Source organism: Strigops habroptila, chromosome 2, assembly GCF_004027225.2.
Source record: "Strigops habroptila isolate Jane chromosome 2, bStrHab1.2.pri, whole genome shotgun sequence".
Lineage (NCBI taxonomy): Eukaryota > Metazoa > Chordata > Aves > Psittaciformes > Psittacidae > Strigops > Strigops habroptila.
In genome coordinates, this window is record NC_044278.2 from 65256089 (window position 1) to 65328177 (window position 72089).

The window sequence follows — 72089 nt, forward strand, 5'->3', positions numbered from 1 at the left end:
CAATTCCTGCTCAGATTTTGGCTAACACACAGCTCATGCTAAGGTCTGATGTATGGTAAGATCAGCACCATTAAGTTAAAGCAAAGATAAGGCAGGCAGGACACGGTGCCCAGAAAGGGCTAAAGGTCATTATGTGGCCCTTATCACCTGCAGCTTGATGACTCGTGCAGCCATCATCCTTGTGCATTTCTTGTCTGGCTGTTTTTTCATAAATTCCTAACTCACAGAAATAGTGTAGACGAAACTTCCAAGCTTGAGGGTATAAATATGTCAGCTTACCCAAAAGGTTTTGAAGTAGGTCCAACAGCAGCTGAACTCCTGAAGCTTTCATGCTTCTCAGTGTGATGCAAGGGACACCTACACTGTGTGGAGAAAGGACGGAGGAGAAAGGTGGAGGAGAAGGATGAGCACTCTCAGTGGCAGCTAAGTAACTGTTTTGCTCATAGGTGCACAAGTTATGAGTTGTGAGTCATGAATTAGAGAGCTTGTGAGTTAGAAATCTCATGACTTAAGTGATTAATTAGTGAATTCACATGTTAGACTAGTCTTTACAAAAGGGATTGAACCCTTGTTTGTCATCTTTCCTTCCCAGTAAGCTCATAAAATTAAGTTTAATTTACAGAGTATGTTGACCTGTGAATCTAAGAGATCCAAATGGACCGTGACATCATGGTAAGTTTTTTCCTAATGTCAAGTTCAAACTTCCCAGTTTGATTTGTGCCCGTTGTCTCTTCTCATGCTACTGTGGACCTCTCAAAGGGTGTGATTCTCTTTGCTTAACAACCTCCTAACTGGTATTGGAAGGCTGCTTTTAGGACCCCTGAGCCTTTTCTCCTGATTATATAAACCTATTTCTCTCAGCCCCTCCCCGCAGGGCAGGCATGTGCTCCAACTGGACCACCCGTTGTGTTACAAATAGACTCCCTCAAGTTTCTCACTGTCTTTCCTGTATTTGGGGGCTGGTGCATCCAACCTGGATGTAGTATGCCTAATACACTCTGAAAGGTGCCAGGAAAAGGGGAATAACCCCTTACCTTAATCTGCTAGCGACACTCCTGTTAACACAGAGCAATATGCTCTTAACCTTCATCTCTGACAAGGCTTGCTGCAGACTTGTGTTTAGCTTGCTTTTCCCTAAGAACCCTTGGCCCTTTTCCACAAAGCTGCTATCTTTCCCTAACCTCAGTTCCAGGCTTTTCACAGCAAGTCCATTTCATGCCCTTGCTTTTCTCCCCCCCTCACAAGCAATCAAATCCCAGTTAGGGTGTCTCCCATTTCTGCAGTCCAGCTCCAAATCTATTTTGTTTCCTGCATCACCGGCAAGCTCTACGTAACCTGCAAACTCCATGAGACCCTTTCTACAGCAAATGTTTAGCTTCCCTCTTCTCTGTGTTTGCATCAACTAACTTCCCACTGCTGCTCGGACTGACCCTGAAAAACAACTTAGATCTTACTGGTGGTGGTAATCCATGGACTCAGCCTAGAGACAAAACTGCTGGGAACATTTTCCTCTCCCTTTTGAAAATTTCATAGAGATAGGATATGCTTATAACTAGAGAAAGCATAAAATATTCTTCAAAAGCATACACGTTGTCAAAGTATGAGTGCACAAGAAAGAGGAAAAAAGAACACCCCAATTAAAACAAAGCAAAACCCACATTACGCACATTTCTTCTTTCAAAGCACGGAGTCTCTAGACCTTTCCAAAGAAGAAGTAGCCAAATCATTAAAAAAAATCCAAACACTGCATTTTCCCAACCCTCATCTTTGGAAGAGTAGAACTTTTGGGGGCTGAAGTTATTCAAGACAATTTGACCTAAGAGGTAAACCAGAGATACAGAAAATCTCAATTCCAGCAGTGTAAGCTTGGCAAAACTTTAGGACAACCAAAATTAACGTCTTATAATGGCAAATGCTGAGCGATTTAAGAAACAGTCAGAGGTGGTAGGGCCATGTAAATCAATATGGTCTGTATGTTGGTAAGTGTCCTGGGTTCAGCTATAGCAGTCATTTTTCTCCTGCTTAGTAGCTGGTGCAGTGCTGTGTTTTTTAACTTTCAGCCTGGGAACAACGCTGATAACACCGATGTTTTTAGTTGTTGCTAAGTAATGTTTATTCCAACCAAGGACTTTCTCAGTCTCATGCTTTGCCAGGGAGGAGGGGAAGCCGGGAAGAAGCAGATACAGGACACCTGACCCAAACTAGCCAAAGGGGTATTCCATACCACAGCACGTCATGCCCAGTATATAAACCGGGGGGAGTTACCCGGAAGGCCCAGATCACTGCTCGGGTCGGGCTGGGTATCGGTCGGCGGGTGGTGAGCAATTGTATCCTCTCCCCTTGTTATTTCACTAATCGTTATTATCATTGGTGGTAGCAGTAGTGGTTTTGTGTTATACCTTAGTTGCGGGACTGCTCTTATCTCAACCCGTGGGAGTTACATTCTTCCCATTCTCCTCCCCATCCCTCCGGGAGCGGGGGGAGGAAGAAGGGGGGGGGAGTGAGCGAGCGGCTGTGTGGTTCTGAGTTACCGGCTGGGCTCAAACCACGACAGTTCTTTTTGGCGCCCAACGTGGGGCACGAAAGGTTGAGATAACGACAGATCTGACCAGAGTGTGTTTAATCATATTTGTGATAAGCATTCATTGTTACTACTCGTCACAATGGTGATTATTTGGCTCTCAGACGTGTTGCGCTTGATCTCAGAGTTTCAGCATGTTGTACCTTACTTACAGCCACTATTTGCTGTTTTAGCGTTTATCGGCTGGGGGGCCTGGGCTAAGGTTCTTGTTTCACTGTACTTCATGGTAATGACTTGTAATACAATAGACTCATTGATCATGAAACTGGTCTGGTTTGTGCTTCCAGCGTGGCCATCACCACTATACATTGGGAGGTATATAATGAAATATTTTAGCAATTGCATATCTTTTTTTTTCTCCTCGGGGGGTAAACTTACGAAGGAAGCATTCTCTTTCACCCCCCGTTCCCCCACCAGCCTATTTGCAACAGCAATTGAGAGTTCTGAAGGTTTTAGATGGCCTTTGAGTACCCTTGAAACCTGCCTGCTGATTGTGCTGGGGATCAGCATGTTGGCAAACATACGGAGTGTGTTTTACCCACGGCCATCCCGTCGTAGGAACATCCTATTTCGTTTAATGTCAAAAATTCAGCAGTATCAGGTTCGAATCTGGTCTAGGGTTAGACGACGATATAGGAGGACCACCAGGAGATTTTCCCTGAGGCTGGACAGTTATGAGTGGCAGGGTGTGTGGGATAGTATGGGCAAGTACCTAGGCCAGTGGGCCCCTCCAGTGCTTTGGAACTTCACCACTGAACAAGTGCAACATCCGGAAAAACTAGTAAAACACTTAAACGAGGTGTGCTGTCGTCCTGGTTATACCAGAGAGGGACAAATTTTGGCAACGTGCTGGGGCTTGGCCTATGCCTACAGAGCCCTGCTCAACACTATCCAGCACCTTCAAAGGGAAAAAAATGTCTCTGGATCTGATGGCAAAGCAACAGACAACGCAGCTATGCCAACTACAAGCACAGCAGCTACTCAGACCCTGACCACAACAGTCAACACAGCTACTCCAAGTACAGCAGCTACATCAACCCCAGTGACAAGCACAACAGCTACTCAAACCCTGACCACAACAGACAACGCAACTACTCCAACTTCAAATACAGCAGTTACACCAACCCCAGTGACAAGCACAACAGCTACTCAAACCCCGACAGCAACAGACAATGTGGCTACTCCAAGCACCGCAGCCACACCAACCCCAGTGACAAGCACAGTAGCTACTCAAACCCCGACAACAACAGACAATATAGCTACTCCAAGCACCACAGCTACACCAACCCCAGTGACATGCACAGTAGCTATTCAAACCCCGACAGCAACAGACAATATGGCTACTCCAAGCACTGCAGCTACACCAACCCCAGTGACAAGCACAGTAGCTACTCAAACCCCGACAGCAACAGATAATGCAGCTGTTGGTGTTACTCAACTCCCAAGCACAACAGCTGCACCAACCCCAGCAATAGACATTGCAACCACTCCAATCCTAGTGGCAGACACTGCAGCCACTCCAACCACAGTGACAAACACTGCAGCTAAACCAAATGTCCAGTTTGTGACAATGTCTGTTGCCCCTGTAAGCAAAAGCAAACGAAAGGCACAAAGAGCAACCCGTGAAGCGAAGAAAGATGAAGACCCAGTGCCATTACTATATGCAACAGCACCTGAACAAGAGTCACTACTACGTGGGTCAGAGGAAGAGGAAGAAGAAGAAGAGGTCACTTCTCGACCCCGGACCTCAACCGAACTACGGAATATGCGAAAAGATTTCACCCGTCTTCCAGGGGAGCACATTGTCACCTGGTTGCTCCGGTGCTGGGACAATGGGGCCGACGGTCATGAACTAGCAGGTAGGGAAGCCAAGCAGCTGGGATCACTTGCTAAGGAAGGAGGAATTGACAAAGCGATTGCAAGAGAGAAGCGAGCCCTCAGTCTTTGGAGGCGGCTCCTGGCAGCTGTGAAGGAAAGGTTTCCCTACAAAGACGATATTACGAATCGCTCAGCCAACTGGACCACGATAGAGAAAGGCATCCAGTCCCTGAGGGAATCAGCCATTATAGAGATGATCTATCGTAGGCCGGATTCCAGGAACACATCCGTAGACCCAGATGAAGTCGAATGTACACGACCCATGTGGCGGAAACTTACACGGAGTGTGCCATCATCGTATGCCCACACATTGGCATCAATGACCTGGAATGACGGAGTATCACCAACAGTGGATTGCCTGATTCGTCAACTCCGAGAGTTCGAAGACAATCTCACCCCTTCCATCATTTCAGCTGTGGAAAAACTGTCCCAGGAGTTCAAACAATTGAGAGACGATTTATCCGATCTATCCAGCTCTCCACGCGTACCAACCCATGTCTCAGCTATCAACAGAAGGCGCCCTACTGCTCGAGAAAGAAAATATACGAGGTACACGCCACGGGCCACCCTATGGTTTTACCTGCGGGATCATGGAGAAGACATGAGAAAGTGGGATGGAAAACCTACTTCAGCTCTGGAGCAACGGGTGCGTGAACTGAAGAGGAGAACAATGGTCAAGGATGATCCTCCCAGGAAAGCTGCTGCTCCAGTCTCTGGCGAGCAGTTTCCCAGATGGAGCGAAAGAGCTGATTTTACTCCAGCTCCTGTGATAAGGAATACTAATCCCTTTCTACAAGACAGAAGTGGAGAATTTTGTGATCACTATTAGAGGGGCCCTGCCTCCAGCCAGGTGGAGGAGAGGGATAATCGGGTTTACTGGACTGTGTGGATCAGATGGCCTGGCACATCAGTCCCACAGAAGTATAAGGCTCTAGTAGATACCGGTGCACAGTGTACTCTGATGCCATCAAGGTATCAAGGGGTGAAACCCATTTCTATTTCTGGAGTGACAGGAGGATCCCAAGCGTTAACTATGCTGGAAGCTGAAATCAGCCTGACTGGGAGGAAGTGGCAAAAGCACCCCATTGTAACTGGTCCAGGGGCTCCATGCATCCTTGGCATAGACTATCTCAGGAGAGGGTATTTCAAAGACCCAAAAGGGTATAGATGGGCTTTTGGTATCGCTGCCTTGGAGACAGAGGAAATTAAGCAGCTGTCCACCTTACCCGGTCTCTCAGAGGATCCTTCTGTTGTGGGGTTGCTGAAGGTCGAAGAACAACAAGTGCCAATTGCGACCACAACAGTGCACCGGCGGCAATATCGCACCAACCGAGACTCCTTGATTCCCATCCATAAGCTGATCCGCAGACTGGAAAGCCAAGGAGTGATCAGCAGGACCCGCTCACCCTTTAATAGCCCCATATGGCCAGTGCAAAAGTCTAATGGAGAGTGGAGATTAACAGTAGACTATCGTGGTCTGAACGAAGTCACACCACCATTGAGTGCTGCCGTACCGGACATGTTAGAACTTCAGTATGAACTGGAGTCAAAGGCAGCCAAGTGGTATGCCACAACTGACATTGCCAATGCATTTTTCTCAATCCCTTTGGCAGCAGAATGCAGGCCACAGTTTGCTTTCACTTGGAGGGGCGTCCAGTACACTTGGAACCGACTGCCCCAGGGGTGGAAACACAGCCCTACCATCTGCCATGGATTGATCCAGACTGCACTGGAACAGGGGCAAGCTCCAGAACACCTGCAATACATTGATGACATCATCGTGTGGGGTGATACAGCGGAAGAAGTTTTTGAGAAAGGGAGGAAAATAATCCAAATCCTGCTGAAGGCCGGTTTTGCCATAAAACGGAATAAGGTCAAGGGACCTGCACAGGAGATTCAATTTTTGGGAATAAAATGGCAAGATGGACGCCGCCAGATCCCCACAGACGTGATCAACAAGATAACAGCAATGTCTCCACCAACTAACAAGAAAGAAACACAAGCTTTCTTAGGTGTTGTGGGGTTCTGGAGAATGCACATCCCAAATTACAGTCTGATTGTAAGCCCTCTCTACCACGTGACCCGGAAGAAGAATGATTTCAAATGGGGCCCTGAGCAACAACAAGCCTTTGAACAAATTAAACGAGAAATAGTTCATGCAGTAGCCCTTGGACCAGTCCGGGCCGGGCCAGATGTGAAAAATGTGCTCTATACCGCAGCTGGGGAGAATGGTCCTACCTGGAGCCTCTGGCAGAAAGCTCCAGGGGAGACTCGAGGTCGACCCCTTGGCTTTTGGAGTCGGGGATATAAAGGATCCGAGGCCAGCTATACTCCCACTGAAAAAGAGATACTGGCAGCCTATGAAGGGGTTCGAGCTGCCTCAGAAGTGATTGGAACTGAAGCGCAGCTCCTCCTGGCACCCCGGTTGCCTGTGCTGGGCTGGATGTTCAAAGGCAGGGTCTCCTCTACACATCATGCAACTGATGCTACATGGAGTAAGTGGGCCGCACTAATTACACAACGAGCTCGAATAGGAAATCCCAGTCGTCCAGGAATTCTAGAAGTCATCATGGACTGGCCAGAGGGCAAAGATTTTGGGATGTCACCAGAAGAGGAGGTGACGCGTGCTGAAGAGGCCCCACCATATAATGAACTGTCAGAGAGTGAAAAGCAATATGCCTTGTTTACTGATGGGTCCTGCCGTATTGTGGGAAAGCATCGGAGATGGAAGGCAGCTGTGTGGAGTCCCCTGCGACAAGTTGCAGAAACTGCTGAGGGAGAGGGTGAATCGAGTCAATTTGCAGAGGTGAAAGCCATCCAGCTGGCCTTGGACATTGCTGAACGAGAAAAATGGCCAGTACTTTATCTCTATACTGACTCATGGATGGTGGCAAATGCCCTGTGGGGGTGGTTGCAGCAATGGAAGCAGAGCAACTGGCAACGCAGAAGTAAACCCATCTGGGCTGCTGCATTGTGGCAAGATATCGCTGCTCGGGTGCAGAACCTGGTGGTGAAGGTACGCCACGTAGATGCTCATGTACCCAAGAGTCGGGCCACTGAGGAACACCAGAATAACCAGCAAGTGGATAAAGCTGCTAAGATTAAAGTGGCTCAGATGGACTTGGATTGGCAACATAAGGGTGAATTATTTTTAGCCCGGTGGGCCCATGACACCTCAGGCCATCAAGGCAGAGATGCAACATATAGATGGGCTCGTGATCGAGGGGTGGACTTAACGATGGACACTATTGCCCAGGTTATTCACGAATGTGAAACATGTGCTGCAATTAAGCAAGCCAAGCGGTTAAAGCCTCTCTGGTATGGAGGACGATGGCTGAAGTACAAATATGGGGAGGCCTGGCAGATTGACTATATCACACTCCCACCAACCCGCCAGGGCAAGCGCTATGTGCTTACCATGGTGGAAGCAACCACCGGCTGGCTGGAAACATACGCTGTGTCCCATGCCACTGCCCGGAACACTATCCTGGGCCTTGAGAAACAAGTCTTGTGGCGACACGGCACCCCAGAGAGAATTGAGTCAGACAATGGGACTCATTTCCGGAACAACCTCATAGACACTTGGGCCAAAGAGCATGGCATTGAGTGGGTATACCACATCCCCTACCATGCACCAGCCTCTGGGAAAATCGAACGGTACAATGGGCTGTTAAAAACTACACTGAGAGCAATGGGTGGTGGGACTTTCAAACACTGGGATACACATTTACCAAAAGCCACCTGGTTGGTCAACAGTAGGGGATCTGCCAACAGGGCTGGCCCACCCCAATCAGAACTTTTACGTACTGTAGAGGGGGATAAAGTTCCTGTGGTGCACATAAAGAATTTGTTGGGGAAGACAGTCTGGGTTATTCCTGCTTCAGGTAAAGGCAAACCCACCCGTGGGGTTGCTTTTGCTCAGGGACCTGGATATACTTGGTGGGTAATGCGGGAAGATGGGGAAGTCCGATGTGTACCTCAAGGGGATTTGATTTTGGGGGAAAACAGCCAATGAACTCAATTGTACGCTGTTGCCTGCTCTATAACACTTTTATAGCCCACCAGCTAGATATCTTCAGGTCACCAGCCATTGACCCTGACTTCCCTCCGATCATCACCTCAACAAAGAATGAATTTTGAGGAAACCAGATGAGCTCAGCAGTGACCAGATGAGTTTGGCGGTATCATCAGCAGGCAACAACCCAACACCATGTACCGTCCCTCCTGCCCTGAAAGACTATTACAAGAGATGGAACCTGACATCATGGACTGGATGAGTTCAGCAATTTTACAGGGATTGGTCCATGGACTAGGGAACGATATCTTTCTCTGTGTGTGGGTGTGGGTGTATATATATGTGTATATATGGGACAGGGGTGATGGTGTGCTGAGAGATGTGGGATCTGAGCATGACGTGAATGGTATGGAATAAGGGGTGGATACTGTCCTGGGTTCAGCTATAGCAGTCATTTTTCTCCTGCTTAGTAGCTGGTGCAGTGCTGTGTTTTTTAACTTTCAGCCTGGGAACAACGCTGATAACACCGATGTTTTTAGTTGTTGCTAAGTAATGTTTATTCCAACCAAGGACTTTCTCAGTCTCATGCTTTGCCAGGGAGGAGGGGAAGCCGGGAAGAAGCAGAGACAGGACACCTGACCCAAACTAGCCAAAGGGGTATTCCATACCACAGCACGTCATGCCCAGTATATAAACCGGGGGGAGTTACCCGGAAGGCCCAGATCACTGCTCGGGTCGGGCTGGGTATCGGTCGGCGGGTGGTGAGCAATTGTATCCTCTCCCCTTGTTATTTCACTAATCGTTATTATCATTGGTGGTAGCAGTAGTGGTTTTGTGTTATACCTTAGTTGCGGGACTGCTCTTATCTCAACCCGTGGGAGTTACATTCTTCCCATTCTCCTCCCCATCCCTCCGGGAGCGGGGGGAGGAAGAAGGGGGGGGGGAGTGAGCGAGCGGCTGTGTGGTTCTGAGTTACCGGCTGGGCTCAAACCACGACAGTAAGGTATGCAACTGCACATTATATAACAAACATTTGCATTTTTAAGATACAAATTTCATGTTGCAAAGCAGCTATATACCTGCCAACTGCACATTATTAAAAAGGAAAGAACAATGGAAGCTCACGCTTTTTGTGAAAATGCACTGGAAAAAAAATGTTCAAGTCCTTTTTGTTTGCCATGATGCTGCTTAACACAATATGAAAAAGAATGAGAGTATTGGCACAGATCATTGTATTTGCAGAAACATATCTTAAATGCTTGATATCCTTGATAAGAATGTGAAATATGGTATGAATGAACTCAATAGTACTTTTTAGCTATTCACACTTATTTAAATAACATCTGTCAAATGCAGAAAGTTTTAGTAACTCCCACTAACTGAAGCATAAGCATCACTGTGGTCTGCATGCACTTTGCTATCATCTCATGCGTCACCAGTTTTTTAGCAGAATGATCAGGAATGAGGTATTTTCTTTTCTTCCTAGTTTGGTTAGAAATGCTGATCTGTTAAAACTCAACTTTGTGCAGAAGCAGATTAATTTTCAGAACACAAGTTTTCTCAAAAGCCACCAGAAAACGAATCCAGCAACAACAAAATTACCAGCTTTGTCAGTAGAAATATCTGAAGTCTGTTGGCTTGCACTCTTTGCACACATGTGAAGGTTCTCGCGGTTCCCATTTTTTGTGAAGAAACTTGAGGTTCAGTTTTTTCCTACTAAAGGAAAGGAACGCTTTTGAAATCTTCTGTGATCCAATGAGAAATGTTTCCTCCAAGCAATACCATAACCCCAAACACTTTCCAAACTTCTGCTCTGTCCACATTCACCAACAGTAGAAGGAAGAAACATGGCGAACAAAAGGGCGGTGATGACAATTGATTTAGCTTCACATCATTTTTGCTATGTGCTGTATGTTTATAATGTTGCACTGTGTCTGTTTATGTCAAAGGACACAAACATCTTCAGAATTGTCTTAAGCTGAGCACATGCAATTCCACCGAAACCACTGGGGAAAGTTATATACCAGAAGTTAAATTTGCAAGTTTAGCCATCAAGTCTCTGGGAAAGCAACAGTAACAATATTATTTTCTATTATCAGACAACACTAAAATCAACAGGCTTCTGGTTAGAGATTCTGGGCATCTCTTTAGTGTATGTCAGTAATAACAGACAACTTGCTAAATGCTAACGATTGTTTTATCTACATGTAGCATCACACAACCTTTGGCTAAACTGAGGGTTCCTGTAAAGGATTTAAAATGCTTTTTTGGCAAACTTAGCACATCAAAGTTAAATAATAATAATAATGATGATCATCATCATTGGCAGCAGCAGCAGCTTCAGCTCCAGGACGCATAAATAAATGAATTTGCATAAGGAAGACTTGCAGACATTTTGAAACTGTAGTTAAGCCTCATAAAAATCCCAGTGTGGTAATCAAAAGCACATATGCTCATTGCTGAAATGTTTTCTTGAAGCCCAGAGAAGTTGAATTAATTGTTTCCTTAGTTTACCATGGTCCATAATTCGTAGCTCCAAATCTCGTTTGTTGTCTATCACTGTGAGAACTGAATCAAATCTGTATGATTTATAAAAACAGGCAAGGAGACCGCAACATACAAAGCTTATTTCTTTACTAAATGAGCTTATATGACACAAGTCTCAGCCCCTAAAAATATTTTCAAATTCATTACAGTTCATTACCATGGGTTTTATTATTTTATCTATTCCAGTAGCACTTCAATACTTCTTTGAAGATCAGTGGAATAAGTATACTACGTTTGTATTACAATAGTTCCTAGAAGACCACACTATTACCATACTATTACCTTGACCAAGCAATACACATGGATTATTGGGATAAAAACAGACATAAATCTTACCTACTAAGCAGACAGAAAAAAGAAAAAACCCACATCTGTTTAGTCTTTCTACAGGTCTGATTTTTTTTATAAAACAGAGTTAATCAATCTATTCAAAACTGCAGAAAAAAGCCTATACTTAACCTAGGGATTAAGCCCAGACTTCTGCATACAAACGTATTTTCTTAGTTGTATGACTGGGTCCAGGTTTATTGGATTTTTCTTTTTACTATGTTGAATAGAATGGATCATATCGAAAAGCAAGTGAAATACAAAAATATATATGTAGTAATATTTCCATTGGATAAACTATTCAAAAGAAGATAAAATTCTATGACTAAATGGTAAAGTCTTGTATATGTGTGTGCACATACTTTCATATATATACATATATATACTGTATATATACACATCTGTGTATAGTCATATGGATGTGTATATATACACATCTATATATGATTAAAGAAATTGTGAAGCCAGAAATCAAGTTCCATCTACTCTATTGTGTCTAATCTCACTGTGTTTCTATCCCTGCCTTGTTTATGTATGTAAATTTACACATACACCTTGATGAGTAGCAATGCTTTGAAGATTGAGCTGTTGAACATCTTACATGTCCTTTTTCCAGTAAAATTAATTCTGATTAGTAAATACTAATAGATTTTAGTAATTTATACACCTTTTCTTCATAGGGAAGCAAGCTAGCCAGTGGCTACTATTCTGTATGTTTCCGAGGCATTTATTTCCATTATCCCACACATTAAGACTTACCTTCCCCAAAATCTTGGTGTCAAATAAAAACAAAGAACCCAGAACCCACCTGACACCTCCATTTTCTGATAAGGAATCTACTGTTTGATGTTTCTTCCCCATACTTCATCCTTCAAATATTTTATTAATGAAACAAAGCAAATCTACGATGGATTTGTTTTCCTTTTCAATTATGGATAATAATTTAATAGTCAGTGGTCCTGTTTATGGTCAACTTTATGGTCAACTCCTTCTTTGGTTGCCTTATTGACAAGATACTGTTTCACAGCCCAAAACCCATTGCTTTACAATTATTATTAAGAGTTTCTCATTGTCTAAAATAAATTTGCTTTTTGGTAATCACATGATAGTTATATCTCACAACTGTGTCTGGTGTGTTTCCTGTTTTGGGTTCGCTTATTAAACCGAAGAAAAGTTCTCAGAAGCTGGTGGTGGATGAGGAGAGTCTGAATTGGCAGCTTTATTACAATTCAATATTTCTCTGATAAAGGCATAGGAAAAGAAGAAAACTGCATTAAGCATAATAACAAAAATGAAGGACTTCAGAGGAGTCTAACTGCACCAAAAAAAGTACCATCTCCATCCAAGGATATTTTGGCCCTTCTCCGTGGTATTGTAAGTTGAAGTTCATCCCCTTCTTCTAATTTTGCAATGCCTGGCAAAGATTTGAAATATTTTTAAGTTAATATTTCAAATACATTATTTTCACAAACTGTATTCAAAAAGTCATTACACGTCATCTTACAAATATAAGCATAGCTTGTTACTTGTGCCAAGTGCTTTTTTATCTTTTAGGTACAATCTTAGAAATTGTGGCCTACCCAAAGCTGATACTTAACGTTCTCTGTGGAGCTAGACCTACTTTCCATTCTGCACTCAGCATACCACAGTTCACTTACGCAACCACTGCAAAACTTCGTAACAGTGGTATACCCAGATCCCTCACTTTCTGGTGATGTGACCGCCAAGGTCAGCATTGGATATTGCTGGTCCTAGACCACTCTGTTCCCACACTTCTGGAGGAGGTCTCATGAGCTTTACCCACCAAATGAAGTTACCAGACATCAGCTGATTCACTGCAACTGCAGAGCACAAAAGTCTGCTTCCTGCCAGCCACACATCAGCTGATGTGATAACTGAAAGCACCTCGCCTTCAAGTTGCAGTCACTGAGCTGAGAGCACATCTAACATCTGCTGTGACACATGCTCAGCAGCAAGAGATACTGCAGTGGGATCTGTTTTTGCAGCTGAAAGCAGAAGGGTGGGAATTTGGGAAGCAGGAACTGTGAAGTGGCAGGATGGAGTAGATATCCTGGTTAAGAAAGGTGGGGAGTAATACAAGGGTAAGATAAGAGGATAGATGAAATTGAAGGTGGTTATGGCTCCAGAATGTGTGGGTAGAGGGGCAGGAAATTAGATAAAATGTTTGGACAGCCGCAACTGCCAGGACGAAGTAGCTAATTTATGTTTATTTGTAAAAAAATTAGCTTCCTTCCCCATTACTTGCCATTACTTGCCAACAGTCAACTCCATCACTCATTGTCACCCACTTTTTAATAAAGCATTGAAAGAAAAGATTGTATTTATACAGATCTTGTTGGAAAATAACAAAAGAGAAAACCCTCAAATCCACCATTAAGGGAGAAAGACAGACAAATAGCAGCAACCAAACAAGGTTTAATAGGCTTTGACAATAATTCCTGAATGCTACTGCATTACTACAAAAATTGGTTAGCTAAAAAAAAAATATGATGTTTTAAACAGAACATAGCTCCTAAATATTTTATTAATATAGCTAAATGTGGAACTCAACACCTAAGTTAAACTGAGTTCTTCAGTAAGGACAGCATGTACTTCTTTTGTCTATTTCAGGCATCTAACTGAAAACACCGAAGTATCTAACTATGTTATATAGTCAATGGAGAAAGAGGAATTGTTCAGATCACCTAAGTTAGATGCATACCCTCCAACTGCCGATACTTTATATAAAATGTATTTTTGAAAGTATTCTGTAATTTTATATTTAACCAGATCCGTAAGTGCAGTCCATTTTCTTTACAACTGCCACAATACTTAATCACCCAACACTACAAATTCTATCTGACACAGTTTATTTGCAAACAAAGAAAAGGAAAACTTAGATGTTTACCAGCAGTATAGCAAGAATTATTCGGATAAGACTGTGGCATATTTTGGATGCAACGAAACAATGTCACCAAGCTGAGATCATCACCAAACACATGGGCCTTCTTCCTCTGTATTAGGTGTCCCATAGCAAATGTTGTATCCGTATATAAAACCTGCAGAATGAAAAGGTGCAGACTTCAAACGTATTGTATGGAGACATTAAAAATCCTTTTAAAAAGTCAGATTCTGAAGGGAATCAAGCTTTCTCACCTGGCCATAAATGAAGAAATATCCTGTTTCTTTGATCACAATTTTATTTCCTTGCTCTTCCAGAGCTGTTCCACGTTTAAAGCTCAAAAGCCAAGGGACAATGCTTGAATCATCTAAAAGAAACAGTAATTTTTGGGTAATCAGAAAGAAAAGTCACTTTTTCATCTGCCAAAAATTAACAAAGCTGACTTCTAGTCAAGACTTCTAGTCTCACTAGCTGGATTTCCCCACTGAAAAGAGGATATTTGCAAAAGCTGTCCAGATGCAGGGACTTTTTAATTATTTTTAATTGGGTGACATAACTCAGTTACTGCTTTGAAGTTAGACAAGATCAGATGGAAGAGTTAATACATGGAATAGTTAGCTATAAATCATGGAACATATTCTTACCTTTCTGTTGGATATCACTTTTGCTGTCAGCGATCAGTTGCAAGCAGGCCTGCAGCACTGTGAAGTGAAAGCATTTTGAAATCAAACAAATAGAAACCAGTCATAGAATAGAGCAAGCTTTTGAAACAAATTAAAAAAAAAAAAAAAAAAAAAGAAAGAAAAAAAGAAAAAAGAAAAAAGGGCATAAAAAAAAACTCTCTTGGTCTCACCACTGATTTGAAAACATAACCGTTTGATTTTAATGCAGATCTTACTCAAATGTACCAAAACAAAATTCACACAAACACCTATTAGATTACCTTCAGAAACCATGCAGCTAAGCAGGAAGCTTTAGGTAGTAGCACAAGTAATACTTGCTTGTTTTAATCTCTGGTCCTAATATAATTGGAATATGTAGCAGTAAGTCAAATGAGCTAGGAGTCATCAGATCAATTAGCCTTGTGCATTTTCTAAGCAACAATTAAAAAAAAACCCCAACCCTGACAACTATGACAGATATCAGATTTACTAATGACGTTTACTATATTCTTGAAAGAAATTAGTTTCCAGTCATAATTTCTGTAAAATATTAGTCATATATACTGGTTACATGGTACTTTCAAAATAAATTCTCATGTGTATGTACTTTCAATATGTTTTCAGATACCGACACTCAGTCGACCTATACTGAGGCTAAGAGGGAAGATACTGAGATGACTGTTAGCAAATTAATGCACACATAACAAATAGCTTAGTATCTGTCAAAACTAATGCATTGCTCAAAAGTGTAGAGACTGGTGACACTAATGAGAAACTAGGAGTTTTATCAAAGAAAAATATAGCAGTATGTTAAAACACGGGCTCCAAATGAAACAAAGATCTTGTAAAAAAAAAATCTGCTAAAAGGATAAAATAAAAAAAGCATAGTTGCATTTGCTTAGAGCAGATTTTAATGAAAACATCTGGTTCTAGTGCTACTTTGAAGGGTGGAAAACAGAGTAGTAACACTTATTGCACTTGATAGAGACCAAATGCATTTACTAAGAGTCAAGAGGCATGGATTGCTGAATCTCTGTTTTTGTTTACCTCTTTTTGGGTAAGAAGGCTGTGGGTTAGATTTGGCCACTCTTACTATAATGGGCAGAGCCCTACTCCATGGGATGTTGTTTCTGCATGTGCCAGTGGTACTCATGTGTGCAAGCAAATGCCCAGCAGCACAAACCTCTCACTACACAACAGGTAGTGAGAGGATCTGCGTAGAAAGCAGTCTCTCTCTAAGTCTCCCTTCCACAGGGGCCTGCCTGAAATTACCAGAAGGGGGCTAGATGCTCAGCAGCACTCAGTGGTGCCAGCTGGCATCTTGGAATGCTCCAATGTCACAATAATCACACAACCTGTGAGCCTGCTTACATTAACAGGAACACTACTCTGCAAGCTCCCATCTCCTACACGAGAATGTTTCCTTGAGTTCTAGCAATACTCATAAAAAATGTGCAAAAATCTAGAGCTTTTCAAACCAAGAATTTAGATGTATTTGAATTCCCTGCCTTTTGATAAGGAATAGAAAAAACAAGCTAACACAAAATCAAAAAAGGTATTACACTTCAGTCATTTTTCTATCACACTTGTGAGCAACAGAATTTTCTAAAAAAGAAGCTTCCAAATAAAATAAAAATGTAGATTTCTAGAGTTGCACAACAAAGCACATCAAGCGATTTATTTCACAAGGTACTAATTCACTCTTTTTTGGAGCAAAGTGTCTTCCTAGTGAATGGAATTTGCTGATTCCCTGGTATTTCAGTAAGCTAAATCAAAATTTTCATTCCTGCTTTTAAAAGAACTTACTAGTGTGGCCACTGGATTTTCCACTAACCCAACAAGAGAGGATTTGTTATGATTCACACTAACCAGCTGCTATCTAGCTGTGTACAAATGAGTAGTGTCTACAAACAGTGAAAGTTATGGCTACTTTAGCAACTCTTGTTAAACCTGCTCTGCAAACTTGATTGACATTTTTGAAACTATCCTGATTCACAGTCTGCAAGCCTGGATTCATGTTTTGGCTGTTTGCAGCATGAAAATACTAGTCATCATTACTGAGAACGGCTACACAGTACCCGCCAGGATATTTTCCATATTTTTAAAACACATATCAACTCTGCTTTATTCTATAGATAGCAAATCTACATATATCCTCTAAAAAAAAAAAAAAAAAAAAAAAAAAAAAATCTCACTGGCCTTTTTTTTTTTTTAGTGTATGCAAACAGAAATAAGGCTCCACAGAATACAGTAAGGTAGATTTTCATGGAAAAATATGGACATGACAGTGTCATTCATGACAATAAAGAGAACAGAAATTAGCACAGTGGCCCTTTTACCTAAAGCCACATGGGACAAATAATACCTAAAAAAGTGTTTGAGGTATTGAACAACAACATGCTTCAAAAATACGTTCAGAAGCCAAGACTGACACATAACTATTTCCAGTATATGCAAGTACTTCATTTTGACCTCAGTGGAACTACATACATGCTTAAAATTAAGTAATTCAATGAAACAAATTCAGAGCAAACAATACTACTATTAAGGAGAAAATATGCATATACAGAGTATATTTTCTGGGTACATTAACAGGGATTTTCAGTAAACAGTTAACATTGAAATGTTAGCAATTCTATTCCAAGAAGGACCCAAATCTTACCTGAAGTACAATATCGAGAATATATGCATTACAAAATATGGGTTGAATAGCTACTATCAGTACTGAGCAGAATAAATCAAAAGCTCTACCTGAATGCCCATCATCCCAGTGTAAATCAAACCTGAGCATCAGTTTTGTAGTCTAAAGAGTTTGTTTATAATTAATAATGCAAGCAGAAGACAAGATTCATAAAATATACTTTTTAAATGTGTAAAAATAGAGACCAACTGTCACCATAAGGTCCAGCTGAACAAAACAGTGTGTTGAGAACAATAAAGTGTGCCCCATCCTCTTTTGACTTTATAGCTTTGCTTTGATGAGCATTTTTTTTTTCCTGATTTTAACCGCTCTGCAGGGTGTGGGTGGGAAGAAGAACATTTCAGAATCTGTCTTCTTCCATGAACAGAACAGCCAATTCTGAAGAAGTCAGTGACTCCAGATGCCTTTATAAACCACAGCCAGCACATGAAGGGATGTGTTCTCTATGTGTTGAGCAATGAAACCACAGTTTAAAAAAAAAAAAAAAACCAACTTAGCTTTTGCAGCAGGATAAAAACGCAGCCTTCGGCATAGCTGCATGATATTGGTAAAATCATATTTGTCCTCCCATGCAAGTTTTTGTATTATTTAATTCACATAATCATTTTATTATGTTGCAATCTAACGTCATAATCCATCCAAACAAAATTTCAAGTTTATTACCTGTGAACTCATGCATAAATTTTAAAGTTTCATTACCTGAGGCCCAAGACACCCATCTCAATTTTTGCTGAATTTGTGCATGTTCTTGAACCATTTGCAGTTGTTCTTCCCTTAACTTCTTCATTTCTTACCACAAGAGACCTCTTACTTTTTGCTTGTGCATTTTTAGAAATGGTTAATTTGGTGCTTTTTAATTAAGAAGTCTTTATATGGCATTAAGCATGGATTAAGTTAGTCCCTGCACTAAAATGGCTTGGTCATAGCTACATGTATGACTCTGATCTAACAAATACCTTAAAAATATTAGTAGCATTATTTTGACCTTAAGAGAATTACAAATAACATGTTACAATCAGAAAAAGAAGAAAATAATATAAGAACAATTAAGAATAATTTATGTAGACTTCCATTATACAGTATAAAATAAAAAAAAAATCAGCCTATTTTGTGTATTTTTGATTGCAGTTTTCCGCATAATACACAGCACCAATTCATTAATTCAGTAAATTGAATTCTTCATGTAAAATTGCAGGCATTTTATAAAGTAATTTTCTATCCTTTGACATAGAAGGGCATACTTCCTTTTGAGTAACTGTTGTCAGCAGAAATAAAAAAGAATAACATATCTTTTCAAGAAGTAGGCCTTTTTTTAAGAGAACTCATATTTCCCTCTTCAAACAATAAAATAAGAAGTATTTTGAATATTTGGTGAGGGCATTTTACATGTGTCATTTGTTTAGACTAGTAACAAAAGGTTAGGTTTCTTAATTCTATGATCACTAAAATCAAATTCTACTTGTGAAAGGTCTTGCTATTCCTCTGTCACAGTGACCTAAACCAACAACCTACAGAGTCAAAACACTTCTAACCAACAAATGTACCAATCTGCCAAAGCAAATGTATCAATCTGCCAGTAAGAACAACTATACAAAGAACAATGGCAAAATTCTCACAACTTACACACAGTGCTTGCATGGAAATAGTTATTTTCCATGGACACAACTGACATTGGAATAGAACCTGGGAACTGCTAGTAAACAAAAAATTGCCAAGTCACATGCCAGGTTAGCCTGCCTCACTGTTTTGTGGAATTACTCAGAATTTCTCCTCAGTTCCTTCCATACGTGCAATCAGACTGGTTGAGATGAATAAACTCAATGCTTCAAAGTAGATACAGTTCATGGGTGCTCCAATCTGATTGCAGCAGAGCGTCACCTGAATTGAAGTTTACAGAAGCCTTGATGCTCACCTCACTAGTTGACCACGGGAATCAGAATCCTACAATAATTATCAGAATGAGGCACAGAGAGAGTGTGTAAATGAAACTTGATATTCATACATTGAACTTCTGTAATGGAACCTCTATCTTGTTTCTGGGCTCAAGTGCACATACAGCTTAGAGACAAACATGCAGGCAAGGAAATCAGTAATCATGAACAGGGTACAAAATTCAGGACAGGTTTCTGTTGTATATAAATTTTCCTCTACAGGCAAAATTTATAAAAAGAAAGACAAGGAGGATTACCTCTGTTCTTATTTGTCCTGATATGACATTTGCCAGAAGTGGTTAGATGATCTATCTGCCTGCATATTAATAATGTGTACCTTCCAAAATCACTCATTAACTCCTACTCATTGCATCAAGAACTCTGGTTCTGACAGCTTTATTTGGAATTGATGCTTGAAACCCATCTCTTGAACCTACTTGAGCTGGAAATTTTCTCAAGACACAAGATGTGCAACAACTGATGACTAATAATTGTATGCATGAACACAGACAAATGCATACTCCATTAATATATGAAAAAATAACATTGTGTTAGATCCATTTTCATTCACTTTACATTTTAATTAAAATTAGTGGCCACTTTGATGTGCGCAACATCAAACAAATAATAGAAAAAATAAAATAAAATGAAACCTCCATATGTTCAAGAAGGGCTATGCTGGATCTAAAAAGAATCTATTTCTGGAATTTAATAATTAAAATTTAAAAAGAAAACAGAATCAAACAATAACTTTATTTATAAACAAAATATGGTTCTGTATTTTACTTCTGCTCTCTGTTGAAGCACAAGAGAAACAATTCCATACGAGTGATGTTTTCAAGTATTCAAGTATTCACTTTCTAAGGAATTGGTCTGTGTTAAAGTGAACTTATGGGTCAACGATTAATTATCAGACCAAACTCTACTTCGAGAGCTTGTTGAAGCAAACAGAAATAGGATGAGAACAAAGCACCTCACTCAATACCCTAATTTATCCGCCATTGTCCCAGAATGAGTGCAGCACATCTGCAGGATTATTTGGAGGCTGCCAGGATTCTGGTACAGAGAAATGGATGCGAGAAGATCAAAATGCAGGGCCAGTAATTCTGTGTACATGACTAAGTAACAGACAGGATTCAGCACCATGAACAACACCATGCTCTCCTATTTCACTCACTCTTCTGAAACAAAATTTAACATTGACTAGCAGGTTCATGGTCATCGGTGATATCTGATCTGAGAAAATGTAATATCTTACTGAACTCTGACAAACTTAATCTGCTGTAATTAGAGCAAGCAGAAAGTTAACCCTGTCTAACAGATGACCTTTCATATAAATACAAGATTTGTAACTTACTTTTTTTCTTTTTTATATACAAAAATATGATGGTCATGTTAGAAAACAGGTTGTCGTAGGTAAACCTATGTGGCTTTTCGTCTTTTAAATAAATGCCCATATTCTGTGCTTTCTGTCACCCATCCTGAACAATTTTAAAGACAGCTGTATTTTTTTTTTAAGAAAAAAATCCAAAAAACTTACAGAAATAAGTAGCTTATATAGAATTTTATGTGAATAAAGTCAAATAGGAATAATCAAAGTTGGCTACTTCATGAGAAGAATTTTAAGTCTGCCAGAAGCACAGCTGAGGAGCCCATAACCCTCCCCATACACCCTCAAACAGGAATAAGAATAAAGATGAAAGCTACTGTGAAAGGAACTGGATAACTTGCAGAGTACTGATACTATAACATTAATTTAAAAAGAAAGACATGCCTCCTTATTTTTGATGATACTTGTGCTTTAGATCAATCACTAGTTTTTATTTGGCAGTTGCTAGGGTGGAGAGAGCAGGGAAGCTTCCCATGATAGAAAACAAGAAACACAATTTAAGCAATCTTGTCCTCAGTCCTCTTTGTAAAAACATTCTTAGCTAAGACCCCGAGCCAAAGATTACTAATGAAATAGAATAAAACCCATTTAAACCTATGGATTTTGGGTGATGTCCTAAGTGAATATTCTCTTTTGAGAATATTCTCTTTTGAGAATGTTGGAGGTAAGTAGAGTGATTATACTCTAGAACTTAAATTTCATTTAGCTTGCTGAAGATTAAGCAAAATAGATTTCACATTGATTAGTCACTCAAAAGCATATTTTAAGCAAAGTTTGGTTTAGTCTTTACCTACAAATTACTCCATTTCAACTTCATCTATTAATAATTTAAGATATCAGCTTTTATCAATTAAAACAACCTGAAATTATCTGTAAAAGCATTGAACTGATTTAGCAACTCAGGAACATTTTTGATTACTCAGTGCAATTATAGTATGTATGCAAACTCTTATAATAAAGTTCTGTATTTCATCCTATCAGGCATCATTGTATTTGGAAAGGAAAATAAAATTTAAAAATATAGGCATTTTATCCCCAAAGAAAAATATATTCCATCAATATTCCAACATTATAATACACATCAGAGGTCTTCTGTGGAGCAGAGTCTTCAATGTTCTCTGCAGCACCTTTTAGAAAGGCCATGATAGAAATAATCTTACTGGATAAACATGCATTTATTAACTTTGCTAATTACATTAATAGATTGATTTAATGTAGAAATGATGCTAAACTTCTGAATTTCTTGTAGTCTGCCTTTTTTGACAGGTACAAGTCAGCCTTTCTCTTTGAAAGCTCCTACTTCCCTAAATTAAGTACATTTCTTGTTACTTCTCTCTTTCAAGATGAGCGTGTTTTCCCAGAAAAATGACTTGGCATTTTTAATAATAGCTTTCCCTGCCTATTATTGATCAGAGAGAAACAAGTTAGGCATTACCCTGGGTTGAGACTGATGGATTTAGAACTGAGCAATTTACAATCTGAACGATTTGAAGTTGCTTTACTCAACTCTACCACATCATCAAGAAATACCTCTATTACAAGAAGCAGATTTAGGATCTAACATTCAAAGTTCAACCTGCGGATAGCATGAATATCTGGTACCTTAAACAGTATGTCTCTGCTCATTGCAAGGGGCTTGGACTAAATGGCTTTTAAAGGTCCCTTCCAACCGAAACCATTCTGTGATTTTGTATAATGACCATTAAGAGAATATGCCCACAGTTACCACCATTCATTCAGCAGTAATTGTGGAAATGGTAACAGATTCTGGGAGCACAGATGGGCTGACAGGAGAAGACAGGAGTCAAACACTGTTGCTTTTCTCCAGATGGAATTCAACTGCAGCATCCCATCCCACTCTGCTGGATGCTATTTACCTGTTTCTTCTGTGTGGACAACAGACCTTCTCCCCCTGTTTCTGCTCCCAGTCCAGATTTCCTTTTGGAAGCTTTCACCTGGTCCAGGACCAGGAAGCCTGGTCTCCTAACGGGGAGAAGTGACAGCCAGTGAAAGCAGCCTTGCATTTGCCCACCCCCTGCAAGCTGAAAACCACCCCTCCAGCTTACCTGCCTGGCGCCAGCTGCAGACACTTGAAGGAAGGAAGGAACAGGGGTACTCGCTTTATTTTCATCAGGGGACATGGCTGGCCAGTCTAGCGGAGACCTTGCCTGGACCCTGTAGATCAGCTCGCTGCGCAGAGCTTCTAGTTCTGTTTTCAGGGTGATAACATGGTAAAGAGACACTGCTGCAAGGCAAGAGGACAGGAGCATTGCAAGCCACAGGAATGTGACAGAAAAAAGTCCTGTGGTGCCTGAGGCAGTGCCGGGGGGGGCAGAGGGAGAGGAGGCGGTATCCTTCTGTTGGGTGATGTGCACACAGTCCACGGATTTCATCGCTGCTCTTTCCTCACTAAAGCCAGAGGGAGAGTTCAGCTGTCCCCTTCCGAGGTGCAATCCATGTTACCAGTTGCTCTCTGAAACTAGGGCATCCTGAATAAGTGAACAAAACGCCCAGATCATTTCCTGTCATATGAAGCCGTTGATACAACCATTAAACTTAATGTACAGAGTGAACGTCTAAGATTCAATCTCCATTTAGTTTTCTTCTTTCTGTGCTGCATTTTGGAAATGAATACTTTCTCTTGAGTTGCTTGTTCAAGCTACCTTCCTCCTTTCACTTTCAACTATCTCTTTATGTGGCAGCTTGATATTACCATTTCCCGTTATCTTTAAATTTAGGCACAGCCAGTACCCCTGGGGATGTAGAGCCTTATCTAGAAGTGCAGAAACAATGTAAAGTTTCCTGGCAGCATATCATCCAGCGTGCTTAAGACATACACGTATGACAATGCATGTTCCTCTGTGTGTGTGTAGGTATATAGACGTACTGTGTACATACACTATATCATATATATTTTTTTATATATTCATACCTAAAATGCCTATATGCCTACAGAGGGGACAACCTATTCAAACAAAAATACTTGTGGTTTCCTAAGCATACAGAGAAAAATATTCCCAGATATGAGTAAGAAATTACTGGTCTCTCAGCTGTGTGAAGTTGCAGATTCTGCAGTTCAGTTCATCATATTAACTTGAAAAGGGATGACTTTTTATTAAACTTATCTAATAAATATAGTTTCTCTACAGAATTTGAGGACCTGGATTAATGCAGAAGGGGACGCAGAAGGGGACACAGAAGTGGGCACAGGAGACTTGGGGAAGAGGGGCTCAAAGGGGTGAAAACAAGAGGATGGAAAGAATAGAAGAGGGGAAAATAAGAAGAGGGGCAGAGAGGTAGAGAAGGAAAATAACATTTAGAGAATAAAATAAACACCAAGCAAAAAAAAAAACAAAAAAAAAACACCAAAACCCAAACAGTCTTTAAACATGCATGCTTAAATTTTTCAGGTGAATTCTGAGTGTGGCTTAAGCTCATCTTTTTAATATTTTCCTAGTCCTTTCATCTTAAACCCCTGCATCTTAAACCCCTGCAATTGCAACAGGGGAAGTTTAGATTAGATATAAGGAAGAAGTTCGTTACAGTGAGGGTGGTGAAGCACTGGAATGGGTTGCCCAGGGAGGTTGTGGATGCTCCATCCCTGGCGGTGTTCAAGGCCAGGTTGGACAGAGCCTTGGACCACGTGGTTTAGGGCAAGGTGTCCCTGCCCATGGCAGGGGGGTTGGAACTAGATGATCTTAAGGTCCTTTCCAACCCTTACGATTCTATGAGTCTATGATTAGGAATGCCTTTCTTCTCTGCAGCAGCAAAGCTACCTAAAGATCCCAAACATGTTCACATTATATTGTCATCTCACACAAAATTAAAGTTTTACTCCTTTTTTTAGAAGTTTCAGTGGTCTGGGACAGGAAAAAGATCAAAAGCATCACAATTAGGGCTAAAATCAACAGATCAAACCCCTCCCCCCACTGGAATCTAGATTTTTTTGTACCATGTGAGTAAACTTTATCTTTGCAAGAGAGAGAACTTTTACAGGTCAGTCTGAATGCTGTGTAATGAATTCCAATGGCAACACCTATCAGAGTAGTTCAGATCAAGTTGACTCTGTTGGGAAGGAGAAGGAGCAGCAACAGGCTAACAACTACCATAACCTTTCCAACTTCTTTTTCTTAAGACTATGAGAAATGGAGGGTTATTATAAGCTTTATCATCTTTCATTGTGATACAAGCTATTCTTTTCCTTACTTTGCCTCCTCTAGCAACCATCCAATATCCTGCATGGACAAGTAATTCTTTTCCTAAATGTAGAGTAAAAAAAATTATACCACGTATCTTAAGATGCCCCTAGAAGGCACATACATACTGTGAGAAATGATGCAGAAATCAGTGCAGACTACCATACTGTTTCTAGACCTATTTTCAAGGCTAACTTAAGTGTAAATGGGGCTGCACTGTGAAGGAAATTTAAGGTGAACTGAGGCAGGGTTTTTTTGGAACAGAATGATCAATTATTAGAACTAAGCAGACATGCCTTGGAGTATCACGAGACATCAAGACATTACCAGCCCAGTACTGACTGTGTTCCAAAAATAAAATAATATGACAGTCGGAAAAGAAGTGCTATTTCAGCAAATGAAGCCAAGTGAGAGAATGAAAGTTATAACTAGCTATCCAGGAATACTGAGAAACAATTGGCCTGTGAGGTCTCTGCAGTCATTAACATATAAGAAAATGACAGGTATATAATTAGCAGAACTTTAGTCACTTCTAAAGAAAATGGGCTGTTCCCATCCTCCACACCTTCTTTAAATAGGGTCATTATTTGGGCTGACAAAATAATTGTGGTGACACAGAGGACTTCTGTAAGATGCCTGGTTTCATCTTGCGTATCATTCTTGTCCTCGTTTTGGCTGAGATAGAGTTAATTTTCCTCCTAGTAGCTGGTACAGTGCTACTTTAGTCTGAGAATAAACGATGACAACATGCTTATAAAAAACACCAAAAAGCCCACACAATTCTGATAAATGAGAATTTCAAAGGGGAGATGAGAAAAATCAGAACAGCCCACACATGGCAAATTGTTAAATTCAACAGGTATTTCTAGTTGAATATCAAAGGGATCACTCTGTTCGCAACTTTGTGTTCTTCTATAGCTTCATAAGTAATTAAATGAGTTGAAAGAAAATACAATTTCAGCCAATTTTTGTGATGATGAAAACATAGTGTAATAATAACTAATAACAGCGAGAGATCAATCATTAAAATTCACATGAATTGCCTAGAAGTATACATAGTTGAATAACTTCCATTTTAACACATTCAAATGAAGCTTCAGTAAATTGCAGGCTATTAATTGCATTAAAGTAAAAACTTAGAAAAATGACTTTAACTAATTAAAAACAAAACAAAAAACAACCCTTCTCATGCTAGTTGCAGAGCCTAGAGCATAGAGTCAGTGCCTCAATGCTTGCCACTATGTCTTGTCATAACATACTGCCCTTACGATTCCTCTTGTCGGCAAAGCTGCAAAGTAGTCCTTAACCCGCTTAAAGCAAAATCAGTAAGATTAACACACAGGCAGTTTCTTTTGCATTTTAAACTAAGGTATGACTAAAGAGGACTAGGCAGTGCTCAGATTAGCCTCCCATTAGCAGACATGGGAAAGTGTTGACTCCAGCTGAACATAAGCTCTCAGTGGAACACTCTTGTTGAAACAGAAGTGTAGTATTTAGATATGTATGCTGGAGCAGAATATAAAGCAAAAATAAGAGGTAGCAGCAATTGTGCTTTTGAATCATCAAAACTGTTTGCATACAGTTATGACTGCCAGAACCAAACAGTGAAAAGGGTTCAGAACAAAAATTCAGAATGAGTATGAGAGGCCTAAAGAACTTACCATGGAAAGGGTATTCAGTTTGTGGTTAGCAGTCTGCTTCTACTGGCCAGCTTCCCTGAAAACCCCTTTCCAAAAGTTTGTACCATGTTAACTGGTTTTGGCTCAAGGTGCACATGCTGGGCTACACATGCATGCAGTAAAACCTTAGGGCAACAAGTGGCCACCTCAAGCCCAGTTGAAAACAGTGTTTTCCAAACTATTTCTAGAAAAGAAAATGCTACTGCATTAAACTGCAGTAAACACCTAGTCCTGGTATCTGACTCTGGAAGCAAATAGGAATAAACCCTAAAGTTTAATAAATACCTAAAGGTATTCTGAAAATGTGGTCCCATTTTGTATGCACAGCAGAGTTAATCCATGCACACAAAATGAATCCAACCATTTAGCAGCTCCTTAACCCAAAGAATGAGCTATGTTGAACACTCAGGTTGACTGGCTAAGACACCTCTTTAGTTTAGCCAAGAAAAACTATGAAGAAATGCTTTGGCTAGTCTAAGAACATTACTTAATCATATTTTTTACTTTTGGGAAAAAGAGCAAAATTGTAGGTAAAACTCAATAAGAAAAAAAACCCAAACCCCAAACAACCATTACCACTGAAGATTCTTAATAGTGAGAGTGTTTCACTAGGGGAAGTGGATTCCTGAACAAAGTCAAGGCTGGTTAACCTTCCAAGATGTTAGAGCCGAAACAAACCCTGTAATTTCTGCAAGCAATTAATTGTTTTATTTTCTGTTATGCAGAGTATCAGATTACATGATCAAGATGGGCCCTGGTAACTTGCAAATTTATAAAACATCATCTCTACATCTGCGGGGAACCGAGGCAGAGATAGTAAGCAATCACACAGGAAATTTGTGGTTGAACCAGAAACTGAACTCTTGATTTCCTGAAATCCAGTACTGTCTTTTAACCACAAAAGCATCCTCTTTGAGGGGGAGGAAAATCCCATAATTAAGTTTAACGTACAAAAGAGAAGCAGATGATTCGAATATGAAGACTTGTGTAAAAACCCAAAGTGTAAAGTTTACTTAAGAACAAATGTTCTGTTTTCAAAAGGGAGGTTGTGCAGATGCTGCAACCCAGAGATCCACGCAAATGCTGATGGCCATACTAAAAGCACGCTTCCAGTGGCAAAGGTCCAACTTCACATACTTCTGAAGTAGCCACAAAATCAAACTGGTCCCTGCAGTTATTAGAGACACAAAAAGGCCACAATAACTTGCCTTACCCCACAGACAGTGCAGAACAGATAGAGGATCAAAGAATAAGCAAAGGTTCCATTTTAAACACATTGAATTTCAAGTCGTTTCTGAAGATGGACAACATGGATAGATGATTATCCTGGATGACAGTTTTCTGCTATTACATATATCTGTATTAGGAGTATTCATAGATATTCCTCTGAAACAGTACACACTCCCTTCAAGGACACTTAATTAGATCTTTCAGCCATTAACTGCAATTTACAAAGTAGCAAAACCAGGTAAATTCCTGCCTCTCACACAGATCAAAAAATTACTCTATTTGTGGATACTGTGCTCCTATGGCTGTGTATCTTAAATCCCATTATCTTAAATTTGAAGAAGCTGCTGAATACCTTGCACGTAAAGGATGTGTTATACAAACAGTTAAAGCCTTATTTGATGTATTACCCTGTTAAAGGGAAGAAAAAAAATCCTTCCAATTTTTCTGAAGCAAAAAAGGTATTCTTTTCTCTTTGCATTCCAATTTCACACAAGTGTCTCTGCACACTGTAGATATACCATGCTTGATTTACTCTTTGCCTAAGACTTTATTTCTTTAGACATCCAGGCAATTTGGGACCAAAATTGGCATATGTACTATGCAGAGTAAACACGCAGCTGACTTGCAGTCATCATTACTTTTTACATGGTTATTACAGTGCTTTCAAAGACAATAGGAAATGGCATGGGAAGAAAAAGCAATTATTATAAGTGTCATTTAAGGTATGCAGCAGGAATATAAAAAATATACAAGATATAAAAGAAATATAAAATAATTTCAAAAACAAAAATACAAAAAGAAAACACAAGACTTATGCACTGCAGCAGTTCAATGCCAGCCTCTTCCCTTTTCCCCCTACTCCCCCACCCCCATGATGTTATAGCCATTCCATCTTACTGCACAGAGGAAAAGGAGCTCTGTCATACAGCTGTAGCTCACTTCTCTTACAGTCCAGCTACACGGAGTATTGCATTTCTCCACCTCTTCCACACTATGCAACTTGACAGATTTTGTACAGATGGGCTAAAAGTGTATTTGTATGGCAGTGAAATAAACAAGGAGCCATGGCCCTTTGTGTGGGAGTGGCTACTCTGCTGTTGCTACAGACTATGGACCTTTAATAGAGGGCACAGGACAGGGATCCAAGTATTTTCAAATCATAGCATTATTTCTTCATAGCTGTATCTAATTGCTACACTATTAGACAGAAGGGAACAGTCGCTGCCTGATTTTTCCCTCTGAACTTTTATAAATAATTAGCATAACGCAAAACAGCTGTAGAACTTCCTTCCTTTCTGTCTTCAAGCAGCAAATCTGTTACTTAGTTGCTCATCAAAACTAGCAGCAACATCTCTCTAATGACATTTGACATCGGCAACCTTGCAGTTTTGCATTATTCAGCCCATCACTTAAGATTATTAAAGATGTACTTCCAATAATCATGAGTGGAACTGTGTTCTGTAATACATTAAAACCGAGTCTACTCTTAAACTGTACTGCTCTTCCAGAGAAAGAAAAATTGCTGCTTTCTCAAGGCATAGGAGAGTTATTCTGCCCCCGCCCAAGCTGAAGCATAACAAATTAATCACATTAACGTTTTCAAAACATTTCTAGAAAATATTCAGTGTATCTTCTTTAACTACTTACAGAGACAAAACTCTGTAAAAAGTCTAGAATTAAGACTCTGAATAGGGTCTAACAAAGGATTTGAAGCTCAGGCACACTTGTTATCCTCAGAGCAAGTAATTTTTGTTTAGCCAATGGTTCAGTATTTTCTCAACACCTTACCTACCTATACTTGATCTATTTAAAAAAAACCAGTGAGTCACCTGCTTTTGGTTTAGGTTTCATTTATATCATTTTAATGTAGATGTTCATATGCCCTTATGAAACTTTACTACCTTCAAGCAGTACTCACATACTCAGAGAGATAATTCAAATACTGTATTTTACCTTTGTCTATCGAAGGCCCGCACATATCTACTGACAAAACGCATATAACGTCATGACACAGTTCCTCTAGAGCCCACAGTTTCTTCATAGCTCAGCTGCTTATCAATTTCCAAACAAGAAAAGGCACGTGCAAGACTTTTATTCTTCAGTATATAGCACTGCACAAAAAAGTTTTAGCGACATAGTTCACAAGAGAGCAAACTGCTTTTCATTCAAGGGCAGTATTCATATGAGGTATCAAATCTGAGCTTCCTTTTCATGAATTACAAATATAATTTTTTTCCTATTAAAAAACTAATAGGGATGTTGAATTAAGTATTAAAATGTACCATCCATCCCTTACCTCAGTTTCCTAGGTATTGGGTTAAAATTGAACTGACAGTTCAATTTTAAAGTAATCCAGGAGAGGACACACATTTTGTAGCTTTAGAAAAAGACAGCAGCAAATCCTTATTTTCTGTATATTGCATACTAACCATGCAGGATGGGAGCAGAGGTGCTATAAACTTAGTTATACACTTCTCTGTAAGAAAGTAGGAGTTGCTCCAGCTCAAGTATCCTATTACAGCTACATGACTTAACTATAAACCTGCTAGAGTGGCGTTACAGCATTTAAAATTGATATTTAAAATATTACCAGCAATAGATGGTAAAACTAGTCAGAAACACTTAAAAATATTTCCTAACTGACATAATATTTAGGCTATCTCTCAGTCCCCCAGAAAACAGAGAAGTTTTGAAAAGCAGATTGTGTTCAAAGGGTTGGAGAGCTACCACTAACAGTCTTTTAACACTTCCTGAAAGTGAGGATATGGGACAAAGCTTAGAAACAGGTATTTGTAATATAGTTTTTCCCTGCTGTAACAGCTTTCCACGAACGCTGCATTGAGCAATGCAGATGTCTAATTCACATGCTCTGGTTTATAAGTAACTGAAAATGGTACCTTGACGTTGATCAGTTACCACACATACAAAAGTACCCCTGTACATGCACTGAAGACAAGCCACAAACTAGAGCAAGGCATTAACAGCAGTTTCAATATATCAATTTATTGCATATGTCAGTACATAAAAATAGAAAAGTGTTTTTTGTAAAATTAATTTTATTGTAAAAACCAGACTAGAATGAGAATGTAAAACTTTGCCACAATTAGCACATATACAGTAACATTTATGCTTTGTCTACAAAACTTAAGAATACTATAAGACATTTTTGCTTTACCTATATATGAAAGAAAAACAACAAATAAAGAGCTTGCATCATATATTCAATGACTGTTTCTGAATTCAAAACACAAGTGTTATTTAGAACTTCAATATGCTATCTCTATTTACACTTCTGCAGGGTTCTACTCTAAATTATACAAGCAGGATGACATTGTAAATTATTTTTAATGGGATACATCAGGCTGATCCCACTACATGCAAGAGGCACCTGTCATTAACAAAAATAAAAATGCACTTCAAGAATTGAATTATGAAATACAAATGGAGGTATGTCTACATCTTTTTGCCAAGAGACCATACCTTGGACTCTCAATTTAGCCTTGCATTCTTCACTGTGAACATATGACATGATGCAAATGATTAGCTTAAAAGATGCTGATATGCATATTTTGTGTAAATACATAATCCATCTGCCCTTCAACTGAGATTGTCCGTAGCCTACCAAATGTATTTGTGCTCTATTTCTAAGTTTACCTGAGAAATGGACATGAGGGCAGCTACACCAGTTAACATTTCTTCAGATGAAAGCATCACTTAACTCTCTGCATTTCACAGTTCACAAACAAATATTGGGAATGTAAACTTGGGAAGCTGCAAGTATTTCCACTAATTAAAACCATGCACAGAGACGTGTGCTGGATGTTTCCTTAGAAGGACTCTACTGCTACAGCTGTTCAACTCCTGACTCCTCTTCACCCCCACTCCCCCTTTTTTTTTTTTTTACTTAAAATTTCCTCTTATGAAAGAGACAATTCGTTTAATGAGCATATTTAAACCAAGAGGCTTTCTCACAAACCTGTGAAAACAACTTGAATTCCTCTTCCCAAACTAGAAACTTATATATACATGACAAATACTTGGGAAACATCTTTACACAAATAGAGAACTGTTAAAGGAAAACAGTATTAAGTGGAATAAATGCAACAGTATCACAATACACCTTTTGGCAATTTTAAAGTTAATAGTAATATGTTGTTTGCAGTTCACTTTTTAGCAGCAGGTAACTGTGGGTTTCCATCACACAGACTACAAAATAAAAACAAGTCTTGACCTGCCAGAACAAGTTTCATCCTCCTTCTCTCTCCCTTAAAAGAGCATACATAGAGCAGTAGAATATTTGCATTAAGAAGTCATTTCCTTCCTATTTTCTTTCAGTGGATTTCATAGCCAATGCAGTGAAAAACAGCATGATAACAGACATTCATTCGTAAGCGTATGCAGCCAACAGGTTAAGGGAGAAGTAAAAATGCGCATGTGGAAGATGGAAAAAAAGCAGATTAAGTATAAAGGATGCATATATGACAATTGTGTCTTCGCATACCAAACACCTGCAAAATCCAAAAAAGGTTCATCTTTACGTTCTGCAGACAACAGAGTGAAAGATATGGCTTGATAATCAAAAGTAACATTTAGAAACACTCCACTTTGAACAGCTCCAGACTGCCATAACATAATGCCACATACTTGACTTTGACTCAGCCAACTGTGTGCCCAAGTGACAATACTTCCTTTGTATCTAAGTGCCACATAATATTGGGGGTGTTTTGGGTTGATGTTTTTGTTTGATTGGTAGGAAGTAGTGTAAAAATTCATGCTACTTTAGAAATCTACACTTAATGAAAACAAAACAAGGTATTCAATGTCAAATTATGGCAACTTCTGAAAATTACTTACTTTCTTTTCATTCTATCTCCAACAAGTAATCTAATTATTTTGGCTTTATCAACTTATTTTTAGAAAAGCAGTATTTGCCCACTTATTTTCCTTTTCTCCCTCCACCATAATTCTAAAGCAAAGTAGAGTAGCTGAAACAACCTATGCAAGCAGCTCACATTGTCATTTTAGAACACATCAGGGAAAGGGACTGCTATGTCCATTACCTCCCTTCTGCTATATAAACACACACACACAACCCCAGCCAAACTTCACCAATAATCTTTCCCACCCTCCTCACCCCCTCAAAGAAAATAAAAAAAAAAAAAAAAAATACCACCACTGGAAGGCTGAGGAGATAGTTTTGGTTTCACTCAGATTTAAAACTATGCTCGGTCTATAATGATTGTAGGTCTATAGATCCAAAAAGGTCTATAGCTTTTTCAAGTTGACTCTAAGAAAACCTTAATAGTATGACAAAATATACTTACTAGAGAAAGCAGCAACTTCTGGTATGTGTAAGTTTATTTTAAAAAAATAAATAAATCACAGTTACTTAAAGATGCATCACCCTATCTATAAATTGCCGACAACTCTTACTCACATGTACATAAGACTTGTAATTCCATGTAATAAATTTTAGGAGGCATAACCATTAAGGCACCAGTTCGGGAAAGCAGTTTTAGTCAAGCCGAAAACTTAAGCACAAGCTTAAAATACCATCAGGAAACATATTTTAAGTGTGTGCTGAGATGCTTTTCTGAATCAGGACAACCTGGCTGAAAAGTTTCTTTACATTTTCAATCAGAAGGGCAATTGTACAGATTGCGTGGCAGATTCTCCACAGTTCGTTCTTCCCATAAAAAATTTTTTTCAAGAGGCAAACTATCAGCTGCAGCAAATAACAAATTAAACTTACAGAAGATGTTTGAACAGCCCCACTCCCATATAGACTAAGCTAACAGAATACAACTTTTTTATGACTACCTAGGAGGAAGACTCCTAAAAACCAACCAAACAAAACTCCTAACATTGTCAGAATCAAGCTCTCTCAAATTAAGTAATATTGGCTCTGAAATGGTGGTACTAGCTTCAAAAATCCCAGCAGAGCTAAAGAAAACTCACTTCTGGTGATGCTCAGGATACTTCCACATGGTACCACAGAACTGCAAGAAACTTTTTGCAAGCAAATGGGTGCAAGTGTCAAAATAAAAGTCATCTCTTTCAGACTAACTAAGCTTAGGTCTACTAAATTTAATGCACAGCTCATTTTTATTATCTTTACTGTAACAACTGGTATACATTAATCTCTACTCACGTGCTCACTGGTAATTATTTGGATTTGTATCTTTTGGAGGTATAAATAAAGGACACAGACATGTGACTACACCAACCAAAAGAAAAAAACAAAAAAAAACCACGAGAAACCAAACAAAAAAGAAAACCCTAAAACACAAAATCCACTAATGAAAACCCAAACACAAATACATACTTCTACCTTGTACAACACTCCTATCACACCACACACTCTGCCTTGGGAAATCCCACCTCAGATGTACACCAGACTAACACCAATAAGTAGTTTGCCTGTATGCTAGTGAGGAGAGCCTGGGTTGGAAAGAAGCTTAGATTGCACTGCTCTCTTTTTGAAGGTTACTTCTGTTTTCTATGAAGAAGTTGCCTGGGCAAAATCCTGAAGCCATGATGTTTAGGCAACTACAACTTTCCAGGCACTATTATAATACAAATAGTAAAATGAAAACAAGGAGAAGTTGTCTTTTCATCTGCAGTTTGAAATATATATGTATGCATAACCATGAAAAACAGTAATAACCCAGGATAGTATACCTGCAAGTATACCATTAATGTTATTTTATATTATTTAGCACATTAAAGACTTCCCACCTTGCATAATAGAAAATTTCAAGGAATAAAACACTAATCTCATGCATGACACACTTTAAATCAACTCTAAGAGAAGCATCATTGTGCTAACCATGACTGTCCAAAAAGCTCACACATACAGCAGTGAATACTGAAGAACCTCCCGTTGTTCTAAACTAATACATTCTGTACTACTTTTGTAGCAAGTTCCTTTAATAGCATCTGTTGTACATATCAAACAAATGGAATATATGGACAGAGATACCAAAAAAGTATGAGAAAGACATAAAATGGTTCATTTACAATGCTGTAAGTGTAAAAGTTATCTGGAACATCTTAATAAAGCATCAGATCTTTCCAAGTTTAATTTCACTCTGTAGGCAAGTATAGACATGACGTACATTTAAAAATGGACATTCTTTTACCACTTTTCACAAATCAAGGTACAGTGCAGTTACTCCCCTCCTCAACCCCACTGAAGAATATCAGTTATATTATTGTTACGTTAGATGATGTTTTCGCCATTTCTTCAGGGGAGTGACTCTTTATTACCTCTTTGATGAACTGTTCAAGTGCAGTGAAATAACCCTGGCACTGCCAAGTGTCATTATGAGTTCCGTCAGGAAATATTGCCAATCTCTTAGTCCGAGCTGGGGATAATTCATAAAGTTGCTTCATCATAACTGGTGGAATTAACTGATCAGACAACCCAGAGATGAAGAGAGAAGGCATTCTGCATTGAGAGATTTTTCTGTAGGACAGAAATTTATTTTTGTAGCACCATAAAGGAAGATACCTCATTGGAAAGAAAGAAAACAAAGTGCTGGCCATGTATGGGATGCTAAGAAAGGTGTTCTCCACCACAATAGCAGAAATCCTATGGGAATTTTCAGAAGCTAAGTGAATAGCTACTGCTCCCCCCAAGGAACGGCCAAAAAGAAAAATTTTTGTTTTGTCAAGATCAGACCGAGTCATCACATAGTCTAACACAGCCTCAGAATCTAAGTACAAACCTTCTTCACTTGCTTCTCCTTCACTTTTTCCATACCCTCTATAATCAACGAGAATTAAGTTTACTTTCAGGTTTACCAGCATTAACAAAGCATTGGGCAACCTGTGGCCAATGTTGCCTGCATTCCCATGGAAGTAAATGATGGTTGGAGAATAAGCTGCATTGTCCCCTGTGTATCTCAATAGAATAAGATTGAGAAGAACTCCATCTTTGGTTTTGATGAAGATATTTTCATGTGGTATACCAGTAGGCATAGGAACATAAAGGCGTGATGAAGAGGGCTGTTCAGGAAAGTAAAGCAGCACATCCTGGAATTTATATAATATACCCGCTATTGATACAAATATTAATATAAGTAATATAATGCCTCCGTACAAATGAAAAGTTACTATCAAGGGTAAGAGACAAATACGGCAGAGACTCCAAGACCAGGAAGCCAAAGCTAGTAGCCATCTTTTTACAAAGGTCCAAAGCATCCATGACTTTTCCATTGTAGAAGTCAGTGATCTTTTACTCCAAGTAAATCCTGAAAAAAACAAAACCCCAAACATATATGTGTAAATACAGGGGAAAGAAAAAGGAAGTTATTTAAGCATTCATGCTTGCACAACATTAATGGCAAGTCAATACATTAAAGTATAAACATCAAACTTGGTGGCAAACTCCCTTTGAATTTTCGGAAACCATTCAACTTCAAATCAAGCAGAAAAGCAGTTATAATTAAAAAGCCTTTAGAACTCTTCAAAATCCCATTTACATTATTTCAGCAAGCAAGTTCCATCAGGAGCACTGGAAAATTGGTTGACTGGGACCATAATAACTTACACTTTCCATCAGTCTTCCCTACCAACCAACAGAACATCCATACAGACTGTATCACCAGTTTCTCAAAGCTTCTCATACAAGTAATTCTAGAATTCAGAGAACACAAAAATACCTCTTTTTTCTAAGTTGCTGGCCAAGAACACTAAATAAGCCCATGCACTTGACTCTACAACCAGTGGAGGCTCTCAATGTGCATCAGGTCTGCTATCGTTTAGTGTCCGTCTTTCAGAATCTAGATCAACTGATGACAAAGCAACAACTGGTCAGAAGGAAGAGATTCCTCTATAGTAAGATACCACATTGCAGTTACATTTATCACAGTTGTTTTGCTAATTTGTATTGGTTCTGATTTATAATGACAGTTTTCCACTATCAGATGAGTAATCTGTACTAAAACTTTACTGAAAGATTATACCATCATGCGAGACCACTGGAAAGAGTCAGCTACCTACATTATTCTCTGAACAATGAAAAGCACAACTGCTGAAAAGCCCAAACATGAAAACAGACTCATGACAAAAACATACACACAGCATAAAATGTGGGTAATGTTAATGACGATGGATTAAATCTTTTTTCCAACCATAATAGATAAGTTACATCTCACAGCATACAGAGAATCTGTTCAGATTATTCACTGCTGGTTTCAAGTGTAATATGGAAATAGACAAAAACTGCCAAACATACATGAGAACTGTAGTAATCATTGGGTCATCACTGACTTAAACAAGCATACTGCCTGGAAGTGACAACAAAAGTTCACTTGTTTCAGAACACTCTAAGTTATATAGCAGATAGTAATTACATTTAGACACATTCAAACTTATAACCTCCTAAAATGACGTAATGCAGCAAGAAGCTGAATTAAATCTAAAGGAGCCTGACATGCAGAGATGCATCCAAGCATTCAATTAAGTCACATACCCACACCAAAATAAGCTCTATGGTCTAATACTACTGGGGAGGGTTGTAACTGCACCAGCCACCTTCGTAGGATCAACTGATAGAAGGTCACAGCCTCTGCACTCCACAAATATGACCAGGAAAAACTGCCATCTCTATTTCATGCAGCAATTTGATATAAATTAGAAATAGAAATAAAACTGTTGCATCTTAAGATTCATATACTAACCAAAAGTAATGTGAGATTAATTTGTATAGTGTATCTACTCCAAATATGTAAAATTGATGAAATATAGTCTAAAAAGCAATTTTTTTTCTTGTTATTTATGAGCTCACATTCAATATCCATATCCAAGTACGCACAAATATTTTCTATATGAAAATTCCTGTATCCGTTTCTCTAGTAAAGAAGTCACAGTAATTAGGAGACCCATAAAGTAGATACTTTAATTTGTAAGAGAATTTCCTAATGAAGTTGACAAACATTTCCTGCATAAGAACATTGATAATAACGCAGTAAAAACACTCTCCTTATCTATGCTATTCAAAATTTTGCTGTCCTGCAAAATGAAAGACTCTGAAAATGCTTTCTCAATAAGACATCCACAAAAAGGAGACCCCCCCCCCCATTAAAAAGAAATACTGAAAAACAAAGCAGTAATAAATATCTTACTTAAGGTGATTAAGTTTTGCAGATGGCTATTCCATATATGCTAAGGATTGCTATTTGAAGACTGATAACAGCTGATTTTGTAAGCCATGCTTGTTTCATTTGTGCACTGTTTCTATTTTCACTTCACAGAATCCTAGAATGCTTTGGGTTGAAAGAGACCTTAAAGATCATTTAGTTCTAATTCCCCTGCCATGACAGGGAAACTCCCAATAAAGCAGGCTGCTCAAAGCCCCATCCAACCTGGTCTTAAACACAAGGATGGGGCATCCACAGCTTCTCTGGGCAACCTGTTCCAATGCCTCACAGTAAAGAACTTCTTCCTTGTACCTAATCTAAATCCACCCTCTTCCAGACAATCCCCCTTGTTCTGTCACCACATGCCCTTGTCAAAAGGCCCTCTCCAGCTTTCTGGTAAGCCCCCTTTTGGTATTGGAAGGCTGCTCTAAAGTCTCCCCAGAGTCTTCACTTCTCCAGGTTCAAGAACCCCAGCTCACTCAGCCTGTCTTCATAGAAGTGCTCCAGCTCTCTGATCACCTTCATGGCCCTCCTCTGGACTTGCTCAAGCAGGTCCACGTCCCTCTTGCGTTGGGGGGTAGATAAGCTACAAATCCCATAACTTTAACAGTAGTGCCCTAATGCTAGTCTTAAATGGTTAATGTCATTATCAGCTGAAGATCGCAAAAGCTTACAGTACTTGGAAACAATTTTTCATTCTTTTTGATTGGCAGTTGCCACAAATTCTGTTGTATTTTTTGTCTTTGTCTACATTTTTAATATTTAGAAGTGCTATTTTCATACACTAATCACATTATAAAACATTTACCTTCTGATGTGACGATTTCCCAGGCTTCATCTCTGCCTGAAAGACAATTCCATTGGTGAACTTTGAGTAAAATTGCTTTTGAATTACACATGTAATTACTGTTTGTCTTCAGTTACTTGAAAGAAAATTAAAAAGTGCTAACAGCCAATAACCCTAGAAGCTGCATCTGCTTTACGGATGAAACCATGCATATCATGTTCATGCTCCTCCTCTCAAGCTCAGCTCTTGTTTGGAGCACCTGATAAACTTGAAAACAACATCTTAACAATGGATTTCAAAAATCACATCAAAATGGTCTGGACTATACATACAACATGCAGTATAAAACATACATAACGCATAACAACAAAGTTATACTCAATTTATAACGCCTCCTCAAAGCTAACTTTTAGAGTATGAGCAGCCTTAAAATTAGTCCTAGGAGAAGCATTCAGGTGTTTACAGTTGCTTTCTCATTAAAGAACTTAAAAAAAGTAGTTAAACACTCACTAAAATCCTTTCCATTTCAAGGTTTCAAAACAAAGCTATTTCTTAAGAACACTGAAATATCTGAGGACATCCATTTCTTTCTACTGCACTTCCTTCCCCTACACTCCACCTCCTCCAGACACAGACAAGACTTACACAAGCTTCACGTTCACTCATATTTATTCATAAGACTCCCATAAGTAGAAATATTAAGTCATTGCAAGCAGAAACATAACTAGTCTGCAAGAAAACACAATTTCTTAGTACTAAAATCTTTAAAATCTTACAGACTTACATAAAAAAAATATCCAAAACAAACAAACAAAAAAAAACCCCACAAAAAACCCACTTAAACCAGCAGAGTAGCTACTCCTAACCAAGGAATAAGCACAGTAAGAACAACTAGGTGTCAGACATTTAAGGGCTCTGGCTTTTAAAATTGGCAAGCCCCCTGCCCTACTTACTTCAAACAGAAAACTTCCACAGCTTGGCATCAAGTGGTACACATCTATAATTGAAAGTGGCTCTCCCTTAACTCTTTTTACACTTTCGCTTCCAACTGTCAGATCTTGATGGACCTTACTTGAGTATGCCGGTACTGCGTAAAAAAGCCCAAAACAAGAAGCCAAGGACAGTTATCATATTAAAGCCTTAGCTTTCTAGTGAGTATGGGCTCCTAAAACGTATTACTTTCCAAGCACGTTAAATTATTTCCACTTTTACCTAAAAGAAACATTCCGCTCAGGCTTGTCAACATATTCACTTGGCAACGTTCGAGTTATCACCATCTACCCCATCTTCGACAAGCATCCCCGTTTGCACGTGCCGTTCCACACGGGCAAACGCAACACTAGAGCAAGACCTTGCTGTGAGGATGCAACAGCTCTCCCGAGACTCTGCAGGGAAGCGCCTGAAGGAACTTTTAGCGGCATTGTCAACGCAGCAGCTCCCCAGGAGACACGTCCCGGAAGGCCAGCGCCGCGGCACAGCACCACTCCCGCCACCCACTGCGGTCCGGGGGAGAGCAGCATTTAGTCACGGCGAGACCCCAAACGCCACGTCAAAAACACACCGAAACCAAACCGGCCGCTGCTCTCCTCCCCTCCCCACACCGGCTCCCCTCAGTTCCCGCCCGGCCCGCCACGGCCTGACGGGGACGCGCTGGGCCCACCACCCCACCTCCCCCCGGGGAGCGACGTGAAGCAGGGCGAGACCAGACCCACCCGCCGCATCCTCCCGCGCGGCCGCTGGCGGTGCCTCAGGCCAGCACAGACCCGACGCGTAACTTCCACCACCGCTCCGTGCGAGACAGGAAATCACACCACCGCGGCTTCCGCTTCCAGGTCGGGGCTCCTCCGCTCGCCTTTTTCTTCCCGCCCTGGGCTCCGCCAGCGTTTCCCCGCCGCAGCGGTAACTGCGCAGGTGCGGCCGCTGCCGCCGCGCTAGCTGGAACCACTGCGCCCGGGGGAGGAGCGCGGGGCGCGGGGCGCTCGTCCCCTTCCGGGGTGAAGGGCGGCCGGTGCGACCCGGGTTCTGCGGCTGGCCCCGGCTCCGCGTAAGTGTGCTATGGGCGTGGCTGTTTCTCCACCGTGCTATCTTCCCCCATCGTCCCGATAGTCCGCCCCGGGGAGGAGGCGCCGGGTGCCGAGCGGAGGGTGTCCCCCGGTGGGGTCCGTTCTTCCCCGCCCCATGGCCATGGCAACGTCGTAGCGGTGAGGGGCGGGGCGTGAGGGGCCTGCCCGCGGCTGGAGCACCAGGAGCGCCCCGACCGCTGCCCCCAGTGAGAGCCGCATCCGGCCTCGCAGGACCGCACTGCCTCAGGGCGGGCCCGGCTTGTCCCCTCAGCCCCGGGCGGCGGGAGCCGGGGGACGCGCGGGCCGAGGGCGGGCGGTGTCGCGGACAGGCTGCACTCTGAGGAGGGAGGGTGGCGGCGGGAACGGGTCTCAGCGGTAAAGGCTGCCGCTGCAGTGGGAACGAGGCGCAGTGCCTTCTCCAGACCTGCGGTCCCCTCGTCTGGGTGATGCCGTGTTGCTGCGCCGCAGCTTAGCTGCTGAGTTTCACCCGTAAGGATGGACAGTGGTAACCGCTGGTGAGCTCTAAGTAAAGATACGGTTACACCCTAATTAGCAAAATGAGAAAATCAGTAAATCCTAATTAGAGATATATGAGGGGGGTTTATTATTTTTTAATTCAAGACAGAATAACACACTGGCTCTTTCTCTAAAAATATATTTTTGTTGTTGTTGTTCTTAGTGAAAAACAGACTCTGATGGCTTCTGCGACTGCTTCACAGCCTTCTCCTAAAAGAACGGTGGCCTCTCACGTGCCTTTTGCAGATCTGTGTTCTACTCTGGAGCGGATACAGACGTGTAAATCTCGTCCGGACAAAACCAAGTATTTCAAGGAGTTTCTGGATTCCTGGAGGAAATTCCACGATGCTCTTCATCAAAAGGAGAAAGATGTCACAGATTCTTTTTATCCAGCTATGCGACTTATTCTTCCACAGTTGGAAAGAGAGAGGATGGCTTATGGAATTAAAGAAACAATGCTTGCGAAGCTGTACATTGAACTGCTTCATTTACCAAAAGATGGAAAAGATGCTGCAAAGCTTTTAAATTACAGAACACCTGCTGGCTCACGTGGGGACGCTGGAGATTTTGCAATGATTGCATACTTTGTGTTGAAACCTAGAAGCCCAAAACAGGGCAGACTGACAATAGAACAAGTTAATGAACACTTAGATGCAATAGCTAACAATAATGTTGCTAAGAACAAGGGTCTGTTAAAGAAAAGTCTTCTTCAGTTAATTACCCAGAGCACAGCATTGGAACAAAAGTGGCTTATCCGGATGATTATAAAGGATCTAAAGCTTGGTGTCAGTCAACAAACTATATTTTCCATTTTTCATCCTGATGCTGTTGAATTGCACAACGTCACAACTGATTTGGAAAAAGTTTGCAGACAACTGCATGATCCCTCTGTCTCACTTAGTGATGTTTCTATCACATTGTTTTCTGCCTTTAAGCCAATGCTTGCTGCTATTGCTGATGTCCAGCAAATTGAGAAACAAATGAATAACCAGACATTCTACATAGAAACTAAGCTGGACGGTGAACGTATGCAGATGCACAAAGATGGAGATGTGTATAAATATTTTTCCCGAAATGGGTTTGACTATACTCAGCAGTTTGGTGCTTCCCCCCTTGATGGTTCATTGACACCATTTATTCATAATGCATTTAAGAGCAGTATACAAAATTGCATTCTCGATGGTGAAATGATGGCTTACAATCCTGAGACACAAACCTTTATGCAAAAAGGAAACAGGTTTGACATAAAAAGAATGATGGAGGACTCTGATCTGCAGACTTGCTTCTGTGTATTCGATGTGTTGATGGTTAATGATCAGAAGTTGGGGCACGAAGTACTAAGCAAAAGGTATGAGATCTTAAGCAGTGTATTTACACCGGTAACAGGCAGGGTACACGTTGTCCGTAAAAGAAATGCCAGAACAAGAAAAGAAGTAATTGATGCTTTAAACGAAGCAATAGATAACAGAGAGGAAGGGATTATGGTGAAAGACCCCATGTCCGCCTACAAACCTGACAAACGTGGGGAAGGCTGGCTAAAAATCAAGCCAGAATATGTCAATGGGCTGATGGATGAACTGGACCTTTTAATTGTTGGTGGCTACTGGGGGAAGGGCTCGCGTGGTGGCATGATGTCTCATTTTCTGTGCGCTATTGCAGAGACGCCCCGTCCGAATGAAAAACCTACAGTTTTCCACTCTATTTGTCGTGTTGGCTCTGGCTATACTATGAAGGAATTGTATGACCTAGGTTTGAAACTGGCTAAACACTGGAAGCCCTACCATAGGAAGGACCCTCCCTGTAACATTTTGTGTGGAACTGAAAAACCTGAAATGTACATTGAACCTTGCAATTCTGTCATAGTTCAGATCAAGGCAGCTGAGATTGTTAATAGCGATATGTACAAAACTGAGTGTACTTTGAGATTCCCCCGAATTGAGAAGATAAGAGAGGACAAAGAATGGTATGAATGCATGACTTCCGACATGTTAGCAGATCTCAGGAGCAAAGCAGAAGGGAAGCTGGCGTCTAAGCACCTTCATGTAGATGATTATGAGCCACAAGAGAAAAAAAGGAAAACTGTATCAAAGGTGAAAAAGATAATTGGAATAGCTGAGCAATTTAAAGCTCCTGATCTTTCTAGTGTTAACAAGATTTCAAATGTATTTGAAGATGTTGAGTTTTGTGTTATGACAGGAACGGAAAACAACTCAAAGCCTGAACTGGAAAGCAGAATAGCCGAATGGGGTGGCAGTGTGGTACAGAACCCAGGGCCAGAGACTTACTGTGTCATTGTAGGAGCTGAGAATGTCAGAGTGAAAAATATCATTGCTTCCAACAAATATGATGTGGTGAGGGCAGAGTGGCTTCTTCAGTGTTTTCAAACCAAAATGCTAGTGCCTTGGCAGCCAGCCTTTATGATTCACATGTCTCCTGACACAAAAGAACATTTTGCTCGTGAGTATGATTGTTATGGAGACAGCTACACAGCAGACACAGATGTTACACAACTCAAGGAAGTGTTCTCAAGAATGAAAGACAATGAGGTTATGCCTTTGGACATGATTGCAGAGTTAGAAGAACGTTACTCATGGAACAGCTGTCAGCTCAGTATATTCAGAGGAAACACTATTTATGTGGACTGCTATGCTGTTGTTAATGAGCCCAGAACCAAAATCTGTGGAACAACACTATCAATTAGAGCTTTGGAGCTGCGTTTTTATGGTGCAACAGTAGTCTCCCACCTTGAAGAGGGTGTCTCCCATGTTGTTATAGGAGAAGATCATTCCCGGGTAAAAGAGATAAAGAAACTCAGGAGAAGATTTGGGAAAAAATTTAAAATCGTATCTGAGCTGTGGGTAACAGAGTCAGTGACAGAAGAAGTCCCAAAGAATGAAAATCAGTACTTAATTTAAAGAAGTTTTTAAGCTTGGAGCAAAAGCATTCTTGCTGGCATGATTGGACTCCAATATTATGATGTTGCCTTAAATCTTTTGTGTGTTTTCATGTCTGTTTTGAGCTGGCCCTGGGTAAAGAATAACACTGTATTGTTGAAATCAGAGAAAGGCTTTTAATTATACTGTGCAGAAGCAAAAGGATGCTAAGCTGTGTTGGAGGAGAAAAAAATGACCACAAGATAAATAATGTAAACCTTTTAATTCACAAACAGGTCTCAGGAGAGATCTAGTATTTTACATAAGAGAATTCCTAGCTATTAATAGTGCTTGCCTCCATTGTTCAAAATGGAGACAATACTATTTTATGGAGATTCTACTATTTAACATACTGTTTATTTATCAATTTACAATCACATTCATGTTTTTGTGGAGTTGTTTTGTGTATGTATGTTCCATCTGCTATAGAATTCATTAATTTATAAACCTCGTCTGTACTATTTTAATTTATTTACATTGGTTTTAGTTTTAAGTCCCATACAGCACTTTGGTTTCAGGCTATTGCATTGATCCCATGTTTCTTTGTGTATATAACCATTGTAAAATAGAACCTGAACTTCTGATTGAGGTGCTAATTAATTAATAATAATCTATATGTATATAAAGTATAAATCAATCACTTAAAAACTATAGTGACCTATGCTCATTACAGGTAGAGTTTAACCTTGAAGTGTGGCAGGGCTAGGCTTTTATACTTAACTATCAATTTATTTTTAAATAATGTTTCAGAAGCTGTTTTAGTAAAGTGGGATTAATTTCCAGATATCCAGTTCAATGTATTGGGTTTTTTCCAACTAGTAAATAAAAATCTATTTTAAAGTCTGCCTGGTATTAAACAGAACTGCTGTTAGGCTGATCACACAGAACCAGTTTTTAGCTGACCTGTCTTTTCAGTGCTTTTTGTGGTTCATATAAAAAAATACTTTAAAAAGAATTGGGAAATGGTATATGAAAGGCTAACTGGAAGGAAGTTTATTCTCATTTTCTTCTAGTTAGTGCAAACATTAGGAGAGCCCTTATTATTTGAAATATACTAAACAGGTAAAATGTAATAACCACTTTTCTTAAGTTATAATAAAAATAGTTAAAAAGCAGAATATCTTTTGTATACATGAAATGGTATATACTGAAAGGCAGTGTATTATTCTTCCTCTGATAATTCAAGTTAGAAAATGGTATATGTGAAGTATAGTACTTCAGTGTTAACTTATTGGGCTGCTTCTGTGTAATGTCGTATATTCTGATTTATAATGACAAGAGAGTCTTCATACCCACACAGATTTCTCTTAAATGAGTTTCAGTAAAATATGTATTTTAGGTGATCCTGGTTAGGAAAGTTAAGAGAAACAAAGACAAATACAAATTACAGCTGACTCTTGAGACATTGTCAAATGTCTCACATTGAGATGTAAATGCTATTTATGGAGATGTATTTTAAAAGTATTGATTCCACATTGTCTTTGTGTTCTCTCAAAGGTATGCTAGGCTGGGGAATCTAGAACTATTAACTTATCAGCAAGATTGTTACTCTTTTGGCTGGCTTCTCAGTACAAAGTGTACTGAAGATTTATTTTTATATTTATTTAAACTGAAGGTTGACTTTTTCACAAAAAAGAGAAAAACCCAAAAAAACCCAACAAAAAACCCCCCAAACCAAACAGATAAACCAAACAACCAAACACCACCCCCCCCCCAAAAAAAAACAAAACCAAACGTAAACCCTTGCAGATGCAGTATGCTGGCTTAGCTTGTTTTATGTTGTATTTTGCCTCAGTTCTACTTAGAACTACAAATTAGTTGTTAATCATGCATATTTGTATGTGGCATGATAATTAGCATACTGGATAATGTCAAGCAATTTAGGTGTGTATTTCTTCTTTTGGTTACTGTTCTGCAAATTTCCATTTACTTTAAAACGTTGAATAGGAAATGCTGTGCTTGATACATTAGTGTAAAAAGAGAATCTTGCTATGACACTGAAAATACAGGCATTACAGGTCGGGTTTTCTTTTGAGATACTTCTTTTAAATGGTGACGTGGATGGACCACATGGTTCTATGGATGAAACTGCACCCAGCTGTTATTAAAGTAGGTATCTAGAATGTAAGCCATGGGACAGGAGAATCCCTGGATCCTCTAAGCGAAGGTATTCTCGTGGAAGAAAGCAGTGATGGGAAAATAGAAGTGGGGAAGTAGTTTGTGGAAATTTTGATTTGTACTGAAGGAACAAAATGATTTCAAAAGTAAGAATATGTTATCCAGACACAAAAGTTTTTCTTAAAAAGTCAAATTGATTAGGGAGGTGTGCAGAGAATTTCAGGCATGATGTCTGAAGATAAATATAAGACAAGACTTGTAGGTATCAGTAAAAGCAGATGTGGATCAAGAGAGTGAGAACAAAAAATTGCCTATGTTTTTGTCAGTCTAATAAAAAAAGAAACGTCAAACTAGCCTTTATTATTAGGTAATCATCATCCATTAAAACAGTGTTCAAGAAAGAGGAAAAGCTGGAGTCAAAATGCCGAGTTATTCTCATGTTTGAACTTCAAGAGGACCTCCTCTGATGACAGAACATCAGCCTAATGTATTTTTTACTGCACTAAATACTCCTGTTTTCTTAATTATGTTTAGATCTTTGACAATAGGGGTTTTGTTGAAGATTTCTTAGGTTATTCACATTTTGTGCAAAGGTGATTTTTTTTTTTTTGGTTGTGGTTTTTAATAAGCATTTGGCTTGAGAGCAAGCCTTCCAATTTGCATTTTAGTATGAAGTTTTAAAGATGATGTCCCTAAAGAAGTTGGGAAAGACAGAGAAGAAAAAGGGACTGTAGACCTTTCAGTTTGGGGGAAGTAGTGAAAAGTTTGATGTCGTTCCTATTCACTGGCTTTTAAGTGGCACTTTTCAAGAATGCTGCCAGTGATGGAGGAAGGAAGCGCACAACTGTCAGGACCTGCTGTAGCAGGACATCTGGTAAGTACCCATCCTGTCTGCAACTGTACATTGGTGAAGGATGGTCTGATTTCTTGGCTAGTTACAAAGGGAGTTCTGCACAGGCAATAAACTTCACAATCCCTGGGAGAAGGTTCCACTGTTAATTTTATTTATTAAACAATTTAATAAAATAGGTTCGCATCTAACTTTTTTGTACTCTGAAAGGCATATACCCAAACTGATGTAGTGCAATTTTGGAATTAAAAGCCTGTGGGCATCTTGCACAAAGTACAACAAATCTTGCCAGGGAGCAATCTTTTTTTATTTCTTCACATGATTTCTCTGACTTGTCAGCAGAAATACAGTGTGTGCTGATCATACAGAGCTGGTGAAATCTCAGATGTTCTCACACATTAGAATATACACTTCAGTTTCACATCATTTAATGATATAAATGAAAGACTTGCTAATATTGTAGATGTTCATCAAATTCATCCATTTTCCTCCTGTTCTTAGGAAGGTAAATTGCTGGAGAAAGCTACAGCAACAAGCTGAGTCACATGAGACAATACCTGCTTTCATATACACTGGTCCTTATACGTACTGTCTGAAATGATCACTGGTGAAATGAGTAATTAGGAGGATATAAATAGTGTTTTGCATACAATATGATTAAAATTACCAGTGAAAACCATCCTCTCTTAGTTAATCAATTTATATTTTATTTGGTTTTGAAGAGCAAGGCTGATTCACATACTTAATCAGTCTAGCTAGTTTATATTGTCAATTTATTTTGATACATGCTGTACACCAACAATGATAACTTCAAAGGGAAACCATTTCAGATGCTCACATGAGTAGGATTTCTAGTGTACGAGAACTTCATAAATGGGAAGGAGCTCTCAGAGCTGTCAGTGCACCTGCCTCTTCATGGGTATGACTGCCTGTGCCCAAGGCCAGTTCTTTGGTGGTGTAGCTGTGTTACTTTCCTCAGACAGTTGTGAAAATTGCTGTATGCAAAAAGAGTTGTGACAAGTCTTGCTAGCAAACTCCTTTGATCAGCTTGGAGCTGTGTTTAAATTCAGGTCTTAGTCCTCACCATAACTATCTTGGAGCTGTGCTTGATCCCAGTCCTCACCCGCTGACAACTTCCTGGCTTGACATTGGACCTAATTCATCACTTACGGGCTTACCTAGCCATCGCTGGCTGGCCAAGTTTACTATCACTGGGCCTGCTTTGCTCATCTTTTTGGGTGGAATATGTATGATGGGACTGTGCCGTTTGTTGGTGAGGACACTGCCTCATGCCTGCCTTGCTGTCCCTTCAGCTTCCAGCATGATTCCCCTAATGGAACAGCCCGCTTGCATCTCTTGATACTACAAAGAATTGAATGAACAAAGAAACCCAGCTTTCTTGCTTCTCTCCTTTATGGAAATCCTTACCTGTCACAGAACCACCTTTCCTTGTCCCCCTGATATTCATCTGATATTTAGTTTGGATGCAAACTTTTTGCCAGGACTGGATTTAAAAATTGTAGAAATCATGTAAATTTTTACTGTAGTACATCTGTTTGGTGAAACACTTAAGAACTGTGTGGTTCCTGTTGCTCAATTTCCAGTTACTCTTCCCTGAAATCGTACATAAGTATGTTTTGGAAGAGTCTGCATGCATATCTTTGAAAAGCAGAACATCCATTTATACAGGTGAAATTAGTCAAAATCTCTGTCAACTATGGTAAATGATAGGTAAGGTGTGTCATTCTGTTTATGGCTCCTCAATTTAATGATCTGGTGAGAGATTTTTAAATGCTTTTCAGTTTGCTAGTGGGGTTGATGCACTTTTTTTATAATATTCAGTTTCAATCTTCCTGTTAAAAAAAAACCCAAAAAACCACCACCAAAACCAAAACCAAGTCATTTAATCTTTCTAATCCATATGTAATTTCAGTTTGAATTCTTTCAAAAGAGGGACTTGAGATTGCAAATTATAAAATCTCTTGAAAAGGAGAAAAAAAAATGTTTATGTGAAGGTGACTAGGGAAATGCCTTTCAACATAGTCAGTTCAACCGAGCATAAAGCATCTCCAGCTGGTAACAGCTGTTGTGCCACAAAACAGTAGATGGGCCTATAAAATTTTATTGTGCTACTTTTTGCTATGAAGAGATGGATAGGAATGAGAGAAGAGTCTATAAATTTGAATTATTATACAAACCTAACAGTGAGGGTGGAGCATACAGGTATAATTAAAATGTTTCTCTGAGTTATTTCCTAGAAGTAAGGAAATCAAAAGGCATCCATCTTCAAATTATTTTCTTTTAGATAAAATATGTTTAGCATTTTATCGGGATGTTTTCAACAGATCAGCTTTTCCCTTCTTGGTGATTTTGGGGAAGATTATTTTGAAAGAACACATAAGGGATACTTTCAAGTTCAAACTGGAAGTGTTAATGTTCCTCATTTTTTCTTACAAAGAATATAGAAATATGAAGAATGCCTAAGCTTGTGATAGTATTTGAAAACCAAACTAACAAGAATGTTTCAACATGTATGTTCCTCACTATGTTAGTGACAAAACACATTTATATTCATTCTTCTGTTGATGCTGCGGGTAGAGGAACTATGTAAAACTACAAAACCAGAGTTCAGTTTTCTTCTGTGACATGTCAAACTTACACAGGGGAGATTTAGGGTTAGATTTAGGTTAGGAGATTTAGTTTTAGAATCATAGAATAGTTAGGGTTGGAAAGGACCTTAAGATCATCTAGTTCCAACCCTCCTGCCATGGGCAGGGACACCTCGCACTAAACCATGTCACCCAAGGCTCTGTCCAACCTGGCCTTGAACACCGCCAGGGATGGAGCATTCACAACTTCCTTGGGCAACCCATTCCAGTGCCTCACCACCCTCACGGTAAAGAACTTCTTCCTTATATCTAAACTTCCCCTGTTTAAGTTGAAACCCATTACCCCTTGTCCTACCACTACAGTCCCTAATGAAGAGTCCCTCCTCAGCACCCTTGTAGGCCCCCTTCAGATACTGGAAGGCTGCTATGAGGTCTCCACGCAGCCTTCTCTTCTCCAGGCTGAACAGCCCCAACTCTCTCAGCCTGTCTTCATATGGGAGGTGCTCTAGTCCCCTTATCATCCTTGTGGCCCTCCTGTGGACTTGCTCCAACAGCTCCATGTCCTTGTTATCTTGAGGACACCAGAACTGTACACAATATTCCAAGCGAGGTCTCACGAGAGCAGAGTAGAGGGGCAGGATCACCTCCTTCAACCTGCTTGTCACGCTTCTTTTGATGCAGCCCGGGATACGGTTGGCTTTCTGGGCTACAAGCAGACGCTGCCGGCTCATGTAAAGTTTCTCATCAACCAACACCCCCAAGTCCTTCTCTGCAGGGCTGCTCTGAATCTCCTCTCTGCCCAACCTGTAGCTGTGCCTGGGATTACCCCGACCCAGGTGCAGGACCTTGCACTTGGCTTGGTTGAACTTCGTAAGGTTGGCACTGGCCCACCTCTCAAGCATGTCAAGGTCCCTCTGGATGGCATCCCTTCCCTCCAGCATATCAACCGAACCACATAACTTAGTGTCGTTGGCAAACTTGATGAGGGTGCACTCAATCCCACTGTCCATGTCACCAACAAAGATGCTGAACAAGATTGGTCCCAACACCGATCCCTGAGGGACACCACGTTACTGTTTTCCAATCGGACACTGAGCCGTTTATCACAACTCTGTGCCTGCGGCCATCCAGTCAGTTCTTTATCCACTGAGTGGTCCATCTATCAAATTGATGTCTCTCCAATTTGGAGACAAGGATGTTACGTGGGACAGTGTCGAACGCTTTGCACAAGTCCAGGTAGATGACATCAACTGCTCTGCCCCTATTTATCAGTTCTGTAGCCCCATCATAGAAGGCCACCAAATTGGTCAGGCAGGATTTCCCCTTAGTGAAGCCATGTTGGCTGTCACCAACCACCTCGTTGTTTTTCATGTGCCTTTGCATACTTTCCAGGGGAATCTGCTCAAAGATTGTGCCAAGCACAGAAGTGAGACTGACTGGTCTGTAGTTCCCTCGGTCTTTCATATTCCCCGTCTTGAAAATGGGGGTTATGTTTCCCTTTTTCCAGTTGTTGGGAACTTCACCTGACTGCCATGATTTTTCAAATATGATGGACAGTGGTTTAGCAACTTCCTTCGCCAGCTCCTTCAGGACCCGCGGATGGATTTCATCAGGTCCCATGGACTTGTGCACGTTCAGGTTCTTAAGATGATCTTGAACCTGATCCTCTCCTACAGTGGGCCTAAGGTCTTCATTCTCACAGTCCCTGCATCTGCCTTCCAAGACTTGGGTGGTGTGGTCAGAGCATTTGCCAGTGAAGACTGAGGCAAAGAAGTCATTAAGAACCTCAGCCTTCTCCAAATCCATGGTAGCCAGTTCTCCCATTAGCTTCCAGAGAGGGCCCACATTGTCCCTAGTCTGTCTTTTGTTTGTTGCGTACCTACAGAAGCCTCTCCTGTTATCTTTTACATCCCTTGCCAGATTTAATTCTAACTAGGCCTTAGCTTTCCTGACCTGGTCCCTAGCTTCCTGGACAATGCCCCTGTATTCTTCCCAGGCCGCCTGTCCTCGCTTCCACCTTTTATAAGCTTCTTTTTTTCCCCTCTAAGTTTTCTCAGCAGCTCCTTATCCATCCATGGAGCTGTCCTGGCCCTCCTGCTGCACTTCTCCTTGTTTATTCCCCATACCATGGACATCCGTATAGAGGCATCTGAGCCAACCTCCAAATGAAGCCAACTCATTGGCTGAAGTGGCTGAAATACCTCTGCATCGCTCCAAGCATTTACTGCAGGTGCTGGCAACTGACTCGGAGAGTTGGGATGATCGATGGCCCCCTCCCCCAACACATCTAGTTCAAAGCTGCCTTGATCAGCCTGGCAAGTCTCCTGCCAAAGCAGCTCTTCCCCTTTGTCAGACCAGCTCCAGCAGCCTCCAGTAGACCTGGCCTCCCAAATCGAGTCCCATGTGCTAAATAACCAAACCCCAGACTATGGCACCACTGTTCTAACCATTTGTTAACCTCCCAAATCCGCCTGGCTTTTTCAAGGTCCTCCCCTTTGACGTGGAGGATTGATCAAGGAACTATCCATGACCCAGAGCCCCTAACCACCTCTCCCAGGGCTCTGTAGTCCTTCTTAATGATTGCCAGGATACTGCTGTCAATATCACTAGCACCCACACGGACCACCAGAAGTGGGTAATAGTCAGCGGGACTTACTAGACCAGGCAGCCTCTCAGCAGCATCCCTGATCTGAGCCCCTGGCAGGCAACACACCTGCCTCAAGACTGGGTCAGGCCGACAGATGGGTGCCTCTGTGCCTTTCAAAGTAGAGTCACCTGCTGCTATGACCTTTTCCTGGAGGCACCAGTAGTGATCCTCTTTACCGGTGCATCAGCAGGATGCCCATCTGGTGCGGTGTGCCTTTCCTCATTAGCCCCCTGCAGCGCTGCGAAGCGGTTCTGGGCGGTGCCTCCCTCCTGACACCGCCCCCGGTGAGTCCCTGTGCGTGGCAGCGGAGCTGTGGCTCCTGGGCAAGGCCTCGCGAGGGTTCGAGGCTCCGCGGTGGCTCTCGCCGCTCAGACCTGAGGCTCCTGGACGCGGGGTTTTCCCTCGCTCCGGTGTTGAAGGCTCCTCTCTGGAGCTGCTCACCTCAGCACCTCTGTGCCTGGCAAAATCTTGGCACAGATTCCCCTGGAAAGCACGCTAAGGCACATGAAGAACAATGAGGTGGTTGATGACAGCCAACATGGCTTCACTAAGGGGAAATCCTGTCTGACCAATTTGGTGGCCTTCTATGATGGGGCTATAGAAATGCTTCCTAATGTCTAGTCTAAACTGCCCCTGGCGCAGCTCTGAACCATTCCCATGCGTCCTGTCAATGGATCCCAGTGAGAAGAGATCAGCACCTCCCTCTCCAATTCCTTTCCTTGGGAAGAGCTGTAGAGAGCAATGAGGTCACCCCTCAGCCTCTTCTTCTCCAAACTAGACAAACCCAGTGTCCTCAGCCATTCCTCACAGGACATGGCTTCCAGCCCTGTCACCAGCTTTGTTGCCCTCCTCTGGATGCATTCAAGGAGCTTCACATGTTTCTTAAATGGTGGGGCCTAGAACTGTACCCAGTACCCAAGGTGAGCCTGCACCAGTGCTGATTACAGCGGGACAATCACCTCTTCTAACTGCCAGGTCATGCTGTGTGTGATGCACCCCAGGACGTGGTTCGCCTTCGTGGCTGCCAGAGCACGTTGCTGACTCACACTGAGCCTGCTGCCAACCAGCACCTCCAGATCCCTTTCTGCAGGGCTGCTCTCCAGCCAACCCTCTCCCAATTTACACTTGTGGCTGGCATTCCTCCAACTCGGGTGCAGAAGTCAGCACCTGCTCATGTTCAGTTTCATGCCACTGATGATCGCCCAATGCTCCAGCCTACCTAGATCCCTCTGCAAGACCTCTTGTCCCTCAAGAGAGTCAACAGCACCTCTCAGCTTAGCATCATCAGCAAACTTGCCAATGATGCATTCAACTCCTGCATCCAGATCATTGATAACAAGATTGAACAGAACTAGACCTAGAATTGATCCCTGAGGAACACCACTGGTGATCAGTTGCCAGCCAGATGTAGCCCCATCCACTGCAACCCTCTGAGCCCTGCCATTCAGCCAGTTCCTCACTCAGTGCACCATACCTCTGTTCATCTCACAGCTGGACAATGTGTCCAGAAGGATGCTGTGAGAGACAGTACCAAAAGCCTCACCGAAACCTGGAAAAACTATATCCACCACCATCCCTTCACTCACTAGGCAGGTGACCTTATCATAGGAGGGTCCCAAATTAGCTAAACGGGACTTCCCCTTTGTGAACCCATGTTGACTGTGCCTGATGATCATATTGAGTTGCATGCCAGTTTTACATTTCCACAGTAAAGGAGATATTATAATGAATAAAGTGAGGACTAATGATTCTACCAGACCCCACAGATGACTGCACTGTAATTTGGGGTTTTGTGTTCGGTGGATTGTTTACCATTGTTTCATACAATTGACCTGAAACCAAAAAAACCTGTAGACAAGCTTTAAGTCTTCATATTTCACAAAAGTGTCTATTGGTGAAATCATAGTTATATAAAGGAAACCTCTTTGCATAACTAAGAAATAGTACTTTTATCAAGTAAGTAATTCGTTTTGGATTATGTGACCAGAGTTGCAGTTTGGGTTTTCAGTTAGTTTCCATTTATTTGATTTATTGACATAAACAGCCATATACCTGTGAAAGTAGAAAGGAGAAATTTTCTGTAAAGGACCATGGGTACAGGGCTGACATTGGGGCCCAGGAATGGACGTGCTGGCCTGTGCCAAAGGACACCAGTCCTTTGCCTGGAAGAGCAAAACTCGTCAGTACTTCCTTTTACCAAGCATGCAACGTGTTTCTGTAACACAGAGAAGAGATTTCAATCCCTTGCCTCCTTTTCCCCATGGCCCTGCTCCTCTCCTATCTAGGGAGGTCACTATTTCGTGATCCTTTCCTTCTAGAGCCCACCCTTCCCTTTTGGTACCAAGTCAGGACACCGTGTGAACTGGCATCAAGCTGTCCCTTCACAGCTTCTCCTGTTTCCTGCCTTCAATTATGAAAGCTTTTGCAACAGCATCACTGCTGCAGTTCCCTCCATCTTGTCTCCCTTTGCCTTGGCTGCAGCGCCAGTGTTTCAAACTGGTGTCCTCAGCACATGCCCTCCATTGTGCTTACCAGTGCTGCTGTGAGGTGAGGATTTGTTTCCACTAACCGAAGAGACAGGTAGAGAGAGACAGAGATGTAGATATAGATGTAGAGATATAGAGATGATATAGCTATAGATAAAGAAGGGTGTGTTTGTGTATATTGTTTTTTCCCTGTTGTTTCCAAGAGGTGGTTATGCTCACTTTCTACCAGAACTGGGCAGAGGCAGTAGCATTTTCTACTATTGTATGTGAAAAACATAGGTGTTTTGCCTAAAAGAACAGTTTGTTCAGACAGACACAAAAATTTCCTCATTTCAGATAGGAACCCAGCTGGGACTGTCTTCTGCAGCCTACACCAACATCTCCAATGACAAACTCAGTGACTTTCCCCTTTCCCCCCCGATAGACCACTCAAGAAATAAGCCTAGGGGAGAGAGACCAGCGGTCGTTCTGCATTTCAAGGATTTGAACAAATGTGCTGGGGGATTTGTTGTCAATCTCTCAATCTCTGCCCTCTATATAGTATCCTTATGTGATACTTAGCTGAGGGTTTTAAAACTGTTCTACACAACTGAGTCAGTTACTTGTTTTTCCTGAGTGTTGCAGGGAAAAGCTGCTCGGTCCACACGGTTTAAACTGAATTTGGATCAAAACATTTTATTGAGCTATCAAGAACATGGAGTTAGGCAGCAGTCAGCGAAGTGTTGCATTCAAGTAGTAATACAAGAAGTAAACCCCCAAACTAGCCACATGAATGTTAGTAAACACAAGCAAGTATCTAAATACCCTGTGTAACAAACGCAGAAGATATTTCTGAAATCCTTCTTTCCAAGAAGAAGACCTCACCATAAGCAGTGCAGTAGCAAATGCCACTTGGTGTATTGATAAGGAATGGTGAGGAAATCCTGTATGTTCTCTACATTTCTGCAAAGTTCATGCAGAGGGAACCAAAACCCCTTTCTTTCACCTCTGGGATTGCCACAGTCAAATGACTGTACATGGTATAAATACCTTTATTGATACAGTCTGAACACACAAATTAATCTACAGGGACACCCAGCAGCAGTGCCCAGTGTGTGGCCGCCATGGGCAGGGACATCCCCCTGCGCCTCCTGGGCACAGGCACTGCCTCAGGGCCAGCACCCCAAAGGCCTTTCTCCAAGGGATGCTGGGCGAAGGGGCAGCAGCAGGGCTGCAGTGGGCAGGGCTGTGGGGGCCCTGTCACACCCGTGTCATAGTGCCGCCACCCACCAACACAGCATCACAATGCTCTGGAGCAGTATAAGGCAGCATCCTCCTGTGTCCCACTGCCAGAGTGCCCGGCTTTGCCACCAGGACAGAGCTGGCAGCCTGAAGGCATCCGAGAGGAATTCCTTGAGGCACTGGTGGATTTACTTGGAGGGGCTGAGGCGAGAAGACTGCTCGAAGCTGCTGGAGGCTCTCTGCTGCGATTCCTGGAGGGGACACGCTCAGCTCATCTGATTGATGGAAATCCTGCTTCAGTCATCGGGGAGCTTGGTGTCCTCATCTTCTGGGGAGATAGCAGCAGTAGTCATAAGAAATAGGATCTAGAGATGGCCCAGTGCCCTCTCCCAGTGCTTTGGAGCTCCCACTGCCAGGCACAGGAAAGATTCTTGTCCTCTGGGTTGATCAGGCCAGCGGCATTTTGATATTCTTGGAAGCCCCTGAGATGGCTCCAGGTGGAGGCAGAAAAGGCAGTGCCAGTGTCCCCTTAGAGGCAATAACTAGCGTGTGGACCAGGAGCAGGTCTTGCTCACATGCTCAGGGAGTAGCCGATCGCCAGCACTGGGGTCAGGAAGGAATTTTCCCCCGGGGCAGATTGGCACTGGTCCCCAGGGGTTTTTTGCCTTCCTCTGAGCACTGAGCATGACCACTTACCAGGGCTCCTCAGTCCATTCTGGCTGGGTTATCGCCTGGTGCTCATGCACCACGAAGGTGGCCCCTCGTGTCCTGCAGCTGGGGGGGGAAGGCTTTTTTTCCCCCAGGGTGGACTGGCAAGTGTCCCTGGGGTTTTTTGCCTTCCTCTGCAGCCGAGCACAGCCCCTTCATGGGGCTCCTTTGGGCTATTGTGGCCCAAAGGCAGCTGCTCGTGCTCCACGCAGATGGCCCTCGTGCCCCGCATCTGGGGGGAGGCAGCCTTCTGGACTCCCAGGGTGGCCCCAGCGTGGCCCCGGGACTCCCAGAGTGGCCCCACTGTGGCCCCGGGACTTGCTGCTGTCCTCCGTAGCACTGAGCACCACCCCTTATCAGGTCTTCCCTGGCCCATTCTGGCTGGGTTCTTCCACTGCTCTTGCATCACCATGGCACCGCTCCTGCCCCAGCTTTCCTTTGTCAGGCTGCAAGGGATGTTTTTTCAAGCTAAACTGAAGGATGCATCAGCCTGCTGCTGGCTGTGCATCGTGTTAATGTTTGTGAGCATCAGCTCTGAAAGATTTAGAAAAAGAAAATATAATCTAAACTAAACGATTTAAATTAACTAAACTAAACTAAATTAGGATAAATAACTTTATTTACAAATAAATAAAATACTCTTTCCACCTGTAACCTTTCTGATTTGTGTCTTTGAGTTGTTTTGGTGCTGAAAACCCCTTGGCATTTCAGGTGAATAATGGTCTCAGCATTATATAACTCATTGTAAGTGCAGGGAATGGAATGGAACAGAACAGAACGGCTATGATATGTCATGTGTATAGTTCTTCATGACAAGCTCTGACCTAGGTCTGAGGGGCTATCTGCAGTGCAGGTTCCAGGGGAGGCCAGTCCCAGGCATTGAGGCCTATGAACAACCTCTGGACCCTGACAGAAGTAGACCTGCGCTCCTCATCTACTCTCCTTTAGACATGTATGGGGTGCCACTGGAGAGAGAGTTTTGGGCCAGATGGACTCCTGATGGAGTGTCGTTGTTCTCAGGCTCTTGTGTTTTGTTCTGTTTCTCCAAAAGAAACAACTCGGGCATTTTTACAAACCAGTATTTGGGGGAGGGGTGGGGTTGGGAGTGGGGGGAAATCACAAAAAAATGAGCAGGTATTGCTCACATAAACAAGATTTGCAACCATTTAGTTCAGGAGCACATCCTGCTTTAGGTCAAGGGCTTGACCTTTGAGCCTCACTGATGTCAGAGATGTGGTCTTTTGCTATCCTGAGAAACCCAAATAAACTGGATGAATGCAAAAGAGTTTCAAAAACCAGTTCACACATGTTTTTCGCAAATCCATTCAGATGCTCAAATGATCCAGAGACAATCTGCATCTCTCACCCCCATGAGAAGGCACAGGCCTCCTTCTCACAAAGTGACAGAGCCAATGCCTATGATGGGACATGATACCATCCAATGCCTTCCGCTAGTGCAGGGCTGGGAAGAAATGTCATCCAGTATTTCCTCACCACGTACTGTTAGGGAAAGAAGGAAGTAGGGGGGGAAAAAACTGGAAGTTGGAAGAGACCTACAATAATAATAAAGTCCAACTGCTCAACCACTTCAGGACTGGCCAAAAGTTAAAGCATGTTATCAAGGATGTTGTCCAAATGCCTCTGAAACACTGATGGGCACAAGGCATCGGTCACCTCTCTGGGAAGCCTGTTCCAGTTTTTGGCCACCTTCTAGGTAAAGAAATGCTTCCTAATGTCTACTCTAAACTGCCCTGGGCACAGCTCTGAATCATTCCCACAGGTCCTATCCATGGATCCCAGCGAGATCAGCACCTCCCTCTTCATTTCCTCTCCTTGGGAAGAGCTGTGGAGAGCAATGAGGTCACCCTTCAGCCTTCTTTTCTCCGAACTAGACAAACGCAGTGTCCTCAGCCGCTCCTCACAGGACATGCCTTCCAGCCCTGTCACCAGCCCTCCTCTGGATGCATTCAAAGACCTTCATGTTCTTCTTAAATGGCAGGGCCTAGAACTGCACCCAGTACTCAAGGTGAGCCTGCGCCAGCGCTGATTACATCAGGACAATCACCTCTTCCTCCTTTTTTTGTTGGGTTTTTTTTGTTACTAGCTCCCAGCTTCCTGGATTCCCCCCTCCTTTTCTGTATGCGCTGTGGTGGACGCCTGTGGCCCCTACACAGTCTGGGCCTGGAGCAAGCGGTCCAGCTCCCTCTCAGCTTTCCTGACGGCTTTCAGCTCCTGGCAGTGTCCCGCAGCTCAGCCCCTGGTGCAGGAGGACCTCCACCAGGGCGCACCGAGCGCAGCCCTGCCCATGGCGCGCCCTCGCCTCCAGAGACCAGCGGAGGCACTTTCTGCCCCGCGAGCTCCGCGCCGCAGCCCCCCCTCCCCTCGGCTCTGTCCGGTGCCGCCGCTGCCACCGCCGGGGCAGCCGGAACAGAGCTCTCGGAGCGGGCCCCAGCCCTGAGCCGAGCGCTCTCCGCCCCGCCCGCGCTGCCGGCGCCACCTGCCGCGCCCCGCGCTGCTCCCGCGCTCCCCAGGGCGGGTTCTCCCCGCTCGGGCGGTGCCTCCCTCCTGGCGCCGCCCTCCGTGAGTCCCTGCGTGCGGCAGCGGAGCTGCGGCTCCTGGGCAAGGCCTGGTGGGGGCTTGGGGCTCCCGCGGGGGCTCCCGGCGCTCAGAGCTGGGGCTCCGGGACGCGGGGTTTCCCCTCGCTCCGGTGCTGAAGGCTCCTCTCTGGAGATATTCACCTCGGCAAAAGGTTTAAAAGATTTAGGTTAGATACAAGGAAGAAGTTCTTTAGTGTGAGTGGTGAGGCACTGGAAGTTTGTCCTGAGAAGTTGTGGCTGCTCCATCCGTGGAAGTGTTCCAGGTTGGATGAGGCTTTGGGCAACCTGGCCTAGTGGTAGCTTTCCCTGCTTCTGGTAGGGGGTTTGGAACTATGTGATCTTAAGGTTTTTTTCCACCCAAACCATGCTACGATTCTATGTAGCATACATGAAGTACCGTTTTCAGAACTGAAGTTGCCAGAAATAAGATACCAGGGAAGAAAGGATTGTTACACACGAAATGAGTGTGTATGGTATGAGGGGTTGTGTATTCCACTCTTGTCCTCAGTCTTGCTCAGAATAGGACAAATTTACATAGTCCATTTTAGTGTAGAATTGTACTAGGCAGTTAGAAAAGCTTAACTATGATATTACTATCAGTTTTTGTGAAGTTCTAATTAGCCTTTTGAGATAGATTTAGGTAGAAGGGTTTTTTCTGATAGAAGCACTTGTGGTTCTGACTTTTTTTTTTTTTTATTTTGTCTAGCATTATGCGTTTTGTTGTAGTATAGAACTAGCTTGGTGGACAAGGGGAGAGCACTAGGTATTGTTTATCTCAACTTTAGGAAGGCTTTTGCACTGTCTACTCTAGTATTCTCATAAACAGCTGATGACGTATGGGCTAGAAAAATGGACAGGGAGGTGGACCGAAAACTGATTGAACTGCCAGGCTTGAAGAGTTGCCATCAGCAGCCCAGGTACAGGACAAGAGGCAATGGGCACAAAATGAAATAGAGGAAATTTTGTTTAAGACTAGGAAAACATTTAACCTTCCTTGATCCAGAGGTGCTTAAGAAACAGCTTCTTTCTTGCAGTGGTAGACTTTGCAAACATAAGCACTGCTCCAAAAGAGTCTGAATCCCTGTAGGCAAGGGGGACTCTAAGGAGGAGGCAGGATTTCTCCATGCTCTTGCACATGGCAGCTTCCTCCTGTAGCCTATACAGCCTGCCTTTCCTCCGCAGGCTTTGCTACAGAAGCAACCAGAGGAACATGTTCTTTCAAATACATGTTTCAAATACATGTTTTCAGCCTTTGCATCTTACACTGCAGTTAATGAACCAACGGTCTGGTCACAGGCAGGTGGATAAATGGGTCATGTGGGTGTGTCTGTGCATAGATACATGTGTTCAAGTAAAAGACAGCAATAGATGTGTAACTGAGATAGTTTCAGTTTACTTTTTCTGGTTGCTTTTTTCCTCCCTGTGCTCCTACAGCTCGTTCCCAGCCTCAGCTTCTTTTGACTAGTGTGTTATAGATTTTGAATACCAGACCTTGTGCTGCCAAAGTAGAATGATTTTATTCATCCAGTTTAAAGTTAGTTTGTGTACCTCTGTGTTATGCTTCAGTCTATCCTATAAACATGCTCATATATGACTATACCAGATATAATTAAATATGTCTTGGATTTTTTTAATAATAAAGTAATAATAAAAAGTAATAAGAAATTAAAGATTATTCAAGGCAAAATAAATATGAAGGTGACAGGTGTCACATTGTTCAAGTCTTTAAACATGGTTGTATGAATAAAATAGTAATAAACAGGATAGCCAGTTTTGTTGATTCCATCTAGCTGTAACTGAAACACAGCAAGTGCTGTGGGTAGGTTGCTTGACACAGCAACCAGGGCAGAGCAGTGCAATCACATGCATTAACAACATCAACAAAGTTAATAAATAAAAGACAGTTAAGAGAAAGAAAAAAAAAAAAACAACTTTACCTTCCCCCCCCCTCCCCCATTTATGTGGTAACTCTAGAAGCTTTATTTTTTTTTTTTCTGTGTTGATATGTCTAAATTCTTATCCTTGATGAAGATCTTATATACACACCAACTACTGTATACAGATCTCATACAGATTCCTGGCAGACACTTTATAAATGCCGTACGAGGTGCGGTACACATAATAGTCAAAAATTTAAGACTGAAATATTTAACTTTCTTTTTAGTGATTAGGGGATATAAAGGAACATGTTATCACTAGGAAGAGACCTGAGTGTTAATAAATAATGGGAAAAATATTCTGCTGTATGTGTTTTGGATTACCTGCCTTGCTGACCTGTATTTTTGGCAGACACAGCCAATTCAACCTTTCCAAAATCATGATTACATTTTCACCCATAGTGCACTATCTTTTAGTGTAAAATGCATTTAGAATTACATGGTATTTGTCTCTACATGCATGAATACACATGCTTTGTGGTGGGTCATCTTTGTTTACTATTTCTGGTCTGACTTGCACAATCCTGTGGTTATATTGGGGTGCTGAACCCTTGAGCTATGTTTTGGCTGCTGCCCAGGCATGGACTGTGGCTCCTTCTGAGTTGTTCACTTCCACCTCCATCTTTTTCCTTTAGGGTTTTTTTTCCTTTTCCACATTGGTGGTTTTTCCTCCTGAATCCTTGAGCTACTAACAGTCCCAGTTCAATAATCCTACTTCCACTGGCAATTTTACCTTCCTTATCTCTCATGGCTCCACTCTACGGATGTTGTCACAGTTCTTTCTCACAACTTAGCAATTTCCTGTGAAGTCTGAGCCACGTTTCCCTACCAGAGCTAAGCCTTGGATTCTTGAACCACAGACAGCAGAAATCCTACAAGGAGGGAGAAGTTATAAGAAGGAGATTAAAAGGGGCTATATTCATAAAGCATATATATATATAAAAATAATATTTAATGGCACTTGAAAGGCAACAACTTTTTTTGGAATAAATTCAGGGAAAAGCTACGTGCATTAAGTGCTGTGTGTAATAAAATCAGTTTTCTGGGGACTTCTTCCTTTCTTTCCTTCACAAGAAGAATAGTATGTTAAACATAAAGTGAGAAATCAGAGGGAAATTGAAGGGAGCTGCAACTTATTAAGAGTCAGACCTCTTCATACAGAAAGCAGATGATTTACTTATTCCCTCTGCCTCCCTTCACATTTTTGATCAAGTTGCCTGAAAAGAATGGGCATTGAGCAATCAAAGTGTGAATGTCTGTGTCTATGTGTATTCATATCTAATAACTTAAGAACCAACCAGCCAGGTCTAAACAAATTTCACAAAGGAATAGTGATATCCCTCTCTCTGCCCACTCCTCTGTCCAAGCTCCAGTATGGTAGGGCCTGAGCAGAAGAGAAGGCATTAATGGCCTCTGTGAGAGAAAGGGTTTGTTAACCCATCCTGGAAAGAAGAAATGATACAAATATTTAAGATGCCGAAAGAACTCCCCCCTGTTTACTCAACTTCTCATTAAGTCAGTCCACCCAAGGCTCAGCAGTATAGAAACAAATTTCTTTGGTTGTGACACTGAGTCCCCTGCTCCAATCTGCTGCTAAGTGCTCACATGAAGAGAGAACTATGAATGCCCAGCCACAGGAAAATCTCGTATTTCATTAAGCATCAAAGTATCTAATCAGTAATCCACAAAACTCTTTGAAATCACTTTCACCTGGTCCTGTTGCTTAGAGAACTATGTGTGCTCAGGATTGCTGCAGTGCATGATGCATCCTGATGTGCACCGCTCTCACAAATGCTATAATTTTTATTTGCTTTGTTTATGCAGGCTCTCAGAACCTGGCAGATTCCCACTATGTAATGGTCTGCTGTAACCTGGTGCTGTTTGTCATTTTTATTTAGTAAGAAAGATACTAAAAATGCAGTGATCTCACAACCTTTTTATGAATATTCAGTGAATCCAAATCCTGTGGAAATAAAAGGAGACTGCTCATATCAGAAGGCAATTTCCACCTGAACAAGAAGAGCCAAAGATGAGTAAAATAGACCAAAAACTGTTCCACAGATTGTTCCTTTTAGTTCCATAAACCAAATAATTGCCAAACCCACAGTATAGGAAGGATGATTTTATCATCAACAGACATCCCCATCAAAATCATACAATTCAATTGTAGTTTGGTTTAGATGGTATTCCGGTGCTTCACTAAAGTTACTGGATATTGTGCAGGATGAAGAGATGCTGCAGTGTTCAACCGTGCAGGAGAACTATTCGTTTTATATTTTTGTTGGTGATGCAGTTTCAGAGTATTCATTTTTCTCAGGACAATGCAGTTTCTTCCTTATAAACTTCTGGGGTTCAGCCTAAGTCTTTGGCATTGCTGTGCTTTTCCTAAAATGGTCATAATAATATGTCACTGAAAAGTATTTTTTTAGAAGTTGCTCTTCAAGATCCAAAATTATGTAAAAGCAGGTATGATGATATCATTCCTTCTTTACCTTGTTTCTACATGATTTGATAATGTCACAGTGTCATACCATCAGCTTTAATAGTCCTGTGCTCAAGAGGTATATCTGTTTTCTCCATGGTTCATAGTGTAATGTTTTTTACACTAATAATGGCAGCTTTTGTTTAAGGAATAGTTAAAAAAGCTATAGGTCATAGATTTAAGAATTTAAAAAATAAAAATAAAAAGGTGTATTTCTATGGATAGAGGGCAGTTCTCAAAACTCTTCTCCTGATTAAAGAGTGCCTGCTTTACTGTGCAAAACTTAGTGATGTGATCCATAGGATAAGATAAAATTTATGGATGGTATTGGAAACAGATGTAGTAGCTAATACAAAAATTAATTGTCCCAGGAAAAGCAAACTCAAGAGGGAAGGAAACACCCTTGTGCTGTGAATGATTTAGACATTAATGAGTACATGTTCATTAACAGTGATGATTGTCAGCACTTAAAACAGCATAAAACATCAATGTCTTCTTTTAAAGACACTTTTAAAGCAGACAAATTCTGCAGCAATCAGAGGCGAATGAAAGTACTTAAAAATGAATAAAAATCAAATCAAGCAATGACTTTGGAGTTGTTTTTTTTCTTTTTTGACTGGTTGTTCTTGTGCTCTGTAATCCAATATCACTGACAGCAGCCCGCTCTGAATGCAGACAAAAGATTCCTTATGAATACTGAGTTGACATTTAAAGTCTTCTGATAAATCAACTTAGGGAATACATTTGTACATGAAAATTCAGCTGACATATAACAAAATCCACTGGAGTAACATAACTTTAACTGCCTGAGCACAAAAATAAAGCAAAGCTGCTACTTTTTATGTTTTTGAAATGATGATGATTACTTAGGATCTGTTAAGATTAAAAGAATGAAGTATTGAATCCACAGAGCTTGAGTCATCAGCCAGCATTCCCAAGTGCAGCAATGAACAAGACCAGGGTATGTACTAAAGCACTACAGGAGTGAAACATTTAATCAGAAAATCCATGTTTAAAAGACACTGATCAGAGGCTGGCCTCTAGCTCCTAATTTGTAGTAGTTCTAATGCTGTGTGAGTTTTCATATTATATCATTCATATTTTCTAAATCCTTTGACATATAAGCACATTGTTATCCTCTTTTTGTTAAAGTTGCAAAATGTGGTTTAGTTATTGTAAGATCACCTTAGGCTAATTGGCACCACAATCCTGGAAGACCTGTTTAATTGCTACCGAAAGCTACTAAAGCTTTGCAAGTTCCTTGATACTTTTCTTAAAAAGCATTTTTCCTCCTGCTACTGAATATGGAGAGCAGCATCTCAGTTTTCACAGCACAGAGCACTGGTGATGAAGGCTGATAAGAATCCATAAGGGTGATAAGAATCCATAAATACTACACATCTCTCTGCAATGGCTCAAGCTAGTTAGCACTTCACAGCGAGCCTACTGGTGTGAGTCCAGCCTGACATGCAATGAAATTCACTGTTTCTTTAAAGTCAGGCTGGTCGTTGTCAGAACAAACGTCATGCAGGATGTGGGTGACCTGTGCTGAATATCCTGTGGTTGAGAGGCTACAGGCTCACTTGTGCCAGCTTTCCAGAGGAAACCCAGATCATGCTGGAGGCCATGTGTTACTGTGGGCGTTCCTCACCCTACCTGCAGAAGTTGTTCAGGACCACTGTGTTGCCAGCTCTGCTTCAAGAACTGTTTATACATTTCATCCAGTAACAGCTTAATGCAGAATGTGTAAACAAGCCTTCACAAATGGATTCAAATGCAGAGCTTCTGCATCCTAAACCATCACAAAGATAATGGATTAAATTGCCACTGTACATGTAAATATATATCTTTGTATATACATATTAGCTTTGTGTATATATATATACAAGCACATATGTAAAACAGGTGTCCTCCTACAGAAGAGGTCCCAACTATAGTTTTTAAGTTTTTAACTAGATGGAAATGCCTCTGGATAGCTTAGAGTCCTGTGTCTAAGCCCTGGAGGTGAGTGACCTCTCAGCCACACTCGCGTCCTTGCTTACTTAGCGATGCCTCCTTAGTAGTCAAAGCAGAAAAAGTAATCCTTTTTCTATGTGCACTTGTGTACAATTTTGTTTCCTTATGCCCTTATAAATACTAAGAAAAGCATTAAAGATGCTCAGAGCTTCCAAGAGATATTCAGAGACAAGTCACATCTGACTAATGTGTACAAAGAATTGCAAAATATTTGTGTTATAGTTAAAATCTAAATTGACCTTACTGTCATACAGAAAAAAACCAAATTATTGTGTTTATAGAAATGACATTTTAATAAAAGGAAAATAAAAAATAAGACAAACACATCTATATACTCATGTTTATGGTTTTGTACATCTGTATGAGTATTGCCTTTAAATTAGAAGGACATTAGTTCGCATCAGAATGCTGACTTTTGAGAAGAGCATCACTTTTATTCTGATGGTGCCATCAGTGAAGAAGCAGTGCATCTGCAATAATTGACCTTTTCTATTTTCTGCATTTCAAAGAGCCTGAAGATATATTGCTCTTTCATTGCTGAAAACGCATTTCCTGGTTTTGCTAAGTCAAATCAACACAAGCGAAAAAACCCATGTCAGTTAGTGCATCAATAGCAAACAATTTCATTCATGTGTCATCCTTGTAGTAGACGAAAGATCAGAAGCTATCAAAAAAGGCAAAGGAATTCAGTGCTTTAGCTTGTAGCATTTTTGTTGCTCTCATCCTGCCAACTGCTTAAGCGTGTGGTTAGTTTTTAGCGTGGGAGCAGTTCTACTGATTCATGTATTTTCAAATTCATTTTTAAAAGCATGTTATTAAGCATGTGTAATATTGGATTAAAATTTTAAATTTTGCTTTCACATCTGTTATGAATAGATTATTCTGGACATCTGTACACACACGCAACATTTTGAGCCAAGCCTTTAACTTACAGAAGTCAACCTGGCACAGCCATTGACTTCGATTGAATGGTACTGTCTCATGCTAGCTGTGATCGAACTATTCTGTTTAGTTTAGAGCACAGTCAATTTTGGGTGGATTTGTTTGGCACATTCTTGTGAGCGAAAGCACAAAACAGTGTGGAAACAATTTCCTTGTCAGACAGTATTTTTGGAGACAACCTGCAGAGCTCAGCAGAACAGAAACAGCAGCAGTAAAACTGAAATGCAGGTAATCTATTCTCTGCTCTGTTTTGACTAAATCAAAGCAAAATATAAGGAAAAATGGAAAGATCTGGACAGAAAGAATATTACTAAGAGAGATTCTCTTGACTAATATTTGCCTGACAATGAAAGAAGGTGTGCTTGCTTTAAAAGAATATGCACTGCCAAAAAGGTGCTATCAAACAGATGTACTCATAAATATTAAAATATTTAATTTATGAGGCACCTACATAAATGTGCTTCATAAATTATAAGACACCTATAGAGAGAGTAGAAGGGGAAGGAAAATGCTTCAAGATGAGACACGTCTCAACAAACATTATGGTTATTAAGTGACAACAAGATGACAGGAAATGGCCTAGAAAATTCAGAGGTGTGGCATCTATCCAGAGAGGCAGGGATTTTTTACAGTAAGACGGAGGCAATTACTAAAGTAGAACTAAAGTAGAAGTGAGGTTTGCTTAACTTCCATCACCTAAAGAAAATGTTGGGATTTCTGGACCATTGTTTTACAGTCATTCTTCCTCTTTTTTCCTTTTTTTTTTTTTTTTTAACTGAAAAAGAAGCATCTTACACCAAAATAGGTGGATATTTCTTTTTCATGTTCAAACAGAGTGAAGAATTAACTGTTGTATTTGTTCTTAGCGCAGTGCAGTTTCTAGCTTTGTGCATCATGGAACAACACAGTATTCCGGAAAATATATAGTAGTCAAAATATAGGATAGGTGTTTAAGGGAACAGGCAGTATTAGGGTTCATGTTTAAGATAAGAAGGAGTTTTAAAGATAGATACGGAGGACAGAGTGGACAAAAGAAAGGAAGTTAATTTAGGGACAAAACCAGTAGAACCAACAGTTTGGAAAGAGACAGATCAATAATGAAATGGGAAAAGACTGCACAAAAAGGAGATCAGAAAGCTGAGGTAGGGAAAGGAGACATGGTCAGCAGCTCCATTACCTCGTATGCAACAAAGAAGTTTCCTTCTCTCAGCTTGGTAACCTAAAGTTTTCAGCCATAATTTCTTCTCTTACAGAAAAGCCTTACTGACAGAGGTATCTCAGAGGGTGACAAGGAGCACAAATCCACTTGGAGTCCCCCTGCAGCCTCTTTACTCATAGTCTTTCTTGAATCTTTCTTCAGTTTATTAAGCTAATTCTAACTCAAAGGTGACTCACAGTGTGACACTGAAGGAATCCTGACTAAGAAGGATATGCATTTAAATCCAACAGAGATAGCCTTTCCTTTCCCCATTCACCAACAGATGGAAGGAGAGATTTCCTGGTGCAGTGGATCCCAGCCAGCACATACCATTTCCTGCAATGTTCAGGATAGACAGGTCCTAAGTGAGGTGTGTTCTGGCATCTTTCCAGGGATGACACCTGCTGGCACTACCACTGCTGGTGGTAATGCTCAGACAAAAATGCTTGGGAAGCTCTGCTCTAAGGAGGAAGGAAGGCAATGGGGCTTTTGAAAGCAATGCACAAACATATGGCAAAATGTTTTGACATTGTAACAGGTAGAAAAGGGGAGCTTTGAGAGTAACTAAACCATGAGGAAATCAATCAAGTCTAGCAAGGTAATGATTATGAATGAAAGATTTGGTCTATAACTACAGCCGGGATAAAAAGAAGAAAAAAAGGAAAGAGACATTAAGGGAGAAAAAGAGAAGGCATTCAGTTTTGGAAAGGCTATGCCTGAAATGACACCTGAAGTCACCAAGAAAAAATGTGTCCAGAGGCTGCCTTAAATGTTGACCAGGACAAAGGGAGAAAAGAGTGAGAGGAGTAATTTTGGTAGGGTTAGTGGGTAAAACAGTGGGAGCAAATGAAGTTGTTAAGGAAAAGAAAAAGTAAAGAGACAAGACCAGTGATCGTAAATTACAAGGAAAATTCATAATTTTATAATTTATTTTATTGTTGTTGTTATTAATAGTAGCACTTAGAACTAAACAAATAGTTCCTTTTGTTAGCATGGGTAGGTTGTGAAAAAGCGCACAGTGGCCTGAGTGGTGGTTTGCACTAGGGTGGGAAAGCCTTTTCGTGTTTTTGGTCAAATGCCAATTGTGCCTTAGGTACATCTTAACAAGTGTAACATCCTAGCAGGATATCTGCATGGGCTTATGAGGGAACTGGTATCCTAGTCCTGCTGTGTGGGGCTGCCTAGGTGATGAGATGAAGATGTAGGAAAGTACTCAGCTCTCGCACTACTAGTAAAATCAGATTTCCCTTTGCGGGTATGGTTAGACTATCCTTGGAGTGGAAGAACCATTTCCCCCCTGCCTTGCCTGCAGTGAAACCTCAGTGAAACATATGCTTCAAGGCCAGCAGTGCAGGAGAAAGTAGCTGGGTCTCCACAGGCTCCTCTATTCCCACCAGTCTTCAGTTGTGGTTATGTCACCAAAACCATCAGCTGATAGGAAAGAGTTTTCCTTGCTGGGCTTCACTTCGCTGCTGCCATGGGCAGGAGGAGAAGGAAGTCCAGAGAGAACTGCCATTGCCTCCTGCTGTTCTTATGGCTCTGGGAGCTCCTGCTGCACCACAGCAGTTTCCTATGCTGTGGAAACACCAGAAATTAGTTTTCTCAGCTCCAGACACCAGAGTAGAAGAAGCCTACAGCCAGGTCCAGCTCAGCAAGGAGATAACTGCTCTGCACACACATGGCTGGTGTGGAGTTAGGCTCCCTGCATGGGCTGAGAAAATTCTACGCATTGCAAGACAGCCATGTGCTGGAAAGATTGGCAGCAGGGACAAGATGTCTGGAATGGTTGCTTGATGAACGGCAACCTGTATAAACTAGAACAGAAACCGGATTTTCTGAGGGACAATGCGCTTAGCTTTTCTTATTAGCTCCTTTTGTCCTTTTACTTTCTAATGTAGTGGTAAGTACTACATATACACAAGCATGCTTACTAATACAACATAAATATCTTTCTGCCTTATTTCTCTTCTCCTCTGAGCTCAATCCCCTTTTTTTCCTCCGAAATCTTGAGTATACATAAGAACCATTTTCCAGATAGTGAGAAACAGCCTAAACCACTGACTTGATAGCACTTGCATGGATTTATGCCTGCTGAGGATTTGGCAGAAAAGTTGTTTACACATAATTCAGCTTCTTAATTGGAGGCAGACAAACATACCAGGAAGAAAACAAAGAAGCACACATTAAAATAGCCATATAGAATGTGTCCCTTGCCCCTACAGTATTCTTGTTCTAACAAGTCATGAACAGATGTCTAGATTTCCTGACTATTTCTTAGCTTTCCTTTACATCAAATGGGCAACTGATTAAAATAATAATTATTTTAATAATTGATACAAGAAAGAAGTTCTTTACTGTGAGGGTGGTGAGGTACTGGCACAGGTTGCCCAAGGAAGTTGTGAATGCTCCATCCCTGGCAGTGTTCAAAGCCAGGTTGGACAGAGCCTTGGGTGACATGATTTAGTGCGAGGTGTCCCTGCCCATGGCAGGGGGGTTGGAACTAGATGATCTTAAGGTCCTTTCCAAACCTAACCATTCTATGATTCTATGATTCTATATTCAGAATTTTTTATCCCTCATGGCTTGATTTATTAAAAAAACTTCTGCTCACCTTGGAGGAATTGTTAATTTCTTAACTGATTTTTTTTTTTTTTTAATTTGGAAATGGTTAAATTTTCATCATTATTATTGAAATAATGTACTATCAATTTCATATCTACAACAGAACTGTTTCCTAAATTTCCATGCATCTTAAAGACAGTCAAGCTCCAGCTATTACAAATCATATATAATTAATGAACTACTAAGGTAAGAAAGTATTTGCATGACTAGATAATTAAATTAGCATCAGAGAGAGAGATAACAATCTAGCTGTATTTTATATCTAAGGCTGGCTACCTTATGCAGCTTTAAAACCTTTGAAACTGCAGTGGCAATTTCAGTTGCTTACAGCAGGTGGTAGTGTGTGCTATTAAAATAAAATACTTCCAAGAAAGACTGCTGCTTAGCTAATAAGAACATGAGTAGAATGGGCAAGAAAATTACTGCTATAAATGTGTTGAAAGCTTGTAGATTAGAAAATCGAGTATGTATTTCTTCTTTATTTTTAAAGCTGCCTGTTTCTATGCCGTATGACTAAATAACTAACATCTTGGGGGACAGTTATAGACAAGCCACAGACATGTTACCAAAAATAACTTAAATAAACCTAACTGTTACGGAGTGGTTTTCAGCCATAAATCTCACAGCCTTTTAATCCCACAGCCTTTTATAAAAGACAGACATGAAGTACTTTAGAACAAGATGTGAATGGAATTTAGGTAGGTAAAAACAAACTGGTAATTCTGATAATCCTCTTTCCATTGCTGTCTGAGACTGGGGTGAGGTGAATCTCAGGAGTCTCTGTTGCAGAGGCCTGTGAGTGCTGTTTCTGCGCATATGGAGCTGTGCCTCAACCTTGCCCAAAGCTCAAATCCAAAAATTACTGGGCCTAGAGATTAGATGTTCCTACAGCAATATCCCTAAACCAGTGTGTGTGTACACATAATGCATACAGCCACCAAGATGAAGATACTTACAAATGAACCTGCATGGATCCTGAATAGAACAGATACCTTTTGTGGTGTTTGGGGATGGACTCATTGTATGTCTCCATTTTCACTTTACATATACCCAGAATATACCAACTTCAGACAGACTTGGATATTTTTCTCCCTATGACCTCAGGAGGGAACCTCCATAGGACTGCGAATTCCTGTCATGGGGACCATATATGAAAAACAGGGACTGAGATTG

At 41.1% G+C, this 72089-nt stretch overlaps 2 protein-coding genes across 7 annotated transcripts; one reads left to right on the plus strand and one right to left on the minus strand.

The window, feature by feature from the left end:
* Positions 1 to 11170: 11170 nt before the first annotated feature.
* On the minus strand, positions 11171 to 40876 carry ABHD13 (abhydrolase domain containing 13). Of its 5 annotated transcripts, XM_030476123.1 has the most exons (8): positions 40684 to 40876; positions 38993 to 39028; positions 23001 to 23423; positions 22812 to 22917; positions 14895 to 14951; positions 14505 to 14617; positions 14257 to 14407; positions 11171 to 12762 (listed from the first exon to the last, which is right to left on the minus strand). In XM_030476123.1, the coding sequence occupies exons 3-8, from the start codon at positions 23325 to 23327 to the stop codon at positions 12650 to 12652; spliced, it is 867 nt and encodes a 288-aa protein (XP_030331983.1). In that variant the 5' UTR covers positions 23328 to 23423; positions 38993 to 39028; positions 40684 to 40876; the 3' UTR covers positions 11171 to 12649. The 5 variants fall into 5 exon arrangements, with proteins under 5 accessions (XP_030331983.1, XP_030331984.1, XP_030331979.1 ...); XM_030476124.1 differs by lacking the exons at positions 11171 to 12762; positions 14505 to 14617; positions 40684 to 40876 and adding an exon at positions 39925 to 40403 and having other exon boundaries at positions 14321 to 14407; XM_030476119.1 differs by lacking the exons at positions 11171 to 12762; positions 14257 to 14407; positions 14505 to 14617; ... (2 more) ...; positions 23001 to 23423; positions 40684 to 40876 and adding exons at positions 32067 to 36294; positions 39925 to 39947.
* LIG4 (DNA ligase 4) lies at positions 40801 to 45327 on the plus strand. Of its 2 annotated transcripts, none has more exons than XM_030476118.1 (2): positions 40801 to 41015; positions 41714 to 45327. In XM_030476118.1, the coding sequence occupies exon 2, from the start codon at positions 41730 to 41732 to the stop codon at positions 44463 to 44465; it is 2736 nt and encodes a 911-aa protein (XP_030331978.1). In that variant the 5' UTR covers positions 40801 to 41015; positions 41714 to 41729; the 3' UTR covers positions 44466 to 45327. The 2 variants fall into 2 exon arrangements, with proteins under 2 accessions (XP_030331978.1, XP_030331977.1); XM_030476117.1 differs by lacking the exon at positions 40801 to 41015 and adding an exon at positions 41156 to 41172.
* Positions 45328 to 72089: the final 26762 nt, after the last annotated feature.

Excerpts from the sequence above, each read along its gene's own strand:
- LIG4 (XM_030476118.1), top strand. The coding sequence starts at position 41,730 with ATGGCTTCTGCGACTGCTTCACAGCCTTCTCCTAAAAGAACGGTGGCC.
- ABHD13 (XM_030476120.1), bottom strand. The coding sequence starts at position 36,259 with ATGGAAAAGTCATGGATGCTTTGGACCTTTGTAAAAAGATGGCTACTA.